Consider the following 70812-nt stretch of genomic DNA (forward strand, 5'->3'; position numbering starts at 1 on the left):
ACTGGGTCCTGAGCTGCATAGGAGTGGAAAGGCAAGGGGAGCTGAGCAAGCATTTTATAAGAGCAGAGCAGCCGTGACATCACAAGAGTAGAACACCTGTGGTGCCACAAGAGCAGAACATACATGACATCACAGGAGCAGAACATACATGACATCACAGGAGCAGAACAGCTGTGACATCACAAGAATAGGACAGCTGTGACATCACAAGAATAGGACAGCTGTGATGTCACAGGAGCAGAGCTGTCGTGACATCATAGGAGCAGAACAGCCATGACATCACAGGAGCAGAACAGCTGTGACATCACAGGAGCAGAACAGCCATGACATCATAGCAGAGCAGCCATGACATCAGAGGAGCAGAGCAACCATGACAAAACTGGTAGCTACTCCTGCGCACTGGCAACAGGCTTTCTAAGAAAGAAATCGTGAAAGGAATTCAACCCTCGATAGTCACTGTTCGTACAAACTTAATAAAAATACTGATGAAAAAACACTGAAGAAACCAGGCTTGCTGGTGCCCTGTAGTCCTGCTCAGTGTGATGAACCACAAGTTCAAAGTTGGCCAGGGCTGCAGTGTAAGTCCTAGGCCAGCCTAGCTGAGACCCTGTCTCAGGATTATACTAGAATTTTATGCTGGTAGAGGAGCACATTCTTGGCATGAGATGAGGCACCAAATTTAATCCCTAGTATTCAAAAAAATAATGAAAAGAAAAATAAACCGAAGGAGATACAGAAATGAAAACCCTTGCCATGTTCATTGTTTCGAAGAATTAATATTGTCAAAATGTTGTTCTACTGGAGACAATTTAATGACCCAGGCCATTTCCACCAAAACAACCACGCCACTGTCACAAAACTGTAGAAATCAGTCCTAAAATTACACAGAATCTCGTGAGACCCCAATAGCCACGACAATCTAAGCAATAAAAAAGCAGACCTGGGTGTAATCCTGAGCAGCTCAGGGTGCAGAGGGCAACCGGGAAGGGGGTGCTAAAATGGAAGCCAGGGTTTGCAGATCCCTAAAATGTACCGAAGCCACAGAACTGATCCAGGTCCAGTGTGGAAGGACGCTGATGCTGGGAACTGCGGGGCAATCTGAGTGGGAGAGTGAAGACAGACAGACAGACAGACAGACAGACAGACCTGTAGCTGGAATATAAATATATCCACACACATTCGGTAATCTTCATCTGAGTCCCCTTTGGCTCTGAGGCCCTGCTCGCCCCATGGGAACGTGTGACAATGTGAGTCTGTCCACTCTCTGTTTTCTCAACACACATTTTTGTGTGTGGACCAAACTGTGGTCTGGGTGGTAGAGGGTACGATGGACCTGTGTCATGCGGTGGGCAAGCTGTCACAGGCTTGGACATGGGCATCTGATGGCTCACATCCTCAGGACTTGTTCCTTTGTGTCCCGTGGGGTCTGTTGGAACTGACGTCAGTGGGGCTCCCCAGAGGCCTCTGGCCTCTCTAAGCTAAAAGTCCAATGCTCTGACCAATGCTCCCCCAACCTTAGGGTACGCTTCTTGGAATATATTCCATTCTGTGTCCTGAAGGAATCATGACTGGTGGCTCACCACAGTTTAATGTCACCAAGGAATGTCATTCAGGTGACTCCAGAAATCCCCTCAGACATATGAGAATCTAGAGTTTGGGGAGAACAGGAAACCACAGACAATGTTCAAATAGAAACTTCCTCCCATCACAGAGAAGGGGAACTGAAAGTCATTCTCTGAAGTCTGAGTTTAATGATCTCCTGAGCAGAACCAATCAGCAGCCGGGAACTAGGCAGCATCATAAGTTGCTGAGTAGCACTGTGTATTTGGAAGTACTTTAAACTTACCACACACTTGCCAAGAGGATGGCATTGCAGAAGCTAGCAAAAGATAGATGCAAAAACTGTGTTTGGATTTGGCTCTGAAAGGGGGCCAACCTATATCATAGCATTGTAGCATCAGCCTCTCAGTCTGGAATGATCCCGTGGGACGCTCCTGCCTCCAGGAGATGGGAACCTGACACTCAGGGACAGAACTGCACTGTGGGTCTCCTCCTAGTGACCTGGGAGTTAAAACCACATGCCCAAAGTGTCTGGCATGATCAGACCATCAGCAGTCAGAGGATGGCTGCCTCCTGATCTGTGGGGGTCTTTGTATGGCTAGATAGGACCTCACACCACAGTGTGGAAGTGTGGAAGACCTTCCCTAAGCAGTCTCCGTCCAACTGACATTAAACAACAGTGCAGCACCAGATGGGCAGACTTGTTTCCCTGTGGCTCTTCACTGGATCTTAGTCCTTTCTGTGTGTAACTAAATATTTTTCTGTGCATTACACAATTTTCAGAAACAAGAGCTGTGAAATCTCTTAACTTTCAGGAGCCTCTATGAAGAATCTCAGAACTTTAATTCTTATAAGACAGGAGAACTTCCACAGCCCATTGATGCAGGCTCCAGGGTGGTAAGGGTCTTCCTGTGGACATTGCTTTGCTGTTCCTGGTGGAATAACCTGGGCCCGAGCTATTCTTTAATAGTGATCTGAACACCCAAAGGAGGCTTCACCCTCAGGCCACATTCTGGCTAGAGATCCAGACCATGACAGAAATTATAGGGTTATTCCATACAGCCCCTGGCTTCTAGTGTTCGCTGCCCATTTCCCCAAAATAGCATCCCACCTCTCTCTAGTCTTTGGAGCCTTTGGACTCAGTTTATTTCCCAGTGCTCTCAGAATACAGTGGTTGCCAATGACTCTAAAATCTGGGGCTGAGCTGACCATGTTGGGGTCCAGCACACTGGGAACGGACATTCAGTCAGCTACAGAGCGACCCTTGAGTGACATTTTGTTACCAGAATCCAGTCATTCTCCATGGCCCAGTTGTTCAATTTCTTCTTAGATGATTCCTGCCCCTTAAAAGCAGTCCTCCCAGCTGTCATGCTCAGAGATACAATTGACATTTTCACATTAGTGATTTTTTTAAACTTATTCTATCTTCACTAATGTATTTCAGACAGAACTTAAATTGGCATAGAAGAGGATGTTTGATCAACATTCCCAAACACTTGAAGTTTTTTAGTTCAGTTTGTTTTAAAATCTTCGTTTTTGAATAAATTAAGAAATTTCTTCTTGAAGAGACTCATAAGTAGAGATATGTTATCAAATCGTGGATTGCACAGTGCCTATTTGCTAGAGTCCTTTGCCTAGCAACAGATGTGTCAACCTGAATGATTTTTCTGATTGGCTGAAACCGAAATGATTGGATTTTTAATCCCTCTCCCTTCTTGTTAATTCTGCCTCAGTCTGTGATCTCTTCCGACCCCACCAAACAGCAAGAAGAAAATGGCCACAAGCGGAGCCCTGGTGTTAAGATTTTTCTTCATGGCTGTCCTGATGAGCCCCCAGAAGTCATGGGCTATCAAAGGTAAGTGCTAAGCAATGCAGAACCAGGGATGGTAGATGGTGAGCATTTGCAAGACAGCATTTGGGCTGAAGAGCAAGAGTGACAAGTGTCCTGTGGGTCTGAATCTGAAGGTTATAACACAGCTATAGTTCAGGGGAAATCCTTCCTTCCAACGTGGAGTAGGGCACACTTCGCTGAGCAAGACAAGCCGAGGCATGTGTTGCCGAGGACCGCCATCACGGCAGAGGACAGACTTTGGGGTGATGGGGAAGTCATTTTTAAAAGGCACCAACAAGGGTATATATCTGGGCTTTAATTTTTTTAGAGAAAATTAATAGTTAGAAGTCCTACACAACGTTGTGAAGATTAAGTGGAAAAGCATCCCTGAGAAGCCCTTAGTGCTGTTCTTGGCTGCGCACCCAGCAGCTCGTTTTCCCCACGTCGGTCCTGTTGTATTTCAACCGCAGGCACTGCCAAATCGACCCCAGAGGATGGGCAGGCAAGTGTGTTTAACTGATTGGCCCTTGGGGTAGTGGTGGTGATGCCCACCCCTTGGTGTGACACAGCAGAGGCTGCAAGGTCAGAGGTCACCACTAGTGAGTTACACCTGCCAGAGAGTAGCGGCTTGAGCGAGCGGAGACTACACAGCAGACTCTGTCATCATCTCAGAGGAAATACTGTGTGCTGGTGCAGACACCTGCTCTGAGCAGGGCTCTGCGTCCAGGGGACCCGGTCGATGGCTTTAGGCCGGAAAGAAATAAGTCAGGTGGAGTCTCAGCTCCAGCCGTGCAGCAGCCGCTTGGGCTTCTATTGCTCAAGGACTAGGAAGGCAGATGCTCTTCCTGTGTGGGTGTGGCTGGAGGGAAGGGGCATCTAGAATATATGTTTGCGCAGAGAGGCAACTGTAAAATGAGTCCCTGGGTCAAACATTAAAATCGGTCACCTTACTCCTAAAGACAGCAGAGAAGCAGTGGTCTCCTCATCTCTCTCACTGTTGGTTATTCTCCTTGTCAATCATAACAGACCGGGTCCCGCAAAAGCTTAGTCACACTCTAAGTGGTGTTTAGATAAAGGTCAAGTTTCAAGGTCAACCCAGGGATGCCCCTTCTCGCAGAGGAAGCTTTGGAGTGACCTCACAACATTGCAAGTTCTCTGTCTCAACCTCCTGGGCACCTCAGGCTCCACTTACGACTCTAACGGTCTAGTCTGTGGGGCTTAGAGCAGTTTCTGGCCACGAACTGCCAGCAGTGTTTGTTAGAGGCCTGAGGAGGTGCTAGGAAAGTTTTTGTCTCAGATCAATCCTGGTGGAGCGGGACTCCAGCAGAGCTCAAATACTGAGTAGATAGTGATCTGCTCCCATCACAGGGTAGGGAAAGGGATCAGGTGTCGCGCTGTGCTTAGTTCCAGAGTTCCTAATCAATCCTTTCAAATATCTTCTCCCTTCAGAGAGCACAGCACCAGGAGAAAAGACGCTGGTGACTGGTGTGCGTCCTGAGTGATTTACATCCACACAGCAGGGGCCGGGAACTTTCTTTCTTATGCAATGCCGCTAGGTTTCTAAAGTCCTGAGGTCATTAGACACCCACGCAAATTGTGTTTTCTGAATCAACCTGCCTCTCCCTCAAGGCTCAGGGAACATTGCAGAAGAGAGGGCAGAAAGAACCTAAGAGCCAGAGGATGGGGCGGGCCCCGTGAGACCCTATCTTTCAGATGTGAGGAGTCTGTTGCTTACCTGAATGAACTTGCAGTGGCTGTGGTTACCTGCCCAAACCAGTTAAACAATCCAGCACGGATTGGGAGGGGCTCTGGAGGCCCCGCCCCTCGCCGAGGAGTTGTTTACAGCTGACAGCTGCTGAGGAAGAGTTAGTTTTCTTTTGGTGTGTGTGTGTGTGTGTGTGTGTGTGTGTGTGTGTGTGTGTGTGTTGGGGGTGGCCACTGGTAGGTGGCTCATGCTTCCATGGGTGACCTCATACGCAGGCACACGAGGACAACACTAACTTGACTGGTGGGTTGATGAAGAAGGCTGTGTCTTGCCTCCCTCATCCATTCTCCATCTTTGACACAGCTCCCTTCTTTCTCACCTCCCTGCTTTGCTCAGCATGGACGTCCATCACCCAGACCTTGTCTCCTAAACCCCAACCTTTCCTCTGCTATTCTACCTGTGCCAGCCCCCACCCATCCCCTCCTATGCACACATGTGGGTCCTCCGTCTCCCTCTTCCATCTCCCTCCCTAACTTCCTTTCCTTTCTTTTCAGAGGAGCACAGAATCACCCAGGCGGAGTTCTATCTTTCCCCAGACGACAAAGGAGAGTATATGTTTGACTTTGACGGTGATGAGATTTTCCACGTGGATATTGGAAAGTCGGAGACCATCTGGAGACTTAAAGAATTCGGACAGTTTGCCAGTTTCGAAGCTCAGGGTGCATTGGCCAACCTAGCTGTGGACAAAGCTAACCTGGAAATCATGATAAAGCGTTCTAACCACACTCCAGACACCAATGGTATTCCCTTCTCCTCGGCATCCCCTCCTCCTCAGAGCTTTAAGACAGATGATCTGGAAATCTCTCCCTAAGCTCGCTGAGACCTAAGCTTGCTCAGCTCAGCAAACCCAATCCTCAGGTCACAGGCTCAGAGATGTTAGACCCTCAGGGCTTTTCTGTTCTGGTCTTGGCTTATTCACCCACTGTCACTCATGAAGTCATTGCCCCGAGTCTACACAGAGGAAGTTAGGAACAGGTTGGGGGTGGGCGTGGGTGGGTATCACACCGCAATACTGACTCCGAAATGATGGAGCTGGGTATAGGATGGCAGGACTCCTCAGGGCACAGCTTCAGAGTCCTGAGGTAGAATTGTATCACATGCCAGTGTGGAAAGGAGAGGAACACGCTGAGAGATGGAAAGCTGATTTGTGTCGTGTCCCCCACAGTGTCCCCAGAGGTGACTGTGCTTACCAACAGTCCAGTGAGTCTGGGGGAGCCCAACATCCTCATCTGCTTCGTCGACAAGTTCTCCCCTCCCGTGGTCAACGTCACCTGGCTTCGGAACGGACAGCCTGTCACCACAGGCGTGTCAGAAACTGTCTTCCTACCCAGGGATGATCACCTCTTCCGCAAATTCTACTATCTGACCTTCCTGCCCTCCACGGAAGATTACTATGACTGCAGGGTGGAGCACTGGGGTTTGGAGGAGCCTCTGCTCAAGCACTGGGGTACGGCACATCTGTTGGTTCACGTTAAGACATCCTGTGGTGATGCTCAGTTCTGGACCCTTAGCACTCTCGGTGTAGGGATGGGAACAGCTCAGTGGTACAGCGCTCACTTCTCATGGGTGGGCCTCAAGTTCAATTCCCAGCACCACAAACTAAGAGTTCAGTGTTTCATAACGTTGATTTATACCCTTCTCTTCTCTCATTAACAGGACTCCTCCACTTAAAAAATACTTACATGTGTGGGTATTTGCCTGTGTGTATGTCTGTGTATCATGTTTGTGTCCAGTGCCCTTGGAGGTCAGATCCCCTCCAACTGAAGCTATGGACAGTTGTTAGCTGCTATGGAAGCTGGGACTGAAACCCAGGTCCTTTGCAAGAGCAGTCAGTTCTTAACTGCGGAGCCACCCCTCCACCCTCAGAACGCATTCTCTTTATTGCACTGGTCACCACTGCTGTTCCCTACCGCAGTAATTGACAGCTACTTTATTTTTTCCCCCAGAATTTGAAGAGCATACCCTCCTCCCAGAAACTAAAGAGAACGTGGTGTGTGCTCTCGGGCTGTTTGTGGGCCTAGTGGGCATCATTGCTGGGGTTGTCTTCATCATCAAGGGTATGCAAAGACGGAATGCTACAGAACGCCGCCAAGGAGCCCTGTGAGACGGCTGGAGGTGGGTTATGTGCAGTCGGAGGCGCACAGATGTGAGGGTATTGGAGGGAAGAAAGTGTATGGGGGGTGATGGAGCCTTTAAGAGAAGGGTCAGGAAAAGTCCTGCTTCTTAATTCCTTTTGTTGGAAGGGATCAAGCCTTAGCATTGGCTGATATCCCAAACCTCCAGGATCCATGATCCCTTCTGTGGGTGTTCCTGGACCACATTTTGAGTCTTGGAAATTTTCTTCGGCTCCCAAGACCATTGACTCACTGAGAACGCAGTGTCCTGGTGACTTGGGGAAGTTAGTCCCCAGACTCAGGCACTTCTGAACTCAGTGTTCCAAGGCAGCAGCTGTGCCGCCGGAGTCAGAAGTCTTTGGAGTTAGGCTCTTGGATCCATGGCAGGAATTGGAAATCTCTTGAGTCAATGACTGGTATTGATCCTTTAGTATGAAAGATGCTTCTAGGGGGATCTAGAAAAAGGTAAGGCATGATGACCTTTGTGCAAAATAGGGTTAGCAGTTCATGTTGGGAACCCAAATCGACACTTAAGGACTTCCGCAGCGTCAAATGATCAAGGGGGCAAGGAAGGAAGCTGACGCCCTGGTAACCATGTGTGTCCCACCACAGGCGATACCTTCAATAGAAGCTGAACGAGGAAACTTGCTGTGACATCGGCTGAGCCTCAGTTGTTCACCTCAGCGGAGACCCGCACCTTCTGCAGTCTCCGGCCTTAAGTCTCCACAATGGCGGCAGGTTCTCTGGTCTGATGTGTAGCTGGGTTCTCTGCCTCCTTCCTGTGTTTTCTATTTTCCGTCCTTTGCAATCACCACCTAATTCCCCCGACAAATATCACGACGTTCTTCCTCTGCTGTGGGACTCTCAGAGCACTGCATGGAAGTATCTTCTGCTCTCTCACTGCTTGCTGTTTCTCCAAACTGTGTTTTTTTTCCCCTACAAATAATAAACATCTTGGATGGGTTGTGAGGTGTTTTTCATGTCTGACCGAGTTCTTGGTGGAGAGGAGGGGCCCGATTAATCCGTGTGCTCCCTCCAAGTCTGAACATTGAGTACCTTCATGAGCTTTGGGATTAATCAGAAACCCCAGGTTCACTAGCGTTCTACAGATGCTATTGTTTGAAGATGAGTCCTCGCCAGACAAACCCCAGAGCAGGGCTGCTGTGCTGCAAACTCAGGATCAGTGTGGGGAGATCTGTAGGGAGCTAGAGGGGGACATGAGGGTGAACGTGACCTTCCCCAACCTCACCCCATTTTATACACATATGACATTCTCAAAGAAAGTTTAAAGAGATTCAATATGCAAATAAGGTCAGCACTAACTGGACTCACTGTGTATCTATGTGCACATGCATGCATTTATATGTGCCTGTGTGTACGTGCATGCGTGTGTATGTGCATGCGTGTGTATATATGCACGTGCATGTGTGTGTATGAAGAAAGTCATGGATTCTGGAAGTGAGAGGAAGTGTTTGAGGAATCATGGAAGGAGCTGGAGGGGAGAGGGATGGGTGGAAATGATGTAAATATATAAATATGACATACTTATGTCTAAGCACCCCATGTAATTTTTTTAAAGAAGAGATTCAGAATTAATACTTGGTTCACGTTAACAGAATCAGTAAACGTAATCCATGCTAACTGAATCAGTGAACGCTGTCCATGCTGAGTCAGTGAACACTGTCCACGCTAACTGAATCAGTGAACGCAGTCCACACTAACTGAAAAATGGGGAAAAGCACTTGATCGCCTGGATAGACTCAGAAAATGAATTGTGCAAGAACTTAGTATTTGGATTTAAAGGTTTTTCTTTTTCTTTTTTTTTGAAAGAACTGCTATCTTATGAAATCTGTAATAAAAAGGAATTTATTTGATCTGGGGAAAGCCAGCTGTCCTGCTTTTCCCATCAGACACAGGCACAGACACCCAAAGCTTCCACACTTGGTACCTAGGGCACACTGTGGCATTATGGTGTTGGGCAGTGAAAAAAATGGCAAAATAAATAAACAAAAGGTATTAGGATTTCAAAGAATACAAAATTTAATTGGTTCCTTTTTGATATAACCAGAAAATTAGGAAGAAAAAAACCAAAACAGACAAAAGTATGGTGATATTTTGTTTGTGCTGTAACAAAGTTTGCCTGACGAGCACTTGAATGCAGAGCTAGCCACACTAGTCAGCCATACAGGCCAGGCTCACACCTTTAATCCCAGGACTCAGGGGAAAGATGGATCTCTGTGAGTTCAAGGCCACCCTGGGCTACTTGAGATTGAATCTGTCTAAAAGAGAAACAGAGCTCACACAAAGGTGATCCCAGCATTTGGAATTCCGTGCCTTAAATCCCAGCACTAGGGAGGTGGAGACAGGAGTGATGTGGCAGAGACAGGAACATAAGGCGGGAGGAGACAGGAGCTCAGATGCAGACTGAGGGTTCAGTCTGAGGATTCAGTCTGAGGTTTCGTAGAGACAGGATCGCCCCTTTGGTCTGAACATTGGTGGAGGTAAGAACTCTCTAGTAGCTGGCTGCTCTGCTTCTCTGATCTTCCAGCATTAACCCTTATATCTGACTCTAGGTTTTTTATTATTAGGAACAATTAGATTTCATGTTATAGCACTAGACAAAGGACAGGGTAATTTAAGGGGACAGGACAGGGGAGAGGAGGGAACTTCTGCAGGCCCAGGCACGGGCTGAGCAGGCCATCAGGGAGCACAGTCTGCAGGGTCCAGAGCCAGGAGGAGGCAGGTCCTGGGGAAGTACTGCCAATGGAGGAACTCGAGCAGGCAGGACAAGATTTCAGACATGGAGAGAGGAGAGCGCCTTCCTTCAGCCTTGTCACCTCAGCTCAGCCCCGGAGTCCTGCAGAGCACAGGGGACAGTGGCATTTTCAGACCCAACTCTGTAGCAGCTTATCTCACCCCCTCAGGCCTCCCTGACAGCATGGTCGTGAGCAGAGAGAACTTCTCAAGTCCCAGCCGAAGCTGCTTCAGAGCCCAGGCCTTCAGTAAGTGCAGGGAACAAGGTTCAGTGCAAACCACCTGGCCAGACCCTGGCAGTGCCCAGCGGCTCTTCCTTCCCCTGTGCGTTTCTCAGCCTGTTCCCTGCCTGCCTGTCTTTCTCTTATCTGCAAGCCACTGCTCCTCGGGTTGCTCTCCAGCACCCACAGAGAGGTGCCTTTGGAAGCTGCTTAGACTTTGAGCTCACCTGGGGGACAGCTGTCTTCACAGAGGTTCTACCGACTCCCTGGTAACTAACCTTAGCGAAGCCACAACTCTCCCCTGAAATGCTATGGAGAATGTTGGCCCCACCAGCTCCTTACCTCTCAGGTTCCTCGAGTAGATGAACAGCCCCCCTGGGAGGGACAGCAGACCCAGCACCAAGACCACAGCTCCACTCAGCATCTTCTTCCGTGCTGACGTGGACTGAGCCCCTGAGGAGGAAAGCCAGGTGTGGGCTTTTAATCTCAAATTCAACACCCCTCATTGAGGTCCTGATATTCGGAGCACTAGGGGAGCTAGAACTGGCCGCTTCTGGGAAGACATTTCAGAATCACACGAAACAGTGGAAGACTAGCTGCAGCTATGGATGGGAATGCAACTATCTGGTGTTGCTTTATAAATCTACACTATCCCTTATAACGAAACTCATGACGTCATTTCTCCTAGCACAGCAGCAGCTGGTGGCTGGGTAGTGTTGCCCGGGTTCCACTTTACTCTTAATAACTGCTGTCCAGAGGAGGTGGCTCTAATTTCAGTTCCTTCCTGGAGTTGTGGTCTAAACCTTAGAGGTACACTTTTCTCTGATTCTTGCCAGAGAACCTAGCTCATGCTGTGTGCCGTATGGGGGATATCTGTCATCACTGACACATCGTAACCAGCCTATCTAAATGTTTTGTTTGTCAATGGCTTTCTATTTGGGAACATTACCACATAGCTCCTGACTTAATCAGCCCGTATGTGGGTGGAGAGATGGAACTAGGCGAGGAATAAAAGCCAGTAACTTGGAATTCTACACATCTTTCTCTGTGGAATAAGCCACTCCCCCTTTCTGGTAGGCAGGGATTCTCAGGGCCAGAGAGAGCTGACAGGCAGAGGTAAGCCACGCCCCTCCCGGGTGGGCGGGGATTCGCTGGGACAGGAGCTTCCCACTCACTCCACTCCACTCTGGCAGGGCTGGTCAGGCTGGGGTGCTCCACCTGGCAGGTGTAAACCTCTCCACTCTGAGGAACCATCTCCAGCATCACCAGTGCCTGGAAGGTCCAGTCCCCATTCCGGATCAGGCCCGTGGTCACGACCCCAGTCTTCTCCTCCTGGCCATTCCGGAACCATCTGACTTCAATGTGGCCTGGGTAGAAGCCTCTCACAGAGCAGACCAGGAGGTTATGGTGCTCCAGGGGCTGTGTCTTTGCCGGGTACACAGTCACCTGAGGCTCAGCTAGAGGAGAAGGGGAGGTGAGAATAAGTCATGAGGTGGAGTTGTCCCCCCAGGCTGGCCGCCTGTCTGTCTCCACGCCCCCAGGCTGGCCGCCTGTCTGTCTCCACGCCCCCAGGCTGGCCGCCTGTCTGTCTCCATGCCCCCAGGCTGGCCGCCTGTCTGTCTCCATGCCCCCAGGCTGGCCGCCCAAACCTTCTTGTGATGTTACCCTAATAGTAGGTCAGCTGGGTCTGAGGAAATGGTAAGGTTTATTTTATAGCCTGAAACATTAATTATCATTGAACTGAAATATCTCCAGTTTCTCAACTGAAAGCACTGGCATTGGATCATGGGCACAGTACCTCCATGCACATACACCTTGGAATAGCTCAGGAAGGGCTCTACCCTGGGAAACAGGTGCAGAGGGAGGTGATTCCCAGATGTCTTGAAGAAAGAAAAAATCTAAAAGGTCATTACATTAGGACCGACACAGTGGAAGGAGAGAACAGCTCCTGCAAGCTGTCTTGTGATCTCCACACAGGTGACACGGCATTCTCTTCTCTCTTTCTTGTCTGTCTTTCTCATGCATGCGCTCACACACACACATGCACACACATGTACACACATACACACTATGTGAAACTCACCAGAGGACTCTGTTCTGAAATCACAATTGTTGTCACTGTACAACTGGTGGTCTCTTTCTGAGCACAAGCCAGGGACTGGGGCTCCATGTTACCAGGGCTTGGTCTTGGGAAACTCCTTCACAGACCAGCCTCCAAGGGGCATTTGTTTTAAAAGAGGAGCCTGGGGAAATGCTTCCTCTCAGTCCTACAAGTAACACTTCTAGGACTGATTGACACATTGACAATTTTTTAGAAATTCTCATGAATAAAAATTTCTTCAAAGAAAGCAATGAAAAATAAAAATAAAAATAAACCCAAACTGGAGAATTCACCCATCAAATGTCAGTGAAATGTCAGCAGAGCGAGTCCACAGTCTATGGCCACACAGCCCTGAATAGGCCCAATTTCACCTCAGAAGCTAAGCAAGGATTCTGGGGGGCTGGGATGGCTCAGCAGTTAAAAGCACTTGCTGCTCTTGCAGAGAGCCCAAGTTTCTTTTTGGAGGCTCAGTCACTTGCAGCTCCAGCTCCAGGGGATCCAGTGCCCTCTTCTGGCCTCTGTGAGTACCTCATTCACATGCACACACACGTGTAATTAAAAATAAAACAACTTATATTTTCAACAAGCTAAGCAGCATGGGGCCTGGTTAAAATGTGGATGGGAAAGCCTGCAAGCCACTGAGGAAAACGCTGGAAGCCAGAGCTGTGGACGGCGGGTGAAGCTTAGTGTTTTAGCTAGGGCTTCTATTGCCGTGAAGAGAAACCATTACCATGGCAACCCTTGTAAAGGCAAACATTTAATTCGGGTGGCTTACAATTCAGAGGGTCAGTCCATTATCATCATGGTGGACATGCCAGCGTGCAGGCAGATCTGCAGCTGGAGAAGCAGCCTAGTGTCCTGTATCTGGCAGATAACAGGAAGTGGTGTGGACTGAATGACGCTTGAGCAAGAGAGACCTCAACGTCCACCCCGACAATGACGCATTTCCTCCAACAAGGCCACACCTCCTAATAGTCCCTCTGGGGGTCGCTTTCTTTCAAACCACCACCCTTAGAGAAAGAATGTACTTTCCCTGCCAGTGTGAACCATGCAATAGAAACACAGAAATGAAAGAAATGGGCATTAAAAATAAAGGAGAGGTATTCCTTTTTATAATTTTTTAATTTTAGTTCTACTTTTACATAATTAATTAAACTTGTCCTTACACAATTTCATAAGGTACATAATACATTCTGTTCGCCGCTGCCCCACTATTTCCCATCACTGATCCTCCACCACGAATCTCTCTCTTTTGCACATTTGTGTCTGTTTTGTTCTGAAATACTTGGTAACACACACACAAAAAACAACAGTCTAAAGAATTGAGTGTGTGCGAACCCGCCTCACCTGAAGAAGAAGCTGCAGCTACTTCGTTATGAGCGGTACTGCATAAAACAGCAACGCAGTGCATTAGGAACAAAATTGTGCCTAAAAGCCAGCTTCACATCATTAAAAAAAGATTTATCTTCATTTCTTTATATGTGTGTTTGTGTGTGTGTGCCACAAGTGGAGGACAGAAGAGGGTGAAGGCCCTGGAGATGGAGCTACAGGCAGTTGTGAGTGAGCTACCTAGTTTGAGTGCTGGAAACTTGAACCTGGGTCCTCTGGAAGAGCAGCAAGTGCTCTTAACCCCTGAGCCGTCTCTCCAGCCTGTCTAACCATTTCAATGATGTAAAAATACATATGCCAAGAAAGAAAACAGACAAAAGGGGGACTTTTAAAAAGACTTTATTTTTAATTATGTGTGTACATGAGTGTATGAGTATGTGTATGTGTGTGTGCAATACTCATGGGGGCAGTAGAGAGACTCAGATCCCCTGGGGCTGGAGTTACAGGTTTCTGTGCGTCACCCACCACGAGGACTGAGAACTGTGAGAACAGAACATGACCTGAACCCTCTCTCTCTCTCTCTCTCTCTCTCTCTCTCTCTCTCTCTCACACACACACACACACACACACACACACACACACACTCTCACCTGTGCACCTCCAGCCCAATGTTTACCTTTTAAGTTCAACAGGAACCAATCAACAAGTTGGTAGTTGTTTCTGCACCTGTCCACTGAGGCCCGATAATTGTCCAGGACATCCTTCTGGCTATTCAAGTCCTCGGCTATGGGCTGCCCCAGCTCCGTCACTGCCAGGAACTTCCCAATGTCACTGTCAAAGCGTGCAAACTCTTCCTGGTTATAGATGAATCTGGTCACAGTCCTCATGCGCTCCGTCCCATTGAGGTAATGACACTCGCCCTTCAGCTGCAGCAGGAAATGTGCTGTGGGGACAGGGACACACTATTACAGGCTGTGTGGGAGGAGACTCAAGCAATGTCCCAAACCGGGAGGTCAGCAAAGGGAACTATGACGCCTGCAAGGAACTCGTCTCCTGTACCCTCTAATTCCCAAGTACCCCACCATGTGTCCATCTTGAACGACTGAAGCAGTTGGAAAATATTGGGTTTCATTATTGCTGTTGCAATAAAATATCCTGACAAAGACAACATAGCCGAGAAAGGGATTGTTTGGATGATAATTTCCGTGCATAGTCTACAACTGCCTGCAAGCCAAGGCGAGAACTTACAGCATCATGTCCACAGGGAGGGTCAGAGAAAGAATAAGCACATGGAGCCTCACGTCCCTCATCTAGCTTCCTCCTCTCTGATACCCCTATCTTCAGGGCCCCCACTTAGGGAATGGTGCCACCCACAGTGGACTGAGTCTACCTACAGCAGCTAAGAATCAAGACAGTTTCTCATAGACTTGACCATGGGCCGTCCTGATATAGATAATTTCCAGGTGATTTAATTCAAGTTGTGTCAAGTTGACAGCTAAAACTAAACAGCACAAAAACCACGTGGGACAGGGACCCCCTTCTCAACCACCTGCTGCCCCTTCTCATGCCCACAGGTCTTCACCCTCACCTGAAATAGCACCCATCTAGAATCACTGTAAAACACCCCTGAGTACTGGCCTTGTGCCAGGCCTTGCTGACCCTGGGAACCCTACGAGGGAAAACTCAATCTCTTCTTTCTGCATTTGGAGCTAGAAATTGTGGAAGGAAGTGATGAAATTATCTAAGGATAAGAAAATTCAAACAGAGGCACTTCTATTAATGGAATAACAAGGCAGACACTAATGACACGGCACAGGACACTAGGAGTGGCTTTCCAGGTGTGTAACTGTTGTGGAGGAAGCATTTGTGGGACAAGTGAGCTGGTGGGATGGTAACACCAGCACAGAGGGAAACAATAGAAAGTTCTTATTTGCAGACATCCTGTGCAGTCATCTCTGTGCAGCAGGCACCACTGTTGTCCCTTTAACAAATGCGCAGTGGAGTCAATTGACTTCTCCACCTTGCACATCCATGATAGAACAAGAGAGAGTTAGGCTGGAATGGGGGAATCTGGCAGATACGTCTTGGTGTATAACAGCCCACACACTTCATGTAAAACTCCCTGGGTAGATACCAGCCAAGATGTCAGAACACAGGGCTTGATTCTAGTTCAGAGAAGAACTGGAAAGACAAAGGGAAAACTCATTTAAAGGACAAGAGTTGAGGGAGAACCCTGAACGTCAGCCAATCAGCAATAGGTAATCCAAGCAAATCAAAGAGTTGCCATGGTAACTCAGGAGAAAAAAACAAAAACAAAAAGCAAAGTGAATCAACAGCCAGCATAGTGGTGTCTCTTTAGTCTAAATGCTTGGGAGGCTGAGACAGGAGGATGGCAATTCAAGGTCCACCTGGTCTATGTGATGAATTTGGTGTCAATTATAACAATATTGCAACAGTGTTTCAAAACATAAAAAATTGTGTAGCCCAGTGTCAGAGAATTTACCTAGCACACCCAAGGTCATGAGTTCAATCTCCTGTACTAGAGAAAAGGAGCAAGCTTCAACCTCAGGTCCTCGTTTGGAGATGTGTATTAGTTGCTTTTTGCTGCTGTAACTAAATATTTGATAAGAAACAACCTCATGGATACCTTAGTGAATTTTAATTTTATATTATTTTGACTTATGACTTGAAAGGATAAAAGATAGTCTGTCATGGTGGGGAAGGCACAAGGGTGGAAGAACAAGGCGGATCATCAGACAGGAGAAGAAGGTAGGAGCAGGAGACAAGAGAACCAGATAGGAGCAGGAGCAGGAAGGAGGAGCGTGAGGCAGGAGCATGAGGCAGGAGCACCAGACAGCTGGTCACGTTGCCTGTGCAGTCAGGAAGCAGAGAGATATCAGGAGTGGTCCAACTATAGAACTGAAGGGCCCACCCCCAGTGACACACCTCCTCCAGCAATCCTCTGCCTCCTAAAGGTCTCACAACTTTCAGGAACAACAGTACCGCAGGGGACTGAGTGTTCAAACATCAGTGCTGTGAGGGACATTGCACCTGCAGATCACAGCTGGCAAAACCGCACTGTAGGGGACAGGTCAGCAGGAAAGGACCCCTACACCCTGTCATAGACACAGTCGGCAGCCTTCCCAGCAGGAGAGTGACAGTCCTTTCACACGGGACTGTTTGGGGAGCTTGGTGGCCTAATAGTAACTGCTCAGCTCTGCTGTAATGAGGCCGCCCAGCAGCTCCTGAAATAATTACACAGAAACTATATTATTTAAATCACTGCTTAGCCCATTAGCTCTAGCTTCTTATTGGCTAACTCTTATATCTTAATTTAACCCATTTCTAGTAATCTGTGTAAAGTTCCAGCATCTGTCTCTGGCGGGGCTACATGGCTTCTCCCTGACTCCGCCTTCTTTTTCCAGCATTCAGTTTAGTTTTCCCCTACCTACCTAAGTTCTGCCCTACCAACAGGCCAAGGCAGTTTCTTTATTCACCAATGGTATTCACAGCATACAGAGGGGGAATCCCACATCACAGCTCTAGAGAAGGGATTTGCCTTGGTCCACACAGTACCAGTAACCCATGCTGTTACCCAGTCACTGTTAGAGGATATCTTTCAGAAGCTGACAGCCAGCCCCTGAGGCCAGCAGAAGCCTTGGGTTGGTATGCACCTCCCCAGGCAGATGTTCCTCAGCATCTCACAGGACCAGTTGCTGCCATGGTAAGAAACTCACAGTCCATCCTACTTGCTCTCTTAGGGTCAGAAAAGGCCTCCTCTCCATCCCACAACCTCTGGCATGTGACAGCTTGTTAAAGAGCTGACTGAATTCACATGTGCCTAGCAAGAGTTGGCAAAACCCTGTTTCCTCCTACAGTTGTAGGTGTGTGACTCCCAGCAGCCCCGATCTCAGATTCATCCAGTCTTGCTTGGCCTTGGGAATGTGGCATCACTTACATTGTCCCCGAGGCCCAAGGACAGACTCATCCGTGTCCTGAAGCTAACAGTGCCATGAGCCCTATTCTCGCCACAGCTTTCCATGGGCCGCCATAGGCTGCTGTAGGTTATCTACAGACATTCTTTATCTTCCTTCCTTCCTTCCTTCCTTCCTTCCTTCCTTCCTTCCTTTCTTTCTTTCTTTCTTCTTTCTTTCCTTCCTTCCTTCTTTCTTTCTTTCTTCCTTCTTTCTTTTCTTTTCTTTTTGTTTGTTTTTGAAACAGGATTTCTCTGGGTAGCCCTGGTTACCCTGGAACTCACTCTGTAGATCAGGCTGGCCTCGAACTCACAGAAATCTGTCTGACTCTGCTTCCCAAGTGCTGGGATTAAAGACGTGTGCCACCACCACCCAGTTTACACAGACATTCATATCCATATTCTATAGTTCCAGGATGGCAGAAAAGCCCCAAGTCTCTGCACTACTATGCTTAGCCTGAGGGCCTTGAATAAAGTCTCTTCCACTTTCTGCATCTCTAGAGTGTGGACAACCATGCCACAAGCCTAAAATTGTCTAACTATGGCCCAAGCAACTCAGCAAAGGTCTCCACACCTTAGGACTCTAGACCACAGCTTCCAGTGCCCAAACCCCTGATAACAATTAGCTTGTCCCTTCAGATCTACAGAGACCATCTGAGTAGATAACTCCACCAATGTTGCTAAGAGTACCACAAACCTCAGTACCAATGACAGCTGCATGATGAAGTACACAGGGAAGTCCCCTCCTCCCCCATGTGCCCCACAGCCTTAAGCCTGTGGTTACTGATGCCACAGACCCCAGAACCATGAGACCCATTTAGTTCTCAGGACCTAGGGAAATCCCATTCATAGCTTTACCATTCTAGCCACTCAACCTTTAGACCCCTTGTCTCCCGCATCTATCCTGAGCATTCTTGGGAGAGGCTGCTGTGTCCCTTGGTGTTGCCTGTGCCTGTGCTTCAGCTCAGTGTTCTTCACATCCTACCCCACGCTGCCATCAGGGCTGGACTCTTGATTAGGCTTAGTCACACACCACGGATGCCAGCACCCACTGCAAAGTTGTAAACCTTTATGAACCCCTGAAGGTTTCTACTGCGATGATGAAACACCATGACCAAAGCAACTTGGTAAGGAAAGGGTTTATTTGGCTTATGTTTCCACACCTCTGTTCATCTGTGTGGGAAGTCAGGACAGGAAGTCAAACAGGGCAGGAACCTGGAGGCAGGAGCTGAAGCAGAGGCCATGGAGGGAGCTGCCTATTGACTTGCTCTTCATGGCTTGCTCAGCCTGCTTTCTTATAGAACCCAGGACCACCAGCCTGGAGATGGCACCACTCACAATGGGCAGGGCCTTTTCCAATCATTCACTAATATTCTACAGGCTTGCCTATTGCCCAGTCTTATGGAGGCATTTTCTCAATTGAGGTTCCTTCCTCTCTGAAGATTCCAGCTTGTGTCAAGCTGACATAAACTCAGGCAGCACAGTGCATGCAGATGATGCTGTCATTAAGCAAAGATGGGTAAACTGCACTGAGTACACTTTTGAGTTCTACTGTAACCAAGCTCCAAACATCCACTGCCCTGACTTTCTATAGCCTACTGTTTTAGTTAGTGTTCTATTGCGTGAAGAGACACCATGACCACAGCAACTCTTATAAAGGAAAACATGAAATTGGATGGCTTACAGTTCAGAGGTTCAGTCCATTATCATCATGGTGGGACACAGCAGTGTGCAGGAGGACATGGTGCTGGAGCTGAGAGTCCTACATATTGGTCAACAGGCAAGGGGAGGTGGTCTGTCTCACTGAGTATAGCTTGAGCATAGAAGACCCCAAAGGCCACCCCCATAGTGACAAACTTCCTCCAACAAAGCCATGCCTCCTGATGGTGCCACTTCCTATGAGCTTATGGGGGCCAATTACATTCAAAGTACCACACCTACTTAAATGAGAAAAACAACTTATTACAAAATCCAGTAACACTGGAAGAAGCAAATGTTACACTGGTTGTACACGCACCAGAGAAAGAGCACAAGAACCAGTAAAGGAAACGCAATACCTCTAAAATCACAATTCTCCATAGGCAGATCGCTGATGGAAGTATACGGAGTGTCTGGGAAATCAAAATAATGACACAATTACAAGGTACATTCAAATAAAAGAAGCTCAAAGAATCCCCACTAGCTCTCCCCAAAATAGTCCCTCACTGAAGCATATCATACGCAAACAAGATTGTTGGAAGTACCAGAAAACATAGACTACTGCAGCACTCTCAAAGATGGGGCTGAGCCACCAGGAGAGAGAGAATACTGTGGGACAAAGAACACACACACACACGGGTGGTGGTAGGGGAAATGGAGACAGAGACCAAATCAGAGAGAGACAGACAGACAGAGACAGAGAGAAGTAATCCTAAAACAAGAGACAACTACCAATTTACATAAAGTGAATGCCCCTTAGACTTATATCAGATTTCCTGGAAGAACCCTTATAGGCTTGAAGAGAATAGGAAAAATTATTGGAAAAAAGGCTCCCTGTTGACTAAGACTATTATATACAGAAAGATGTCCTTGAACTATGAAGGAGAATAAACTATTTCTGACATCATTAGAAACTGAGAAAGTTTAGCATTGCTGTATCAGCTTTATAAGAAATATGCAAAAGAATCTGACATTAGAAACCAAATGATGATGACTGACATTGTGAAGACATGTGAATACATACAGCAAATAGGGCATGCACATGAAAGAGAAAAAACTTTGAATGAGAGAAAAAATAAAACTAAATATTAAGAGAGCTAGGGTTGGAGAGACCGGCTGCTCTTCCAGGGGTCCTGAGTTCAATTCCCAGCAACCACATCATGGCTCACAACCATCTATACTGTGTTCCACTGCCCTCTTCTGGCCTTCAGTGTAGGCATACATGCAGGCAGAACACTGTATACATATTAAATAAACAATCTTTAAAAAAAAATTAAGAGAACTAGAAAGAAGCAAAAATATAAAGCACAAAAACATAATGAAAATTACAGAATGATGTTCCTACCTTATGATAAGAATCCTAAATAATGGGTGGGGAGAAGGCTCGGTGAGTAACACTGAGTAACAGTGAGTAACTGAGTAACACCAAATGACAGAGAGCAACAGTGAGTAACAGCACCTGCCAGCAAGCCTGATGAAACCCATATGGTAGAAAGAGAGAATTTACCCCTGAAAGTTGTCCTCTGACCTCTGTACATACAGCCAAGAAAAAAAAGGAGGGAGAAGAAGGAAGGGAAGGAAAATGTAATAAAAAATAACTTTGAATACAAATGAATTAAATTCATCAATCAACTGATATTTACTGGCTGAAAGGATAAGAAAAACAAGACTCAACTATGTACTGGTTACAAGAAACTCATCACATTACAAACAGGTTACATAGAAACTAGGAATGAAGGCTGGGAAGACACATCACACAGATGGAAACTAAGTGAGACAAAGTAACAGTACTCTACCTGGTTAAGCAGACGTTACATTTTGAAAAGTGAAAAAAAAAAAAAACAAAGAAGGCCTTTGCATATTGACACAATGATACATTTAACAAAGTGGTTTATTAGGTATAAATAGGCAGGTATCATGAACCTGATAGGGGAATACCATAGTATAGAAATCAAATATTAATAGACCTAAAGAGAGAAATAGATCTAAATTAGAAATACATTAATAAGTAGGGTTGTCAACATGCCATTCTCCTCAAGGAACAGAGAATCATCAAGGAAACTATTGCGTTTAACTATAGGGCACAGTCAACGGACCTGACGGAAGTCACAGAACACCATCCAAGGGCAGCAGGGCACACAGCTGTCCTAGCAACACGTGCACATTCCCAAGGACAGAGAACATGGAGAGCCATAAATGAGGGCTCAATAAATTTTGCATCAAAATTTATTACTTGCATCAAAATTATATCAAATGTATCATCCATCATCCCAGCCCAGAATAAAGTAAAACTACAATAAAAACCAATTAGGAAAGTGGAAGCAACACAACCAGGGGTGGGTTATACATGTCCCTAAATACGCGATATGTAACTGAAGAAACTAAGAGGGAAAATAAAGAACTTTCCAGAAAGAAACAAAAATAACTACACAAAATATCATCTGTGGGTATCAGCAAAAGGAACAGGAAGTTTGAGGACTTTTTTTTTTATTGTTTTTAGAGTTGTACACTAGAGGATGTTTGTTGTACAAAGGTGGGGGTTTCATACCGACATCGTTAATCAAATATAGCATGTACTTCAACCATGTTCAACCCTGTTTCCCTCTCCTGCGTGCCTTGCCTCTTTCTGGTAATTTCCATTCTCCAGAACAGTCCTTCACCTGCACAACCCCCTATCCTGAGTCAGGCTTACTCCACCTGCTATGGCGGTTGCCCCTTCTGCACTGTTTTCTCAAAATGGTTCCATTTTGAATTTGTTTACTTATTCCTTGTTTGGCTAAAGGAAACCTATTTTTTAGTAATAAATGCATTAACTAAAAATAAAATGATATAAAACAATAAACAGCAACAAAAGCCAATGCATCTGAAGGAGTTAGAAGAGCAAGAGTAACCCAGACCTAAAATCCAAGAAGACAAAAAAATGGTACAGATCATAAATTAATAAGGTAAAGCAAAGATATGTGGCAGAAGTGATCAGTGAATCAGAGCGCTGGTTTTAAAGGGATTATCAAGACTGAAAAATCATTAGCTATTCTAACAGAGAAACAAAAAGGAAAAAGTCCAGGTCAGTACAATTCGAGACTAAGAAGGGGGTGTTGTCAGTTAGCTGTCCAGTACAAGGGCCATGACACACTGCCTTGAAGGAGCCTTGTCAAACACTGGGCAAGCCTGGAACAGAGGGATAAACCCCTGGACAAGCTCAGCTCACAGTAACTGAACCAAGAAGACAGATGGAAACAAAAAGGGCCGATAATGAGAGTCCGTGAGACTTTTGAAGAATTCATTTCCGTAGTTACACTCTTCAGTTTTCTGAACAAAGGTGCCAAAATTTCCAGTAAAACTCTAGTGAATCAAATTCAACAGCACATCAAAAGTTCATAGGTCATGCCCAAGTAGGATTCATCTTCCAGATGCAAGGGTGGTCTGACATATGTAAATGAGCGTGGAGAGCACACCAACAGATTGAAGGTGTAAAACACATAAACAACACGCCAGGAAAGGTTCTGATACAATTCATGCTGCTTATGGTAGAAAACTAAGAAAAAAAAGGTATAGGAGTAACGTACATTAAAATGATAATGGCAGTATGTAAAAGCCCACAGTCATGTCGGAGTGGGTGGAGCTACAGTCTTTTCTTCCTGGATCTGGGAAGACTCAGGCCCTCCACACTCACGGCTCTGGCTCAGTGCCTGACTGGAAGCCTTTGGAAGGGCTGTTAAACAATAAGAATCAGAAGTATCCAAATCGGAAGGAAGTTATTCATGTTTGCAAGCATGACGACACAGGAAAGCCTAAGTAATCCACCCAAAAGCTGTTGGACCTGGTACACCCAGTGAAGGTGAGGCCCGCAGGAGACAGCAGCCCTTTCTGTAGCGGTAGTGAACTTGTCAACAGAGACCTCTATAGACCAATCCCGGGAGTGGAGAGGTGGCTAGGCGGTGAGGAGCACTGGCTGCTCTTATGACTTCGAGCTAGGGTTCAAATCCCAGCACTCACATGGTGGCTCACAGCTGTCTGTAACTCCAGTTCTTGAGGATTCAGTGCCATCTTCTGGCCTCTGTGAGCATTGCATTCTCATGCTGCACAGACATACAATTAAGCCACCCATAAATATAAAACAATTTTGTTTTTGAGACAGGGTTTCTCATCTCTGACTGTCCTGGAACTCTCTTTGTAGACCAGGCTGCTGTACCAAGCTTTTTCTTTTGGGCCACCACCAAGTTTCCAAATCATGATACAGAGACTTATTCGTTTCCATGCTCTGCCTACTTTAGGCTCATTTCCGGCTAGCTCTTCTAACTTAAATTAACTTTCTCTTATCTACCTTTCTTACTTCTGCATATCTTACTTTCAATGATTTTCTAAGTCTGACTGGCATTTGCCTGGCTTTTTGCTTTGGCTGTGTCCCTCATTTCTTCTCCTTCTTCTCCTTCCTCTTTTCTCCTCCTATCTATTCTCTGCCTGCCAGCTCTCCTTTCCTTTCTCTTCCCAGCTATTGGCTGTTCAACTCTTTATTGGACCAATCAGGTGCCTTAGGCAGGCGAGGTGAAACAAATGCAGCACATCTTTTCCTAATTAAACAAACGCAGCATAAACAAAAGTAACACGCCTTTACACAGTTAAAATAATCACAGCAAAACAAATGTAACATATGTTTACATAGTTAAAATAATATTATTCAGCATAAACAAATGTAGCACATCCTTGCTGAGTTAAAATAATATTCTGCAACAGGCTGTCCTTGAACCCACAGAGATCCACCTGTCTCTGCCTTTGGAGTGCTGAGGTTAAAGGTGTGCACCATGACTGCCCATAAAACAATCTTTTTTAAATGGAACCCAAATAGGCCTATTAAAACACTGGAAAGGGAGCTATAAAGAGAGCTCTCAGAACAAGACATAATGTTCAAATGGCCAGTAAGTGTTTGAGAAATACTCAGCTTCACTAACCATTAAGAAAGTGCGAACCAAAACTACAGAGAAGCCGGGCGGTGGTGGCGCACGCCTTTAATCCCAGCACTCGGGAGGCAGAGGCAGGCGAATCTCTGTGAGTTCGAGGCCAGCCTGGTCTACAAGAGCTAGTTCCGGGACGAGCACCAAAGCTACAGAGAAACCCTGTCTCGAAAAAACAAAAAAACAAAGAAACAAAAAAAACTACAGAGAAGCATTGCCACCGCAGGCAGGGTGGCTCAGCAAAAATTAATAATTGCTGGTGAGGATGGAGGAAATAAAAATTAGAACAGACATCATGGCGAACAGTTGCAGGTTGCCCATAAAAACCAAACACTTGTAGGTATCAGCCCGAAGATGAAATCTTTGTACCCAAAAGAAATCTGTTTGCCACAGTGATATTCCCCATAGCGAAGTGCAGCCAGCAGAGATGCCTGCACAGGGGCGAATGGGTAAAGGAAGTGTGTGTACACAATAGAATCCTACTCAGTCATGAAGGGAAAGAGGCCCCATCGCTGCGAGCAACCTGGATGCAACGGGAAGCTAAAGGAAATGGACCAGACTCAGAAAAATAATGCGACATATTCCCACCTACTTGTGACCTGAAATTCAACCTGGATGAGGACCAAAGCAGGGGTGGTCACTAGAGCCTGGGATGGCAGAGGAAGGTAGGTGACTAAGCTGGAAAGAGACCCAAAGGAAGTCTCAGAGTCATTCTTGCTTTTCTGCAGCATGGTGGGGTTATTACAGAGTTAGAACAATCTACAGTGCACATAAATATGGCTAGAAGAGTAAGGGATTCCAATGTATAAATGCCTGGTGCATGGGAAGATGGGATGCTTAGCATGATGGCCAGCCACCGCACACATACCGACATGTGAGGAGTCACCACTGCACACACTGAAGTGTCAGGAGTCAGCAGCCACTGCACACACCCCCACATGTGAGGACTCACCACCGCACACACACTGACATGTCAGGGGTCACCAGCCACTGCACACACACTGACATGTCACTGCACACACACTGACATGTCAGGGGACACCAGCCACTGCACACACACTGACATGTCAGGAGTCCCACCCCACACACACTGACGTGTCAGGAGCTGAGAGGCAGCTCAGGGTTAAAAGCACTTGCTGCTGCTACAGAGGACCCAGGTTTGGCTCCTGGACCCTACCAAGTCAGGTAGCTTCTAACGGCCTGTAACTCCAGCTTCAGGGGATTTGAGGTTCTCTTCACTCGTGTGTACACACACAATTAAAAAGGATTTCTCAGAAAATGGGGAAACAACCTTCCTCAAGACCCAGTAATACCACTTTTGGGTATATATCCAATGGATGCTCAATCGTGCCACAAGGACATGTGCTCAACTATGTTCATAGCAGCTTTGTTTGTCATAGTAAGAACCTGGAAACAACCTAAATGCCCCTCGACCAAAGAGTGAATAAGGAAAATGTGGTACATTTACACAATGGAGTACTACACAGCAGAAAAAATAATGACAGTTTGAATTTTGCAGGCAAATGGATGGAGCTAGAAAACATTATTTTGAGTGAGGTAACCCAGACCCAGAAAGACAATTATCACATGTACTCACTCATAAGTGGTTTTTAAACATAAAGCAAAGAAAGCCAGCCTACAAACCACAATCCCAGAGAACCTAGACAACAGTGTGAACACTAAGAGAGACTTATATAGATCTAATCTACATGCAAAGCAGAAAGTAGAAAAAGACAGATCTCCTGAGTAAATTGGAAGCATGGGGACCTTGGGAGAGGGATTTAGGGGTAGGGAGAGGCAGGGATGGGAGCAGAGAAAAATGTAGAGTTCAACAAAAATCAATAAAAAGAAAGAAAAAAGATATGATAAAAACGTTAACTTAAAAACAAACAAAAAAGTAATGAAAATAGATTTTAAATATTTGTGCGTGATATCAACACAATGTAACTCAGAAAGAAACATTTTTTAATAAATTATAAATAAAATATTTAATAAATTCTGCTTGTTTTTAATTACGTCATATCGCATGCACACACGCGCACGTATGTGTGTGTGTGTGTGTGTGTCATGGCACATGTGTGAACATCAGGACTTCAGAGTTCTCCGCTTTCACCATGTGGACCAGGGGCCAAACTCGGGTTGTCAGGCTTGATGGCAGGCCTTTTCCTCACTCAGCCACCTCACTAGCCCTCAGATAAACTTTTGCTTCCTTCTGCCTGCTTGTCTGTATTTGTAACACTTGCATGTGATGCCCACAGAAGCCAGGATAGAGTGTTTAGTCTCCTGGATCTGGAGTTACAGACATTTGGAAGCCAGATCAGCGGTAGAGACAAAACTCTCACTGCCCAGAAAAGACGCTGACATGGAGGAGTGAATTCCAGAGCAGACAAAGCCAATCTTACTCTTCTCAAATCCCGAGGCCTTCCTGAAGGAGACACAGTTAAACATGTGCATGCAGGCGCTGTTCCGTGTGCCATCCTGTGGTTAGCAGCATAAGCCCGCTCTCATTCTGTCGGGTGACAGCCTTCTGCAGCCATTTGCCCAGCATAAGGGTGCGGGACGCAGCAAATAAGAAATGGGGTGCCCAGCCCAATGCTGCTTGCTGTCTGAGTTCAGCTTCTCAGACTGAACTTTTGACCCTGAGTTTTATTTTGGAAACTCTGACTGAAGAGGAAGGGGCACACTTGATGCTTCTTCACTTCTCCCATCCCCACCCCCCACCCCCCAATCCACAGCTCGAGGAAGTGCGGTTTACCAACTAGCCCAGAGGTCACAGCTGTTAACTGTGGTGGCCTCAATGTGCAGCTAAGTCTGCAGGTGCCCTGAGAACAAGGGCTGTCGGCTGTGGGGGTTTCCATCCAGATTTCACGTGAAGTATGACCCAGGTTTTGTTGCAAGGGCTGGGCTACCACAAAGAGACCTCACCCAGATGCCACCTGGGGACCACAGGGCTAAGGCCACTACAGTCTCCATAAGGCAAAGCCAGGTATATCCACGTGAGAGGTTGATCTCTGGACTAAACAGGGAAGCTGCTAGATGGGCTGGGGCCAGATAAGCCATAAAGGGAGGCTCCCTGATACCTTGAGGTACCACTCCCTCATATATTGCAGGAAAGAAAGACGTGAATTTGGAGTTCTGATGCTCTGGTGTGTGCGCCTCCTCTAAAGTTGGTGTGGTGGAAACACCATTCCCTTACAACAGAGACAAGAAATATAGAACATTTAATAAGTGACCGTTTCCATGGGGACTTATCTTAATCAAAGGGGCAATGACTTCATCGTGGGAGTTGGATCATTGCTGTCAATGTGGACTTGTAAATGTAGCTCTCTCTCTCTCTCTCTCTCTCTCTCTCTCTCTCTCTCTCTCTCTCTCTCTCTCCCTCTCTCCCTCCCATTTTTGTGTCCTACTTCCCTGCATAGGATCATGAAGAAAATATTCATGCACTCGCTGTGAGTCCTTGAATACTGTGTCATAGACTCTAGCACTACAAGAAATCACCATATGTACACATGTGCATACGCACACACACAAACACACGCACATGCATGCATACATAATACATATTTACTTCTTAGGTTTTGCACCATGGAATGGGAAAGGTCAGAGAGGAACTGTAAACACCAACAACTCGACATGGATGATGGAGAACAGACAGCCAGATGAAGGAACCTACAAGATTTGGGGAAACCCTGGCAGACCAGTGGTCTTTATTTGCTGCTTGGCTTCTAACCCAGGAGAAGTTCGTAGGCTTCATGCTATCTGTACCCCTGCTTGGGGTGTACAGGTTGAGTTGTATGAAATTGTTGATTCTGAGCGCTGTAGATATATGGAAATAGAATTTCATGTCTAAAACCAGTTGAACCCCCTCCTTTATACTCAGGCAGAAAGGCGGTTGTTGCTAGAGAAAGGGTGTGGGCCAGCGTGAGCTACAGCAAATGCCATCCCGAGTGAGCTGTCAGAGGAACGGCAAAGTCTTCAGGGCACCAGGGAGCACACCATGGATGCTCCTTGTCTAGGAGGCTGATACAAGCATTGAGTACCAGAGTTGGCTCCAGATCCCTTCAATAGGGAGAGCACACTGACTACTTCCCACGACAGCACCTCCCCCACAGCGCTGCAGGGCTCATAAACACTGGGGCTCAGAGAGAAGAGAAGATGCCCTCAATCCCTCCTGGCTTATTAGCCAGAAGTCCTAATGCCACGGATCCCAGGGAGGGCACAACACAGTCTTCTAGGATGGGGCTGCCCAATTGCCTTAATTACACAGCTTCTTTCTTTTTTTAAAAAAAAAAAAATCATCTTAATATTTTAGAGAGGTTCTGGGCAGGTCATTATTTCAACACTCTGATTTCTTCATCTTTTCCAAACCCTAGAAATGTGAGATCAGGCTGGAGGAAGAAGGGGGACAGGATCCATTTTTGAGTCCATTCACAGGTCTCAAAGGAGCATCCAAGATTCTTTTATATGGAAATAGTTTGAGATTTCTATGACTGAAAGAGGCAGTCAAAGAAAAACGACAAGAAAGAAGACCTAGTGCAGACCAAGGAAGCTGGTTCTTTGCCTTCCCCACCCGCAGCTGCTCAGCCCCTGAGGTGCGCACTTACGTCGGGGGTCCCTGACCAAAGCCGCGGGAGGGCTCAGCACCATCAGCGCCACAGTCACAGCTGCCACATAGAGGCCTCTGGGGAGCCACACACCCATCATGGTGAGGAGAGGAGAGGATGGTGGCCACAGAAGCAGGCCAGCCTAGCTGACTGAGGACTGTGAGCGGCTCCACCCACTGGTGCTGAGCCCGGTACCTTCAGTGCTGAGGAACCAATCAGCAGCAGAGCGGGGCAGTATCATCAGTTGGTGGACAGAGGTTCAGTGCGAAGGTGTTGCTGAAATTTTCAGTTTCTTTTGTTAAGCAGAGGGTTTCAGCTCAGGCTTGTTAAGTTTTGATCAGTGTGTGTCTGCAGCATTTGACTGGACACCGTGCTGAGCCACCTCTTCTTCTCAGGTTAGCCTTGACACCATCACTCCACCTCAGGACAATTTAACCTGCAGGAGGCTAGTCCCTACTGCGGTTCCCATCGTGACTTCCCCATTTGCTGAGGGAAATCTCTCTACTCTTCATTCCCCTCCTACTTTATCCTGAGAAAGGACAGAAGAAAACTAGCTCAGGGAGGCGTACACAGTGTTTAAGAAGACAGTCACTAAACATAAGGTATGAATTACCGTATAGTAACCAATCATACTGTTTGTGAAATAGAAACCTCTTGCTGCATAGTAATCACAGGTTATATTAACACAAACACAATGGCTTAAGACTGTACTTTGAGTGACAGCTCAGTATAGGAACCCCAACATTCATTTACTCTGTTCTGATAGTCACCCCTTCATCTGTCTTGATATTTCTCAGGGCAGGATTTCCCACCCTGCAGTGAAAATCACTGGACGTTATTGCTAAAGATTAGGGGCACCTGACTTGATGCTCAGAGCTGTACCAAGGGCTGGCTTTTAGAACTTTAAAGTTTTTCTTCATACAATATATTTTGATTATGTTTCCCCTTCCCTCAATTACTTCCAGCTCCTTCCCACCTTCCTCCTCACCTGCCTTTCCTGATTGGTTTGCATCAGTATAGACTGTAGGGGCTCCAGATATTGGTGATCCCCACTCAATGTGAGGATGGACCCAATTGGTTCTTTTTATAAGCTGAAGTCCCTTGCTTTTGGGATATTTGTTGTTAAAAACTTCCCAAAAAATTACTGCAATCTCTTTGCCAGTGTTCATTTTCTACCCATAATTAGTCAGTGAATATCTCCCAGCAATTTTTGAAAATCATTAAGGGTTAACAACTGATCTCTCCTGATTTTTACCATTTGTGATTGAATTTTTTGCAAACCTATTTCATACCATAGGTGATTACTAGAATCTCCTCTTGGTATTTTCTCAGGAACATTTTGTAATCCCCATTAAGGCAGTATTTACTTTACTTCTTCAAACATTTTTTTCTAAGGTATCTGTGTTTGAATCAGCTAGTAAGGTATTGTCCGTATAATGGTAAATTATTGATCAAAGAAACTGTTCACGAATTAGTTCCAATGGCTGTTTTACAAAATATTGACACAGGGAGACTATATAACATACTTTGTGGGATAATTTTCCATTGATATCTTTTAATGGGCTGGGAATTATTATAAGCAGGCACCATGAAGGCAAGTTTTTCTCTATCCTGTGCTTGTAAAGGTATATGGAATAAAGTCTTTTAAATCAATCACTATAATAAACTATCCTTTAAATAATAAAGAAGTCAAGGGAGTTCCAGGCTGTAGAGAGTCCATTAGATGAATTACTTTATTTATGGCTCTCAAATTAACTAACATTCTCCATTTTCCAGATTTCTTTTAATGACAAATATAGGAGAATTCCAAAGACTGCTAGATTCTTCAGTATATTGAGCATTTAACTGCTGCTGGACCAGCTGTCCTGGTGCCTGTAATTTTCCTGCTGTTTAAGGCCATTGCTCCACCCATACAAGTTTTTCAGTTAACCATTTTAAAGGTAGGGCTGTCGGTCCCCTCATAAGGCTACCAGCGATTGTGCCCTAGTTATGTACAACCTGAACAGTCTGTGACAGCTCTTGAGAATGTATCTTGATATTTATCTCAGATTGCTTCTGAGGAATGCCGATCTGTGTTTTCTATTGCTGTAATGAATCAGATCCCCATAAATTCATTGCTATGTTAGCCACATATGGTTTTAATTTTCCTATCTGTCCTTCTGGTCCTATTTATCTGACCCATCTGGAATTTTGTTATTTCTGAGATAAAGTTCTAATCCCAAGATTTTGATCACTTATCTCTGGAAGTGGTCAGTCTGCATGCTAAGATTTTGGTGAAATTATGGTTACTTCTGCCTGTGTCAACCAAACCTTTCTATTATAATACAGTTTATCCTTATTTTTAGCTTTGGCCTTTGGTTAGTTGAATTTTGCCAAAATATTTGTTTTATGGTGTCTTCTGAAAATTTTGTCTTACCTACTGAAGCTGTTCTGTCATCCAGAGCAGTATGGCTTTTCATAGCAGACATTAGTTCTCCTAATTGCTCTGAGTTTCCCCCATGCTGACAGGGACTGATTGAACCAAATTTGACATGGGGGCCTGTGAGAGGTCCCCCTATGGCATTTTCCAATGAAAAGGGTTCCCTTGGCTGTCCCTTGTGGATCTGCATTCATTAGTCCAACATTGGCTTTGGCTACACCTTCTGCACATTCCAGAAAGTTGGGGCCTTCTGTTTTGATCATCTCTTGAAAAGAAACATTGTTTCTATGATGTTTTCTATGATGCATCTACAATCTTGTTTTAGATGAACTTGTTTACTGCAATTAAAACATCGAACATTTTCATTTTTCTTAAAGTTTTTGGAAATCACCTGTCCCATCCAAGTATCACCAAGAGATTCAGTGTTGACTGTATGTCAGATCCATTCATCCATGGATACAGATCTCACCTCTAAAGGACTGATTACCTTTTGCAAGCATTTTCAAAAGCCAAAAATTCAAATAATATTTTTCTAACTTTGAGGTCTGCTATCATTCTATTCACAGCTGAAGTCAATCTTTGCAAAAAAAAAAAACAAACAAACAAAAAAAAAAACAGTGAAGACTTCTTTTGGGCCTTGTAGAACTGTTGTAATGAGGCCTCTTGTTCATTTTCCAGCTGCCCAGACTCCTGAAATAATCAAACAGAAACTATATTATTTAAATCACTGCTTGCCCATTAGCTCTAACTTCTTATTTACTAACTCTTACATCTTAATTTGACCCATCTCCATTAATCTGTGCATCACCATGAGGTCGTGGCCTACCAGCAAGGTCTCAGCACGTCTGTTTCCAGCAGCTCCATGGCTTCTCCCTGACTCCCCCTCCTTTCTCCTGGCATTCAGTTTAGTTTTCCCTGTCTAACTAATAATAAATAATTTTCATATTGTCCACCTTCTATCTCTCTTTTTAAAAATTATTTATTTATAGTTATTCAATTAGTTAATTAGGCTAATTCACCATTTAACAATTCCCAACATCTTTCCAGCTCTGACACCAATGCTTGAAAGATGAGGTTGTGCAAAGGTAATCAGATGTAGTGACGCTGTCTGGTCAGCAGGTGGAGCCGGCTGCCACCAAAGCAGCTCAGGCTCAGAAAGCTAGGAGCGAAAGCACAAGGCACTAGCTTCTGCCGAGGCCCTTGTGCATGTTGATCAGAATTGGCCGGGGAGGGTAGCAGCGGACGCACAGATGTAGTGTGGGGAGCCAGGGATTGGTGCCTGGGAGGGCATCCGTGGAAAATCAGGTTAAGAGGGAACTGGAAAAGGGGTGGGGTCTATGTTCTCTGCTCGCCACTGCACTGAAGTGGTGGCCAGCTCAGTCTGTAAGGTGGAATTATGTCACCTGTGTGTAGTTAGTAATGCCTCATGTGGGCACCAGATAAAGTAATTTCTGTTTAGTATAAAATAAAACTGATGGACAAGTATTAAAGATAAAAAAAACTGAGATAATCACAAAGGACCAAGAAACACAAGGCTGCTCCGCTCTTTACTTTTGTGCTGAAAAAGACCTCACAACCTTCTTCCTGGGACCCATTCTTTACGGAGCCTGCAGGGAACACTATAATCCATGCTGGCCGGCTGAATGTGAACCCCACCTCTTGAACCAATTGCTAACTCCAGTAAACATTGGGTCACAACACAGATAAAATTTCTGTAACAACATAATGTTGTGTTTTCAGTTTGGTTTTAATTTTATTCATCAGTGACTTACTGTACGGACAGGACTGAGCTGGGAATAGATTCTTCTATTCATTTCAACCTCTTCTTATTTGTACATCGACCTCAGGACTCAGGGTTCTGATTCTGACCTAAGTTGTTCCGCACATTAATCAACAGAGAATGGATATCAAATGTGTTTATTGAAATATACACATACAGCAGCAGTCATAGCTCTGTCAGTGACCTGACCTCAGGGTCCCAACACCACAGAAAGAGCCAGGCCTGGGGTCATGTGACCTGGAATCCCATTGCCTGGGAGGCAGAGACAGGAGGATCAACCCGTGTCCTCCAGGTTCAGTCAGAGACACTGCATCAAGAAGAAAATGGAGAACACCTCAGGAAGACACAGCTGCGAGTCTCCAGCTCCACATGCACGTTCACACATGACCACAAACAGAGAACACACTGTCTTAGTTGGGGTTTACTGTTGCTGTGAGGAGACACCATGACCTCAACAACTCTTATGAAGGAAAACTTTTAATTGAGGGTGTCGCTTATGCTTTCTGAGGTTCAGTCCACTACGATCACGAAGGGGAGCATGGTGGGGTACAGGCAGACGTGGTGCTGGAGCTGAGAGTGCTACATCTTGCAGGCAAGAGGAAGTCGACTGTCACATTGAGTGATGCTTGAGGAAAAGGCCTCAAAGCCCGCCCCCACCGTGACACACTTCCAATAGAAGGTGTGGCCCAAGTTACAGGTGTGTCCTCCAGCCTCAAGGTCTGGATTAAAAACCTGTGCCACCTAACCTCCTCCACAAGATTACACTTCCTCCAACAAGGCCACACCTCCTAATAGTGCCACTCCCTATCAGCTTATGAGAGACGAATTAATTCAAACTAACACACACACACAGAGGGGGGCGGGTATCCTGTGTGGTAGGCCTATCTCAGCAAGCAGTCCTGAATCTGTCATGAATGGTGGACCCATCTGGGCCATTGCTTCAGGGTGTCTTGTTTCATCAAACCATATTACATTGTAAGGAATACAGTTTTCTATCCTCTGTGGATACAAAAGTAGAAACTCTTTTTCAAAGCAACATATCCTTAGACCCAAATTTTGAAATCAAGATACCTTTAAAAATACATGTTGGTTTAGCTTAGAGTTCCATATAATGAAATGTTTCTCTCTACTTAGCTCATTCGCAGTTTAAAAATTTAAAGAAAACACAATAATATTCATAATTCAGATTCTGTGTATATTTCATCTTTACATGGCTTATTTTTTTACTCCTTTAATCTGTGACTGTACTCTTTTATATTACTTTACTGTTTCTTTAAGGATTTTGTTTTATTTTTAAAAACCATTTACTTCTTTTTATAACTATTTATACTCTTTTTCTTCTCTCTCTGAAGCCAATGTACATTTATCCAATACTGTATTTAGAGCTTTTTTTTCTTTAGCTCAATCTGTCTTTATTGCATATCTGTAATCATTTTCTGACCAGGGGTGCTTTATTATTTTTTAAAAAAATGTTAAGCAAACATGACTAGGACTAAGACTGCTTTGCCTTTTTCTCTGCCCAGTCCAACATGGCAGAGGTACGTTTACTGCCGGCTCTACGAGCCATGCTCTCCACCGCAGCTCCAGGGATGCAGCAGGTCCACTTTGCCAACAATCAACCTGCAGCACTCTGGTCACAAACCTCAGTAAAATTCTCTGTAGCTGGACCTCTTGAAAGAGCCAGAGTTTGTGCTGCCAGCACAAACCAGGAAGCTGCCATTTCTTAAAGAAGCTGCACCATTTTTTGTTGCTAATGCTGAGTTAGGAAGCCATTTCTTAATGGAGCCGTGCCTTTGTTTACTGCCAGCAAACAGAACCCATCCGAAAAAAACTTGCAGTTACTAATAAGCTGCACTTAACACTGTTCTTTTGTGTCTAGAATTCCTTCCCAATCTCTCTCAGGTTTTATGTGGATGTAGTTGGCCCATGTTGGCATTTTAGTCACATTGCCCTCAAAAATTTCCCCTACGGGAATTTTAATGCATAGGGAAGATATTATCTTAGAATGGATCTTTTAACCACTTAAGCTGAGTAAAAAAAAATTAAAAACTTATGTAGAAAAGGTCTCTAAATTAATTATAAAAGAAAAATTGAGACTTCATCAATTAGCAGGAAGTGACCCAGCAAAGATTTTAGTAACTTTTACTAGTGATGAGATTAAAAAATATGGGAAGACAATGAACCCCGGCAAAAAAGCTTGTGCTAATTTTTTAGGAGATATTAATAACAACTATCCCAAAAGTCATAAAATTAACCTTATGAAAAGAGCTACTTGGATTCTTCCCCACGTCATACATGACACACCAATAACTGGAACCTGTACATTCTATAGTGATGCAAATAAATCAGCAAAGACAGGTTACAAATCAGAACATTTAAGTAAAATGGAATAAAGCCCTTATCATTCTGTCCAAAAGTCAGAATTATATGCTATTCTCATGATGCTAAGGGATTTTTAAAGAACCTCTCAATAGTTACTGATTCACAATATGCAGAAAGAACTGAGTATGACATTCTCCATGGTGACCCCAACCCCAGGTTACCACAAAAGCTAATGCCTAAAGCAAAAAAATGCCTTGGTTCTTATAGAAGAGAAACTCAATTCCCAAAGGCTCTTTCATGTAGATTATAGTAAACCATGGAGTCTTGTTACTTCCTCCTGAGTACACACCCACTCCCCACTTGCGGCAGAAAGTGCCACTTGTAACTCGCAAGAAATTTTAGCTGTCTATACCTCTCTGGTTGCTTCCTTATTGGGCAAAAGATGTAGCAAAAAAAATTAAATTAAATTAAGATTGAGACAAAATTAGAGCTAAGAAATTATAGACAGGACAGTCAGGACAAAAGAATTAAAATAAAATACAAGGAAGAAAGAAAAATAAAGAGACATAGTGAGGAAAGATTGCCTGTGAGTAAATTGGTTTCCCTCAGACACCCTTAGATACTTTCCTTCATAGGCTGTGGTGCCTTAGCTGGGTCTTTAAGGGGTCCAAAGAGCTGGTACTCTGAAGGACTCTGTCTGCTTGGCACCCAAGTAGTCAGGGAACTAGCTAAGCAGCTATGCATGCCTATCAAGGAAACAGTAGCTCTTGTCAGAACTGGCCCCGCTCGAAAAGACCGTGTCCCAGAGATACACGAATGGGGGATCTCTCTAGAATTCAGCTACAGTGAACCCTTACTGGAGAATGTTGCAGATTCCCAGGATCCAGGTTCTCCTTGGAGTGGTGAGTAGAACACCCTAAACCGGCCTGGGGGGGGGGCACCTTAGGAGGTCCCTTTTGGAAGTGATTCCGAATTGACAATTCTTTAAAGAATCCTTCCAAGTAAAATGCCTCCGTTGTGAAGGAAAGCAGTGCTTGTTAAGATGGATGAATTTCCCCACAGTTCTCTTTAAGTGCTCTCCCTGCAATCCTAAGGCGTTCCTTGTTACTTCTAACCAACCTTTTAAAAAGAGCGCCTGCAAATGCAAGCGAGGGTTAATACATTTACCTTGTTCTCCCCCAGTCTCATAGGATGTCAATTACTGTAGCTCATGGAAGTTCAACGGTTAAAATTTTTGCTTTAAAACTGGTTTGCAGCCTAGAGCTCCTCTAGCCTCTCCTTATTTAACTAACAAAGCAAGTACATCTTGAGGCTGCATTGTTAGACTTATTTCAGCTGCTTTTAAAAACTCAAAGGATGATTTCTCGATATTTCATAGAGTATTCCTACAGCTTTTCTTCATATTGCCACACTAAAAATCTGCCATTCTCGCCGGGCGGTGGTGGCGCACGCCTTTAATCCCAGCACTTGGGAGGCAGAGGCAGGCGGATCTCTGTGAGTTTGAGACCAGCCTGGTCTACAAGAGCTAGTTCCAGGACAGGCTCCAAAACCACAGAGAAACCCTGTCTCAAAAAACCAAAAAAAAAAAAAAAAAAAATCTGCCATTCTCTCCTTACAGATGACGCTACTCTGCTCCTGGTTTGTTTACAAGAAAACGTAGCCATTTACAGGAGCTTCCGGTCAGCTCAGCAAAAACAGATTGTGGAGAGAGGATGCTCTCTTGGTGATTTGTAAAAAATGCTACAGGATTTTTTCAGTTCGATGGGAGACGTTCAAAAAAACTGAATAAATCTTGCTTTATAATGCTGATTAATTCCCTGTGTCTCTGCCTCTAACTGCCCACACTCCCTACCTTCACTTCAGCCTGATCTTCACGTCAGCCCTCCACTTTAGAGCAGACAGTCAAATCAAAGCAGACCTGCTCCCAGTCAGGGTAGAAGGGAAAGGATAGAAGAGGCGGGGGAAAGAGGGAGGTGAGCAGATAAAATATATAACTAAATAAAAACAATTTTAAAAAAAACTTCTAAGTGGTTTGTTAGTAGGTAAATTTGTGGGACTGACTCTGTAATTTCACTGTTAGAACAGGAGGGAATGTTGTCTCTAAGGCCGCATGGTGTGGGGGAACAGAATAGTCCTTCTGATGCCCCTGCAGGAGAAGTCACGCTGCTGAGGGGTTTGGGGAATAAATCCCATTTTGAAGGGAGAATCATGGCCTCACAAGGTCTTTATAGATATGGCAATGAATTTTCCAAAAGACAAGTGTTCCCGTAGCTCTGCAAAATGGGTTGTTCCATGTGGAAGTGTAGGTATACACTGCCTGTGGGTCTGCCTGTTGGTCTGTGAGCTCTGCATTCACTGTATACTCCCATGGGCTCCAACAGTAAGCTCTGCCTGCATGGCATGTTTGTCTCTCGCCTGCCATGAGGCCTCTGGTTCTCACCAACCGAGGTCTCTGACATGCAGAATCATAACAGAGGCCAGAGGAAATCCTCAGGTGGTCAGAGACTGGCTCATCAGTTTGAACCTCAGAGCAGAACCTTCCAGATTCTCAACCAATGCAAGCGCCTTTCTCTTACCTCCAGCTGCTCCATAGAGCAAAGGACGGAGTTCCTGGGACTCAGAGCATCGCCCTGACCGTGTCCTCACCCACACTGTGACAGGGACACAGCAACATCTCCCTCCTCCACCACAGCTCTCAGAATTCCATTCTTGTGTGCTTAAACAGCATGTCTGATCTATTAGATGTTTGATGTGGGAAGGTCATATTTCTATCTGTTGCTTTCATTGGTCAATTAAAGAAAACTGCTTGGCCCTGATAGGGCAGGATTTAGATAGGTGGAGTAGACAGAACAGAATGCTGGGAAGAAGGGAAATTAGTTAATGGTCATGCCTCTCCTCTCTGAGCCAGACGCCATGAAGCTCCGACCCAGGATGGACATCCATAAGCGCACCTCATGGTGCTACACAGATTATTAGAAATGGGCTAGTCAGGATGTGAGAATTAGCCATTAAGAGGCTGGAACTAATGGGCCAAGCAGTTTTCAAAAGAATACAATTTGTGTGTTGTTATTTCGGGGCATAAGCTAGCTGTGTGGGGAGCCAGGCGGGACGAAAAGCAGGCCTGCCCGCAGCTCCTTCTACAGATGTTGTCTTTTCAACTTCAATCCAATTTAGAAAAATACTCTAATTAACAAGTAATATTTAACACTGGATTTTTATTTCTTATACCCAATCTGATATGCTTATCCTGCACAAACAATGCCTAACAGAGGAAGGTCATTCCTTCCTCTTTGCTGTTTCTTCTTGAAAATCTCTGAAGCAGGTGATTTTCATTCTTTGTTTATTTGAGGAAAATGTAAGAAAGCTCATGACAGCAGCCTGGCTCAGAAGCTCCAGACAAAGGGCAGGGGGCAAAAGGGAGGGGACTTCTGTCCCCGGGCTACCAGGCCCAGGAAGGGTCTAAGCAGGCTGTCAGGGTTAACAGGTCTGCAGGGTCCAGAGCCAGGAGGAGTCAGGTCCTAGGGCAGCACTGTGAATGGAGGAACTCGAGCCAGCCAGATAGGTCATGATTTCATGGCAAGAGAGCTCCATCCTTCAGCCTTGTCACCTCAGCTCAGGAGTCCTGCAGAACACGGGAACAGTGGCATTTCCAGACCTAACTCTGCAGTGGCTTCTCTCACCACTTCAGGCCTCTCCTGACAGCATGGCAGTGAGCAGAGAGAACTTCTCAAACCCCAAGTAAACAGAGCTTCAGAGCACAGGCCTGCAGTAAGTGCAGGAAACAAGGCTCAGTGTTCTGGAATCTTTATCTTCCCCAGTGTGTCTGCATGGTGTCCCTCACACCCCAGCCCACACTATAGGGAAAGCAGATCTGCCTCTGAGGGAAGACTGAAGGATGTTACCTGTTGACTGGAGTCCAGACTGTCCTAGAGAAGAGAATAAAATAGACACTTAAGTGCATGGGAGCAGATCTGTCCCCAGACACCTGTCCCCATAGGCTGAGCTGCATCCCGAGATTCCTCTGGCATCACAGGGCAGGGCCGAGGGGAGTGTGGACAGAGAGAGGGGGCTCAGGAAGCCTCAGGCACACCAGCCCAGTGGCTCTTCCTTCACTCTTCCTCTGTTCCCAGTTCTCAAGTCAGAACCACCTTAACTTTCCCATCTCTATTTTTCATCAACCCTTAGGGTTCACTCTAGTAACTTCAGACTGTTGGGTTCAGGGTCCATTGACACCTGAGACCACAGCACCAATGACATTCTAAGAACAAAGTCACGTCTCTTCTCTGAAATGCTATGGAGTCTTGGCCACCACCAGATTCCTTACCTTTCTGGTTCCTGAAGTAGATGAACAGCCCCAGCCCGAGGAAGAGCAGGCCCAGCACGAAGAACCCGACTCCACTCAGCATCTTGTTTCGTGCAGATGAGGACTGAGCCTCTGAGAAGGAAGCCGGGTTTGGAGGTTTTCAGCCCAAATCCTGTTTCCCTCTTGGGGCCCCTAGAGTCAGAGCTTTGAGACCGAGGAAGAAGCCTGTTCTATAGGAGCTGGAATTGAACACTTCTGGTGATGTTTGGAAGCAATCAAACAGCAAGAGGTTCACAGTATGAAGAGACTTAATATGGCCACCCTGAAGGGAGCTGACAGAAGCCTCTGAGCTCTGAGGATGCACAGTCCTGAGGCTGACAGAGCTAAGCAAAGGCAGAGATGAGACTGTACGTCCCTGAGGTCAGCCATGACCCTTGGGGCTGCTCCTTGTCCATCATCTCCATGAGCAGCAGCAGAAACACAACCCAGCCAGAGGCAGAGGCTGCAGCCAGGGCCAAGCAGGTCCCTGGGCCTGTGATGTCACTGAAGGCTCAGGAGAGTGGGGGGGGGGGGGCATAACTGCTTCCCAGGGGCAAAGTGCTTGTAGAAGATCACACACCTACCCTGTGAGCCACGCTGAAGGAGAGGACAGTGCAGAACCAGTGGAAATAGTGTGTGGGAAAAGAGAGCTGACAGACAGGGTAAGCCACTCCCCTTCCTGGTGGGCAGGGATTTAGAGGGTCAGAGAGAGCTGACAAACGGGTAAACCGAGCTCCCTCCTGTGTGGGTGAGGATTAACAAGGTCAGGAAAACTGACAGGCAGGGGTAAGCCACGACCCTCCCCGGTGGGCAGGGATTCTCAGGGCCAGAGAGAGCTGACAGGCGGAGGTAAGCCACGCCCCTCCCTGGTGGGCGGGGATTCGCAGGGTCAGGAGCTTCCTTCCCACTCACTCCACTCCACTGTGACAGGGCTGGCCAGGCTGGGATGCTCCACCTGGCAGGTGTAAACCTCTCCACTCTGAGGAACCGTCTCCAGCATCACCAGGGTTTGGAAGGTCCAGTCTCCGTTCCGGATCAGGCTTGTGGTCACCACCCCAGCCTTCTCCTCCTGGTCATTCTGGAACCATCTGACTTCAATCTGGCCGGGGTAGAAGCCTCTCACAGAGCAGACCAGGAGGTTGTGGTGCTCCCGGGGCTGTGTCTTTGTTGGGTACACAGTCACCTGGGGCTCAGCTAGAGGAGAAAGGGAGGTGAGAATAGGTCATGAGGGCAGAGCTGTCCTCCCTGGTTCGGGACCTGTCTGCCTCCATCCACCCAGGCTGAAGTCCAGACAGGCCTCCAAAACCTTCCCATGACATTGGCCCTGATCACAGGGCATTAGATCTGAGGAACCCTAAGGTTTTATTTTATACCTTAAACAACTTTTCATTATTGAGTTAAAATATTTTCAATTTCTACAATACATTGTATTAATAACAGGGAAGAAAAGTATTCCTCCTCTGTTGTGTGGTTCCTGTAGACTGAAGGCCATAGCTGACAGGCCAGGAAAAGAATTTCTGCAGTGCCATCCTGGTCTGGAAAGCAGTCCTCAGAACAGCAGAATATTAACACTTTTATACTCCAGTTTATACTCCAGTTTCTCCAAAGATCAGGCCCCAGAGCTGACTGCAGGCCCCTGCTGGTGATGTCAGAGCTGGCGGGCAGGAGCAAGCCCAGCCCTTCTCCCTTGCATCTCCAAGGCACTGCTTATGGTCCCGTCTGGACCACCCACTGCAGGAGTCATGGAAGCTAAGCCAGGCTGTATCACACACTGTGGAACTGCCCACCTGTGCTGGCTAGCTCACATCAACTCAACAAGCGGTTTCTGAGAGGAGGGAACCTCAGTTGAGAAAATGTCTCCACAAGATAGGGCTGTGGGGCATTTTCTTAACTAGTGATCAATGGGGTGTGGGAACGCAGCCCACTGTGGGTGGTGCCACCTCTGGGCTGCTGGTCCTGAGTTCTGTAAGAAAGCAGGCTGAGGAGCAAGCCATGAGGAGCAAGCCAGTAAGCAGCTCCTCTCCCTGGCCTCTGCATCAGCTCCTGCCTCCAGGCTCCTGTCCTGACCCTCTTCCATGAAGAACAGTGATGATGTACAAGCCACGCACACTCGTCTCTGCCGGGTGTTCTGGCCGTGGAGTTTCATCACAGCCGTAGTCACCCAGACTAGGAAACTGCTTCTCCCTGGAAATCTTTAAAAGTTAGATGTTCTCTTTAGGGGCGTGGAGGCTTCTCCTTGAGACTCCCATCACACATGGCCACCGTTTTTCCTGACACCCGCGGTCACAGGCGCTCCCCTAATGACGCTCTTCTGAGGGTAATTCTGCCTTGGCTCCCTCTTGAGCCGGCGGACAGTTCACAACCCTCCCACCGTCGACTCGGTGTAGCTCAGTGGCCGGTGCTGCTACACTGGACCTCCAAATTCCCGCAGATCCTAACAATTGCCACTGCACCAACAAGTGATCCCAAAGAGTCTCTTATGTCTGAACTTTCTCTGCTCTCACTTCCAAAAGTCTAACCCTAAGACTGTTCTACTTTCTACTCCTGAAAATCTTTTATCGTCATGATTAACTTCTGCTCAAAAACAAAACAAAACAAAAATCTCTAAAACCTATTGTGTAAACTCTAGGATTTATGAGTTTTGGGGTGTGGTTAAAATTCTGCAAACTATGTAACAAAAAGCTTAAAACTTGTAACAAAGGGTTGATGCTTTTAAAAATCTGTACATGTGCAATCATAATTCACTATGTTTAGCTGGGATTCAACTCTTGCTTAGGAAGGTGGATGTTTTTAAATAGCAGCCCTGAGACTCGCCTCCGTCTTGGCTGATGATCTCATCAGGATGGAAACATTGTGGTTGGCGGCAAACTGTTCCAAGGCTAAAAAAGAGACCATGCCATGGACTCCACCACCATCTTGATTAAAATGACCACGTGGTATAAACCAACTAAGGCGACATTCATAAAGCTTCTTAGTCTACTGAACGAATCCTCTGCTTTTCATCGTATCTCCCCTTTACACCTTTCATTACAGGTGGTTGTGAGCCACCATGTGACTGTTGGGAGTTGAACTCATGATCTCTGGAAGAGCAGTCAGTGCTCTTAACTGCTGAGCCTTCTCTCCACCCCAATGATCAGATTTTTTTTTTTTTTTTGTTTTTTTTTTGTTTTTCGAGACAGGGTTTCTCTGTGGTTTTGGAGCCTGTCCTGGAACTAGCTCTTGTAGACCAGTTTGGTCTCGAACTCACAGAGATACGCCTGCCTCTGCCTCCCAAGTGCTGGGATTAAAGGCGTGCACCACCACCGCCCGGCTATCAGATTCTTTAATGAGCTCAGAACTGTGTCAGTCATGCTAAGTACAAATGTAATCTATTTACAGGGACAAGCTTTATCAGCCTCCTGTATATGTTTTCAAGGTTAATCCTAAAGCAAGTAGCTAAAAACATCAGTTTGTTTAAAATCAGGTATACTTGATATATGGTGTTCAAACTCCTCAGAGATCTGCTAAATATGGCATGCTAAATGTTTAATTTTTAGCTTCCCGTGAGAACCTTCATCCAGCAACCGATGGAAGCAGATGCAGAGATTCACAACCAAGCACTGGGCTGAGCTCCCAAAGTCCAGGTGAAGAGTGGGAGGAGTGAAAATGTGAGCAAAGAGGTCAAGACCGTGATGGGGATACCCACTGGAACAGTCTCCCTGAGTTATGGGAGCTCGCGACTCTGGACTGACAGCTGGGGAACCTGCACAGGACCAAACTAGGCCTCTGAATGTGGGTGACAGTTGTATGGCTGGGGCAGTCTGTGGGGCCACTGGCAGCGGGGCCAGGATTTATCCTGTGCTTGAACTGGCTTTTTGGAACCCATTCTCTCTGGAGAAACACCTTGCTCATAGTGGGGAGGGCCTTGGTCCTGCCTCAAAGCGAGGTGATAGACTTGGTTGACTCCCCATGGGAAGCCTTACCCTCTGGAGTGGGGGGGAGAGGGAGAGAGTGGGAGGAGGGGAGGGAGTGGAAATTGGGACTGGTATGTAAAATGAGAGAATATTTTTTAATTAATTCACTAATTAATTAATACACACACACACACACAGCTTCCCATGACAGACAGAAACGACAGTTCCTAGAGGCAACCCTAAGTTCTCCAAAGAACTCCACGGCATAGGCAACTCCTCCTGGGTTGTGGTAACACTAACCACTGAGCAAAGAGAGCTGACGGTGTTGACAACTGTAGCTTTATCAGTTTAGCAACAGCGAGCACCCAGCCCCTCCCCGCGAGGCTGCTGCTGCCCGATTGGTTCTTTTTGTGTGTAAAATCAGGCCTCACTTTTCCAGAGCCATTAGGTCTCCCAACAGGAAAGGCAGACACAGACCGGTTGACCTTGCTGACTGACTTCACACTGAAAGATAAACCACAGAATGGGCTTCAATGTTTTACTATTCCTTTATTTTAAAGACTTTGCTTTGCGATGACTGATCTCAGGGACCAACCATCTGTGTCTCATGGTGTGGAAATAAAAGATTTGAAGTAAAGTGAGTTGTGAGGATCTAAGAAAGTAACTTAAAGCGTGCCACTGCGCGTGGTGACGGTCTAAGGAAGGGATCTGAGGTGAAAACAAGAGATTTCACACATTTCCTTCCATCTATGCTATTGCTATTAAGACTTCACAAGTTCAGAGGTCTTGGCAATGGTGGTACACATCTTTAATCTGTGGAAACAGAGGCAGGTGAATCTCTCTGAGTTTGGGGCCAGCCTGGTCTACAGAGTGAGTTCCAGGACAGCCAGGCTAAGCAGAGAAACCCTGTCTCAAAAAACCAAAAAAAAAAAAAAAGTTCAGAATTTTAACATTAATCAATGGAATTCTGATAAGCTATTAATCTAGAGTTACTAAAGTTTTGCTAATATCATAATCAGAAGCTCTAGATTTTAAATTTCCTTGGTTATTTTCTAAGTATAGACTTAAAAGTGTTTCTCATCATACTGAAAACATCTCTGTCATATCTATCTGTATGTCTGTCTATATGTAGACATAAACATGTACTTATACATGTACACACACACACGCACACACATACACACACATGCACGCACACACACGGACACGTCCAGTCCTCCGGACAGAGGAGAGCATGCTCACACTTTTAACCCACAGCCACAGCTTCTGCCGTGGCTCGCAGATGTGAGTCTACTCCAGCTGACTACAGAAACCTGTTAGCTGCATTTTCAGTGCAAATTTAAAACAGTGGCAATGCTAATATGTCTATAACTTTTATCACTTTTTGTAAACTTAAGAATTTAATGCAAACTTCAGGGAGTCACAACTTGGATTCACCTGTGACAGGTCAGACTGGGTCCAGGTAAGCACCCCTGTCAATCAACAGCCACACACTCCCTCTGGGTGCTCCTCACATGTGTGTGACCCCCCTGCTTCTCTCTGTATTCCCCTCCTCTCTCCCCCCACTCCCCTCTTCTCTGTGTGTCCTCTCCTCCTCTCTCCCCTTCTATCTCTGTCCTTTCCCTCCCTCCCCGATTCCTCACCTCTCTGCTGCACTGTTAGTATCTCCACAATGGCGTAGTTGAATCTGCAGAATGTGTGCACCTTGGCCCGCTTCTGCTCCAGGAAACCCTTCTGGCTGTTCCAGTACTCTGCTTGGATCTGTCCCAGCTTAGTCACTGCTTGGTACTTGCCCACTTCGCTGTCAAATCGCAAGTGTTCCTCCTGGTTATAGATGTGTCGCTGAAAGTACCGCACCCGCTCCAGCCCATTGGAGTAATGGCATTCGCTTTTAACTTGTTGCAAGAAACGAGCTGTGGAGACAGAAGTGTCACCTGCCCAAGTGACTCTCTCTCAGGGACCCGACACCTCAAGGCCATTTGTCCCTCTTCAGATACCCAAACCAAGTGGGCATGAATGCCTTGAACCACCTCTGCCTACACTGCTCTCTCTTCTCTCTCAATCTCTCTCTCTTTCTCTCTCTCTCTCTCTCTCTCTCTCTCTCTCTCTCTCTCTAGCACAAATAATAAAAACCCAGAGACAGATATTGGGGTTCAACCTAAATACCAGAAAAGCCAGGCAGCCAAGCCACCACTACAGAGGTCTTACCTCTACCAAGGCTGGGCAACCATAGACTAAGCAAACTAAACCTCTCTCTCCTCCCATATTATATCCCCTCTAGTGCTGGGATTCAAGGCATGTGACTTCCTAGTACTGAGCTTAAAGGTGTGAGCCACCACCACCTGAATTTGTTTCTGTATTGGTCTTGTGTAGCCCAAGGTAGCCTTGAACTCACAGATCCATCTGCCTCTGTCTCCCAAACTCTGGGGTTAAAGGTGTGTGTTACCTTTATCTGACCTCTAGTGCCTTTAACTTCGCCTCTGGTCTTCAGGCAAGGTTTATTTATTAAAATACGAATAATATCCCACTACAATCTTAACAAAATCCATAAAAGAGAAGGACCCAGGTTCTGGGAAAACCTACCTCCACTGCCAGAGAAAGCACAAACACCCCACCCTTTCACTAGCTCGTGCCTCCCCTCATTTCTTTAGTCCTTGTCTATGACCTCCAGACCCCAAAAGGGTGGAGAAATTGATCGGCCATTCCATCTCCCGTTCTCCCAGTCTTGGCCAAGAATATATCCGCTGCCGAGGCTTTCGAGATGGTTCAAGGGTAAAGAACTTGCCTTTCGATTTCCAGGGCTCACACCTTTAACCCTGTGGGGGAGACAGAGGAATCCAGGAGTCTCACGGGCCACTAGCCTAGCCTGGCTCCAGACCCGTCAAAGAGCATGTCCCAAAATAGAACCAAAACCCTGGAGGAATGGCAGGGATGTCTCCCACATACAAACAATCTCTGCTGCTCAGAAAGGGTGCAAGTGTTGCTACTGACCCACAGTCCAGAAACGAACAGTCCAGATGGGTTAAAACAAGACAGCACAACCCTGCCATGGCCAGCCATGGGACCGGTAGCGACCGCCGCGGTCAGGTCAACTCCTCCAAGATCAGCACCCAGAGGGGGCCCTGGAGCAGGGGACACCTTCTGATCCCGTGTCCTAATGGAGACCACACACAGTGACTGCTCAGGGCTGAGCCTCAGCCTGACAGCTGCCTCCCACCTTCACTCTCAAGCCTCTTCACCCTTTCTAGAATATTCTGCCAAAGGCTCCTTAGGGCTGGCTGTGACCCAGGCCTGTGCTGCCTCTGGGGGTCTAAAGAGGAGAAAGCAACGACCTCTTCTCGCTCTTCAGCTTAAAATTCTGAAGTGAGAAACCAAAGGGAAACGGTCAAGATGCGATCCCAGAACGAGACAAGTCAGGAGAGAAGGGTGCGGCTCAGTACCTGGAAACGGCAGGGAGACCGGAGTGAAGGCGGAACCAGAGACCACGCGCTCTGGGGAACCGAACGACGGTTAGTATCAAGGATGGTTATGTAGGTCTCAGACGGGAAGGGTGGTGGCTACAAGTGTTTGCGGACGGGTGCACACGTGAGGTGAGGTGAAACCATGCATAAAAACTTGAGAGAGTTCATGAACTTAGTCAAGAAAGCAGAGGACAATGAATCTCAGAATGTGAGGGCGCAGGCGAGAAAGGAGCTGGAGGGATCGTGGGGAGCCAAGCACTTAAAAGCCGGGGTTGACGCAGCCCTCTGGGCTTTTCCTAAGTAAAAGCTGGAGAAGTTTCCAGAAATTTAAACCGTGTTCCCAACACTGACCCACAGTCTCTGATCTGAATGACAGATCCAGAGAATTCACAAGCCAGATCTTTTTAAAATGTAATGTCAAATTTACTTGTCAAATCTGATCAGAGGGGGAAGCTGATGAGATTCAATCCTCTTTCGCGGTTCCAGGCCACAAAACGTGAAAGCAAAACCAAACCGGGCTCCAACCCACCCCAGGCTCTCAGAAGGACGGCTCACAGCTCACGGGGCCCACGGCTCAGGGGGCCCACGGCTCAGGGGGCCCACGGCTCAGGGGGCCCACGGCTCACGGGGCCCACGGCTCAGGGGGCTCACGGCTCACGGAGCCCACAGCTCTAAGGCTGCCTTAGCTCCCGAGGAGAAAGCGAACTAACCCACCACCCAGCTGAGCTTCTACACAGGAAGCTCAAAACAGAAACATACATACAACATAGAATATAAACACACGTATGAAGTTCTATTTTTAAAGAGAAACCTCTTTGTCTGATACAGCTCAACACAATAAGGACAAGCCCTGTGCAGGGGTTGATTTAACATCATGATTATCAGTCCTCTCCAGGCCCTGAGGACTGTGACACAGGCTGGAGATGCTCCAGAAGAAACTGGAAAGCAATGGCTGATACACGGGGCCTCTCACACAGATCTGAGAGCACAGGCATCCAGGCTTCTGTTTGGGGTAACCATTTGGATTTCATGTGAGGACTGTGGGTGGTCACAGAAAATATCAGTAGATTCAAGGGGCTTGACCTGGACAGTGAGAAGTTAACCCCTTCCTCCCCCGCTCCCAGCAGCTCAGCCCCTGAGGTGTGCACTTATGTCGGGGGTCCCTGAGCAAAGCCACGGGAGGGCTCAGCTCCATCAGTGTCAGGGACCACAGCTGCCACCAGGGGCCTCTGGGGAGCCACAGACACACCATGCTGGAGGAGAGGTGATCTCACACCCTGAAAACTGTCTCCTCTCTCCATCCACACCCCAGGTCAGAAGACCCAGGGGATTCACTGCTTTGGTGCTGTGCTGAGTAAGGTCGATGCTGAGGAGCCAATCAGCATCAGATGTGAACAGCATCATCAGTTACTAGTTAGAAATTCACTATGAGGGCCCTCTATGAAACCAGCAATTTCTTTTTTAATTTGGTATTTTTAATGCTTGATCCAGTCGCAGCTGAAATGCTTCCATGCAGCCGCAGTGCTGAGCCAGCTCTGCGATGGTATCACTCATTTGTCAGTCTGAGCACTGGACGAGCGGTCACCTCCTACACAGGGCTGCTGGGACCACTGTGTGTTTGACGCTTGTGGGAGCCAAGGAGATGAAGGAAGACGGCTGCGAGTCAGTCACCTTTAACCTGGTGCTCACTACACGCAGCTTGATGATGTCCATGTCAGATGATGTCACCACTATCTCTCACATTTCCTAGAGCTGGAGAAGGCTGTGGTGCTGTGGTCATCTCCAGGAGCAGTTTCCAGTCTCCCCTGGTAACCGATGATGTCGCAGAACTCAGGCTCCTGATTGGACTGCGCTTCTTCAGTTAGGGAAATCTCTGAGAAGCTAATGGAAACTGAAGGTGAGTCATGGTGTAGTCCTGACATGAGGGGCTTCTCCAGCTCAGCTCCTGAACTGTTGCTGATTTCAGTGGGGCCTCCAGAAGCGCAGGTGAGGTCCCCATGGTTATTCACAGTCCAGTACTCAAGGGAGACACTCAAAGCAGAGGTTGGGTGTATGTGGAGTTTTTTGTTGGGGTCACCAGTTCCCCAATAAGCAAAGCAGAGACTTATAATAAACTCTAAATGCTCAGCCAATAGCTTAGGCTTGTTACTAACTAGCTCTTACAACTTAAATTAAGCCATACTTCTTATCTGTGGACTAACAAGTGGTGTGGTACCTTTTTTCAGCATGGCAAATCCATCTTGCTTCTCTCTGCGTCTCCTGGTGACTCTGCCCTTCTTCATCCCCATGCTCTTCTTTTTCCCTGTCCACAAGTCCTGCCCAACCTCTTCCTGCCTAGCTATTGGCCATTAGCTCTTTATTAAGCCAATGAGAGCAACACATCTTCACCGTGCACAAAAAGACAATTCCATAACAGCTGAGTGTCCTGGGGGATGAGGGTGGGGTCCTGCCAGGTTTCAGTTGAAGTCCTGAGAGCAAGAGTCTGGGGAGTGTGGGGTGTGCGGCAGAGCTGGATCCAGACTGAAGCAGTTCTGACTTGGTACAGAGCCCTGGAATATGTGTTCATCTCCGTGGGTGTCAGCTGGAGGTGATGTTCTTCTTCCTGATGTCATTGACTCAACTTACCTGGTTTTATATTCTTTAGCCCAACACACCGAGGTCTGATCCAGAATTGCTGTGGATGCTCAGGGAGGGAGCTGGGATTCTCACAGCTGTGAAAATTAATATCATACAGGAAAGAGTATAGTAGGCTTTCTTTTGGGTCACCAACCAGCTCCCATGTCACGACGTGGAAACTTACTATTAGTTATGAATGCGCAGCCTTAATTTAGCTCTTATTTTAATCTGTTTCTCTTTATCTACATTTTGCCTTGGGTTTTTTATAACCTTTCTTTCTTTCTGTATGTATGTCCTACTTTCCTGCTTCTCGTGTCTGTCTGTCTGTCAGCTGCCTGACTTCTGGGCCCAAGCATGTCCCTCTCTTTCTCCCTTGTTCTTTTCTCTCTTCTCTTCTCTAGCCTAGATTTCTCCTCCTATTTATTCCCTCTGCCCCCAACCCCACCTGTCCCTCTCCTGCCTAGCCATTGGCCATTCAGCTTTTTGTTAGACCAATCAAGAGTTAGGCAAGGTAAAAACAAGTTCAACATATTTTTACATAATTAAACAAATGTAACACATCTTTGCCCAGTTAAAATAATATCTCACAACAGAAGAGTTTAAGTTTTTTTTTCCCCATCTAGATCTCCATGGCAAAGCACCGACCTAACACCAAGCGACTAGACTAGCAAATCACCCAGCAACCCCACGCGTGCTGGGCAAGCGCCTACCACTCAGCTACAGCTGCAGCCCACCTTCAACTTCGAGACAGAACTCAATCTCACAGATAACCTTGAACTTGCCATCCTCCCTCCTTACCCTCTAGACTAGCTAAGATCACGGAGTTGTGATCTAAGGGTCCAGGTAGGAAGATGTATTTTCTTCAGATTCATTTCGGCGTTCTAGGAGTCACCACCCTGCAGCTGTGTGTGGTGTGGACAGTGTGGAAAGCATCAGCCTGGGGCCCAGGAGATGGCGCGGCCAGGAAAGTGCTTACCACACAAGCTTGACGGCTCAGCTCCATCCCAGCACCTATGTAAAAAGCTAGACGCATGGCACATGACTATAATCCCAGCACAGGGGGGCCTGAGGCAGGTGGATCCTGTTGGCCAGGCAGCCCCTCCTCTCAGCAAGCCCAGGTCGCAGTAAGAAAGCCTGTCTCAGACAAGGTGCATGGCTTCTGAGGAACGACATCCTAATTGACCTCTGGCTGTGATGTGTACATGCATGTACACATGCATACCTTCACACACACACACACACACCAACATAATAGAAATCAACCTGCTCAATCAATCTCTTTTTAATCCATCCTGTAAAGCCTGTGGCTAGAATGCTGCTTATTTTACTAAAAATAAATAATCGTCTTTCATTATGCATTTCATTAATAACCCTTCCCAGCTGATGAATAAGTTTCTAACTAGCAGCATAAACCAAGGAGCATTTGTTCACGGTAACATTTTATATAAGTAAAACCAACTTAAATGTCTAACCATCAGTCTTCAGAGTGTGTAGGGTGGGTGAGCTGTACCGGTTGCTATGGCAAACTTACACCAGTACACCCAGTACACCCCAACATCGAGGAGCTGCTCTCTAGAGCGTCCTCAAACACCAGAAGTAACTGAGTCACCACACTCTGACAACCGAGAAAGGAAACCGTTGTCAAACCCAAAGGCCATTTTGGGCCCATTAGCGGCAGAGTGGCTACAAGAAGTCAGCTACAGGCACACACCCCTACCCCCCACCTCCCCCACCCCGCACACTGTCGGATGGAAGGTGAGTGCCCCCTGGTGGGCAACCCATCTATTTTCCTTTTAGTAAAAGCTGAAGCAAGGCAGAGGCCAATGAGGAAGCACACACTTCCTGGGGAAACGCAGTGGAGGGAAGGGCAGGTTAGCTAAAGTTGGGCTAACTGCTGCCTTCTCAAAGAAATGGGGGGGTCAGAGCTGACACCCGGACTCTCGCCCCATCTCTTCAGAGGGAGGAAAGCATCACTTGTCACCATCGGGTTTCAATGCAGAAAACGGAGATGCTCACCCAGAAGGAAGGAGTCAGTGGGACATTCACCGTGGAGAGCAGAGAGCTGGATGTGTGGGACATCCTTAAATATGTCAGCCTACAGCAAGTACCAACATTGTCCCGTAGACTTTAACCATTGCCTGACCCAGGAAGACAGGAGCACGTGCTAGGCGAGTAAATCAAATGCCCATAAAGAACTTCCATGTCCAGCAATTATTTGAAATACACATAATTTTGTCATTTATTAAGATGAATGCAGGGTGGGGAGATGGCTAAGAGCACTTGCTGCTCTTGCAGAGGACCCCACTTTGGCTTCAAGCACTCCATTGGGTAGCTCACAGCATCTGTCACACCAGCTCCAAGCAGATCCCTTTCTCTGGCCTCCGTGGGTACCTCTCTCACACACGCACACCCACAGCACACACCCACACACACACAATTTAAGACAAAATAACATGCCTCTCAAATAAATGACTAAAAGTGAAAGCCGCCGTGCATGCTCGTGAGACCCAAGGATGCTGGCTTGGCCCTGACCTGCTGCAGACCTGCGCTACGAAACCCTAAGTCTTCAGCTTGAAGTCTGGCGATCACACGGCTCTTTCTGCACTGCAGTCACAGCAGAGACAGCTGCAGGTCCGAGCTGAGGCACATCAGGCAGCATTGGCGGGGCTGCACATATGAGGGCACGTGTGGGGCAAAGCCCAACACATCTGCATGCTGCATGTGACTCTAGCAGGTGCCATGTGCTGCTGTTTACTGGTGGTCACTGTACATTGTGATTGTGTCTTCCTGTACTGGGCATGGAACCCAGGGCTTGTCCCTGCTTCCGTGTTTACTGCAGCACAATCCTCCATGACTAACTGCAGTCGGCCAGAATGCCTGTCAGTGGATGAGCGGATAAAGAAAAGGGCTGAAAGTTTCATCTACTGAGAAACTAAAATTACGTGGATATAGACTAATTCTGGTGCATTTTCAGTTTGTATGCACCCGTTTCAGTTGTGTGCATACATGGCTATTCATATGTAGTCACATATGCATGTGTCTAAACTCTAAAGGAAGAACATGGGAGGATTACGACCCTGAACTGTTTTACATAGAAACCCTGACCAAAGAGGAAGCAACACGCTCGATGCTTCTTTGCTTTCCCCCGGCACAGGGCCCCCTGCCCTCCCAATCCACAGCTCAAGGAGGTCCACGTGTGGCCTAACCGCCAGTCCAGGGTGCACAGCTGTTAACTGTGGAAGCATCCGTGTGCAGCTAATTCCGCAGATGCCCTGAGAGCAGGGGCTGTCAGCCATGGCGGTTCCCAACCAGACTCCATGGGCTGCACCACCCAGCCTGCAGACCCGAAGAAGTTTGTTGCAGGGGTGGAGAACACTATAGAGACCTCAGCTAGACATCACCTGGGAACCACAGATGACGAGGAACAAGGCCTCAAGCTCCATATGTATCCTGGGAACGCTCCAAACTTGCGATTCCTCTGACTGAAGTCTTGCATATACCACCACACCCAGCTTAGAGGCAAGAGATTTTAAACAATGGTACAGAAATAACCAGTATGTGACCGAGTGCCTTTAAGACATGGTGGTTTAGTAGGAAACGTGTGTGTGTGTGTGGCATTACTGCTTCTGAGGTCCCAAAGATGACTGCCGTGACCACACCGCAGGCTTTTCACTTCTTCCAGGCTCAGGTCTTCACTGCTCTTTCCACTGAATGTCATGTGTGTTCCCCGTTACACTGAAGTGTCTTCTTTCCATATTGAATTTATTAGGAACTTCAGTCGTGGAAGAATGTTCAAATTTGAAAACATTTTGTCCACTAATACTAAGTCTGTGGTTTTATTTTTCTTGAACTTTCTACCACCTTTTCTGGTGTGTCTTGCATCCCTGGAACAGCCCTCGCCAGTCACGGTATGTGAGTGGTCCATGTGTGCATCCCTGGGACAGCCCTCACCAGTCACGGTATGTGAGTCTCTCACATGTGCACCCCTGGGACAGCCCTCGCCAGTCACGGTATGTGAGTCTCCCCTGTGTCTTGTTGATTAGGTTTGCTGGTGTTGAGTTGAGGACTTTTGCACCCCTGTGTCTCGTGTGTCATTGGCTCACCGTGTCCTTGTTTGATTACGGTCTCAGGATAACGGTGCTCAGCTAGAGAGAGCTTGGAAGCATTTTCTCTGCAGCTATGCAGAATCTTAAGCAGGAAGGCCTTTAGCTGGTCATTAAATGTTTGGTAGGCCTCACTGTGAGGCAAGTCTATCCTGAGCTTTCCGTCGATGCACAAACTCATGAACGGTTCGAGGTTTGTTCAGGCCAAGACAACTTCAGCGAGGGCAGCTCCAAGGAGGCAAGAGGGAGGTACTGAGGTAGCAGGCTATGGCCCTTAGACCTGTGAGGCCTTTCCTGCCCAAAGCAATAGTGAACCACTGCTTCTCTGCAGCTGGCTTCCTCAGCGGGAGCCCGTGGAGTGCCCGGCCGCTGATGGAGTCGGTGTGGTGTTCCCAGTGTGGGACTCCGGGGACCCCACCACCTCGCTGATCGCTGACCTGGGATATCCTCAGCTTGTTCTCTACCCCCAGTAGCAACAGAGACCCCCACTTTGCAAATCTCCCTGTCGGCCCAGCACAGGGTCCCTTCTGTAAGCTCTTGATCTCACTGATGAAAGACTTTAAAAACAGACAAGGAAAACTTGCATTGAAACTTGGACACCAAGCTGAGGTAGCAATCTATCTTGTAAAACCTTATACAAACAAATCCTATTTCTTTTATGCTGTGTTATTACCACAGTCAAGGTTATATAGTTGAGGGGATAGAGAGTCAGAAATTTTTAAATTACTATTGAAATTCTAGTGATTTAAATTTATAGATAGGAAACTTTCTAAATTACTTTCTTACCAACTTAGACCATAAAAATTGAGTAATGATTGTAACCATAAGGGTTGAAGCAAAACAAAGTCCCAAAGGTGGGGCCTCTGCCGCAAGAGGGCAGCGTTCCTCTTCTAGAGCTGGCTGCTTGCCCTAGGAAACACCGCTTCAGACAGGAGGCCTTCAGCACTGCAGGAAAACATGGCTTTGAGCATATCACATGGGCCATTTGTTGCTGGGTAATTTCTGCCATCTTGAAAGAGTGCTGGGGGGAGGGGTAATGGGTTACTGGGGAGATATGAAGTTTACTTGGGGTGGTGACGGTTACTGGGGGCTGCTTGGGTGCTTTCAGCTGCCTACTGAACAGCCTTGAGACTAGCCGACTTCAGCAAGAGACTTAGTACTTTGTCACTAGCATAGGAGTGTGAAACCCAGTTGGTGGCCCTGTCACCTGGCTCAGCGTCTTCCCTTGTTCATCTTCATTTGAAGGCTCTTACTTTTAAGATTTTTTTTTCACCTTCTTAATGAATAAACATTTCTAAAGTTACCCTGCTGAAGGTACTCAACATGAAACAGACTCAGAGTCGTGAGCCAAAGTGTCCGGACTATCAAAAATTATTGTAAAAACCAATAGCACGGCCTCATGTGTGAGCACCGAAGTCCTTGTATCTGGTCTCTCAGAAGTCCTTACCTCTTTAACTCTAGGGACTTCTCTTGCCTCTTGGAAGTTCTGAGACTTCATTATGACAGCAGTTCCGGAACCTTCACAGACCATATCCTGCTTAGGTCTGATGAACCCAAGCCACACAGTTCCTGGGAGGCCCTCTGCACTCTTGTCTACAAGGGTCTCCCTAGCACTCAGGCCTCACAGCTCAGGGGCTGTGAGTTTGAGGACTTATTTATCTTGATCTCTCTCTGACAAACAAATACAGATGCTGTGGAACCCACTGAGGATACTAACCGGAAGATGGCAGGCTTGGGTAAGAGCCAGCTTCCTCTCTGGCATTTCCTCGATACCTACCCTCTCAAATCTTGTCCTGGGGGCATTAATGGAACTGGCTTGCTTTCTGGTGTCTTTCAGCCCCAATACCCGTTCTTTCGTTCTGACTGATTCCTGAGGGAAAGTTGTCCATGGTCATCGCATCTCTAGAGTAATCATGTCTGGGTTTTTAAAGTTTAAACTCTCAGACAGAGTAACCACTACCCACAGTGCTAGAACATACCACAGCCCCCTGCCATCCCTCCTACTGTTCACTGCCTCGGCAACAAAAATTAGGTACTTTATCCCTTCCCCACACACGGGATGACCACTTCCAAATGTCCACACTAAGAACATTTCAAACTCCAGGCAAGGGACAGCTGCTTCCTGGGACTTCCTCTGAGCCACCATCCGAGCTAATCTCCTTCTCACCAGAATTTGACACTCTTGTGGTGGAGACCAGCTGCTGACTTCAGGAAGTATATTCAGAGTAAATCTCTAGATGCTAAGGGTTCGGCAGCAGATTTTCTCACAAACATCTAAAAGACTCAGCAGACCAGCCTGACCCACCAGCGGGGTTGAGGTTACATCGTGAAGTAGATTTCCACTAGTTCTCTTGGAAGTAGCCTTGATTGTGGGATGATTTATTTCCTTTTGGTGTAGGAGGTCCTTCTATCTTTGTGTTGATTTCATTGGTTGAATAAAGAAGCTGCCCTGGCCTTTTGATAGGGCAGCCCTTAGGTGGGCAGAGTAGACAGAACAGAATTCTGGGAGGAAGAAGGCAGGCAGGGAGAGACGCCATGATTCTCCAAACCAAGATGGACGTAGGTTAAAATCTTGCTGGTAAGCACAGTCACGTGGTGATTCACAGATTTAATAGAAATGGGTTAATTAAGATGTGAGAGTTAGCCAAGAAGAGGCTGGAGCTAATGGGCCAGGCAGTATTTCAATGAATACAGTTTCTGTGTAATTATTTTGGGGCTAAGCTAGCCGGATGGTGGGACACAGCTCGTTCCCCTTCTACTACACCTTGGGCATTCAGAGCTTGATAATCTTCAGGCTTCCATGGTCACACAGACTTCTGGTTGCTATGGACGTATTCCCACATTCATTGTCTTTTCTGCTCTATCTTAAATATCAAATACAAACCAACCATATAGATACACAGACAGTCCTAGCGGGCATCATCCTCCAGTCCGGGTGACAAAGTTCACCAGTGTGTATCTCATCAGTTGGCTCAGTGAGCAACGACTCCAAGGCACTGACAGGAAACGTCCACCCTCTCATCTGGCACACATCAATAACACTGCCTTCATAGGGCGCCTTTCCAGGGCCTCCAAAACCAAAAGGTTGCTCATCCGTGCAAAAAAAATTTGAGTATGACATTTTTATATGTGTATCCGTAAAAGTTACAAATGTACAAATATACTAATATCTATGTCTTAAACAAAATGGAAAATGTATACATAAAAGGTTAAATTATAAACACACACCAAAAAAGATGTTCTATTTTTTCCCTCACCCCTCAGAGGACTGCTTTGCCAGACCAATGATCTCCCCCAACCTCCTCCTGTTCCACTGAGGGGGTTCCACTGACGACCTCTGTGGAGGAGGGGATCCCTCTGATTGCCCACTTTAAAGCAAGGGCTATAGCAGCCAGGACTGTTACAAAACCAAGAGAACAAATATAAGAGTTAAAAACTGGGCTGGGGCCAGAATGACAGAAGCATGAGGGAAAAGGGAGGAGGGGACAGAATAGGATGAGGGCAGCAGTGGCCTCAGGCGATGACGTGGCCCACAGCCGATAGGTCTCTTTTTGTTTCAGAAGTAATTTTGGTTGCCGTCTTGACTCTGCTGGGCCTCCTTTTCCTGGCCATTCTGATAGTAAGATGGACACGGTGTAGAAAAAATGGTGAGTAACCATGACGACTCCCCGCAAAAGTCCCAGAGGGAGGGAAGCTGGGAGGCAGCCCCCTAGTGACAGACTTTCCTGGTGTGCTCAGAGTGTGCCCCACACAGGCGTCGGAGGTCTGACCCTGCCAGTGACTCTGCTCACAGAGTAAAATTCCAGAGTTTACACCATCAGCACAGTCAACAGAAACAGAAGAGTTAGCGAGAGGAATAAGAATACTTTAAAACCAAGTCTATCTCAGTTCCAAAGGAAAGCACGCAAGTCTGAAAATGTGGGAAAACAAGATGCCACATCTGACAGTGTGCAGAAAAAACCACGTGACAGCGTGGGAGACAGTAATACAAACACTCGGTGGTACCTGTTAGAATATTTTTAAAAAAATGCTGCAAGATCCCTGGCAGCAGTAGGCAGCAGAAATGCTGTAGGTCCCCAAATGGTGGTAGCAGGCCATGTGGCGGCAGGGAGCAGGCCCTGAGAGCAGCCAGTACCAAGGAGAGATGGCTGCCAGTCCCTGAGCGGTGGCTGGTCCCAGGCAGGGAGACACATGGCGGGTGGGCAGGAGATAGGGACAGACACATCCTACAGAATAGAAGTGGATATTTATTACTTAGAGGAGTGGGGAGAAGAAAAAGAGGACAGGGCCCCAGAACTAAGGTCCCTCTCCACAGAATCCTCCTCCATACCTGTCCTGCTTCCTTCTGTCACCTGCATGCCCCAGACTTCCTCTCCTTAGTACCTGTGAACCCTCAGAGAGAAAGCAAGCTAGCATGACAGGGCTGGATGGGGACACTGGAAAGGAGGACTTGGCATCCCATTAGGACCGCTGGGAGGGTCAAGGCTTAGAGCACAGAAGTTTGGGTCGGGAAGAACGCCTCTGCCAATAGCTAATGGAAACATTTGCCTACCCCTTCCACAGTGACACAAATCTCCAGAGTCAACTCAGAACAATGTGAGTATCTGACACCGCAAGCGATGAAGTGCTTTGCACATGGATTCCCCGTGTGTGTCTGGCTCACCTGTGTGCTTGCAGAACTTGACAGAGTATATGACCCCATGAGCTACACCTCTGTATTTCTAAGGGAATCCTGGCAGAGATCTCCTAGAATGGATCAGTAGTGCATGCGCATGCATGGTTGGGAGGCTCCTCTCAGGGGCAGCAGAAACCCTAAGCCTTGGGATCAACAGACCCCTCAGCCATTAAACTGATTGCTCAGTGGGAGGTCTAAGTCTTGCTGTGAAGAGGCCTCCATAACTGGACAGAAGGCTCTAACAGCCAGGAACGGTGAGAGTGGATTGGGCTAAGGTTGCTTTGATGAGGAGGGAAAGGTAGCAACATCTTTGAGAGGGAGCTGGGTGCTGCAGTGGCATCCTGGAAGTCTGTGTTTGTGTTAACTCTTAGATGTCTAAGTAAAGCTGCGCTGAGATCACAGTCAGTAAGCTCGCTCTCCTTTCTCCCTAGGTGCTGGGCTTCTGGACAATGAAGATGGTAGGAACAAATATTAGGAACTGCAGATAGTTCATGAAGAATGTGTTACTTCTCACTTTCAGCGTCATGTGTACAAGCAGCAGACTGCCCTTGTGGCTTCCAGCTGCCTTGCTTTGTGCTCATGCAGATGCAAAACAGCTGGGCGTTTTCTCCAAAAGGGCAACTGTCTCTCCTTAAGATCATTGAAATAGTTCACTTTCTCCTCTGGTTTACGCCTGTCCCAAGGATCTATAAGAACCCTTATAAAAACAGTCCCACAGATGTTTAAAATAGGATAAAAGGGGCTGGAGAGAGGCTCAGTGGTTAAGAGCAAGGACGTTCATGTAGGCAAAACACCAAGACCACACACATAAAATACATTTTACGTGGACAAAACACATAGTTTATAGATTGTCATGAAGGCTAAATAGCATATTGAAGAGATACTTTGAAAGCTATACAATAAAATGAGACACACAAAATTTATGAACCCTGTTTTTAAAAATGAAGTTAATAATCTGAACAGCTGATAGCCATCCATGCCTCACTACTAAAGGAGAAGCTGGGCTCTGAGCTGAGGCTCATGACTCCAATGCTCAGATTCTAAACTAAGTACACCCACTTGACTTAGAGAAAGGGTTATTGAGTGCTAGATTTCAATATTTAGCATTTTTTATAGTTAGATTATCCACCAAATTTAGCTATATAGGCTGGAGTGAATTACAAAGGTAATTTGAAATAAAGCATCTCCAGAAACACGATGGCTAAGAGAAGACTCCAAGGCACTGAGGTTTTCTTTCTGCAGGGACTCACACGAGCCTCTGGTTTCAGTATGCCTCGATGTCCTTCTCTCTGTCATCCTGGCATTAGAACTGTTCTCCCAATGGCTGCCTATGGGTGTGCACTCAACTCAACTCTCTGGAGTCACATCCAGATCTCATTAGGAGCTGCGCCCTGCCCCTCATTCTTGTTTGAAGCCAACTGGACCCACCAACCAATCGAAACCTAGAGGACCATGAAGCTTTGGGTTGTAGAAGCAATCTCTCTGTGTGTGTGTGTTCTCTCTCTCTCTCTCTCTCTCTCTCTCTCTCTCTCTCTCTCTCTCTCTGTCTCTCTCTCTCTCTCTCACACACACACACTCTCTCTCTCTCTCTCTCTCTCTCTCTCTCTCTCTCTCTCTCTCTCTCTCTCTCTCTCACACACACACACACACAAACGTATATCCCCAAGAGTTGAGGAATGTTGGATCACACAGTTTGCTGCGAATACCCTCCACCTACCTTCACCATCACCTCCTCTCCGTCCTTCTGGTCCATGACACGCAAGAGAGGAGAGTGGGGAACTTCTGAACCCTCTTTATTTTCTGAAATTAAAGACAAAAGAGTGGGACAGTCTGGGAAAGGGCTGAACCCCTTAGTCGTGATGTGGGCTGGTGGTAAATTTATCTCTTGGTGAGACATTGGTAACAGTCTGTTTTCTCTTTCTCACAAGGTATCGCCTCTGCCAGACGTAACAAAGGTAATCAGAATTTTACTTGACACGTAGCGCAGACATGCGTATAATCAATTCAGAGTCTCACGATGGTGCTTAGCTTCCTCTAAGATCCTGAAGTTCATTTCCAACAGAAAGTGGCAAGTATATTAGACACTGGTTTGTTAATGAATACATAAGTCTGTTTAGAAGGCATTAAGAATCTTACATTTTTCTTCAGTCCTCTAGACATTGCATGTGATAATTGAGGTAAGTCTATTTATGGTAAAATTAGAGGGAACGGCCATCTTCCTACTAGCGTGAGGATTGGTGAGGCCTGTGCGTTGCTCTTTATGTGATAACACACCTGAGGGAAACACCTTCAAAAGAGAGGGCTTGAGCTGGCTGCTGAGCGGGTGCTTCAGCCCACGGAGCCTCGATCCAGACGCTTTGAAGCTGAGGCGAGGAGAGAGCACACGGCAGGAGCACGTGTGGACAGAAGCTGCTGCGGGAAAGCAGAGAGCATTCACTTCCACAGCAGCCCCTCCTGTCAATCCACAGTTTATATATCGATCAATCAGTCATGCGGTGAGATCCGGTCCCCTCCCAAAGACCCTCTTCTGAATGCTGCCCTGGAGACCAGGCCTTCAACCTGAGACCTTCTAGAACACAGTCGGGATCCAAACCGCAGGTTCATGTGCATCCCACAGTACAAACTGCATCTAGTTCCTCTCTAAGGAACTCCGAAGTCTCGGTGCTTCCAGAACTGGTCAAACACCCAAGTCCCATGTTTCCCCTCAGATGTGAAGCAAACTCTCAGCTCTGAGCATCTTCAAAAATCAGACCAACAGCTCACATAGCTCCTAGACACAGCAGCATGGGGCAAGTATTCTCACTCTGAAAGAAAGAAGCAAAGCAATAGAAGGAAACTCAAACTAAGGCAGTTCCCAGGCCAGCACAGCACTGAGTCCCCGAGCTCGCGTCAGCGCAGACAGAGGCAGTCCCAGCCCAGCACTGCCCAGAGTCCCCGAGCTCGCATCAGCAAGGAATGTGGTACCACGTGAGCTCCTGGGTCTGCGAATCCCCATTCTAGCTCCGCTGTCTGCAGCCAGTCTAGGCTCTCTCCAGGACTGACCCCACTCACCACCTGTGGCTTCCCTCAGCAGGCGTCCCACGGTCTTGACACCTGCAACTGCTTAGGGTCTCCAATTGCGTCTTTAGCTCAAACGCCTCCTCTCGTGGGCTGCATGCTGGCTTCCAGTTACAACCAGCATCAGAGCTGCTCAGCACCTCAGAAGTCTAGGAAGAAGCCTCCATTGCTATGTAGCTCTTATATTCTGCATGCTTGGAAAAACAGCATCACACAGATGCTGTGAGGACAGCTAGAAGGCCCCCGCCTCCCTTGGATGGCCTCTGAGAGCCAGGGTAGTTGAGGAAAAAAAAAAATTCCAAACTTTGATACTTTTGATCCTGCCTGCCACAGCGAAGTCAGCAGACTTCATAGTGTCCTGAAGCAGGCAGCTTCCTCTCCAGGACCTAATCTCGCCACAGCTTTCAAGCACTTCCTTTGCTTGCCAAGGAGCATTTGTCAAATCTTGCCACAACTTTCCCGCTCACAATTCTCACCTAATGCAGCCTGAAACAGCCATACCACTGCCTGAAGAATGTGGAACCTTGAAACTCCCAATCAACTGCCTCACGTCCGGGCCATGTGTGGACATAGCTCCATCCTATAAGCAACGGAGAGGAGAATCCCCAGGAGAGTCCTGATTCCCCTCTGAGATGTCAGTCCTGCCAGCATCTGGGTGAGGCTCAGGCCCCGCTGGCTGCCCACAGAGCTCCGTTTTCAGCATCTAAGCTTTCCCTGTCCTTGTACTTGCCCAAACTCCCCACACACACAGTTCCAAGAGCTACATCAATTCACTTGCATGTGGGCCGGACTTTTGATGACAGCATTTTGCAAATAGCCGATTCTTTTATCCATCTGACGGGAGCTGTTTCCAGATGCAAGCAGCCCTCCTGGCACCAGTTTCCCGTCAGAATTCCACCGTGGGATAAAATATTTGAGGTAGACATAGATATTTATGTCAGTAGACACTCAGCTCCTCCTCTCAGAGCTCTTCATTGGGTTGGTGGCTACTTTGGACCAGTCTGTGGTGGGGCAACGCTATTACCTCATGCATGCCAAGAAACAACCCCTCTTAATGCCACCACCCCCAAAGACACCATCTCCAAACACTGATGTACTGAGGACCAACTCTGAGCACACAAGGTGGTGGGAGACACTTAAGACCCAAACTTAACACTCACCACCAACAAAAGTCAAGAAATCAAAGGTTTAGGGAAGTCTGGCAAACGTTGAGAGATGTTTGGATTCATGCTGTGAACTGACTTTGCAGGCAGCCTACCTGACCCCCTCCTGCCTACCCTCCAACCCCTTCAGAGTGACCTGAGACACTGACAGGGGCAGCATGACCAAGAGCCTCCTTCTCTGTGCCAAGCAGTGTAGATCAACACCCAAGAGAACCTTGTGGGACTCCAGGAGCCAGGAAGAGAATCTTAGAATAAAGACATTAAAATTATTGACAGCTTCACTCTTATCATTCACCTTCCCCACCGGGACAAACTCAATGCTCAGGAAAGGCCCCTAAGGCCATCATTTCTCCCAGAAGGGAAAGTCTCAGCACACGGAATGAGTGCTCTCATCCTCCAGCCCTAAGGAACGCTGCCCATCAGACTCAGTTCCTTCTGTCTACAAAGGCGATCACCACCCTGAGTGATTAGGAGGTTGGGAGCAGGGAGGATAAGCTGCCAGGTGATGTGCCACAGACTCCATCAAGAACATTTCCCAAGAGCCACTTCAGATACCTTGCCTGGGACTCCCGACACGGCCCCTCTCAATGGCTCACTTCCTAAGTGTCTCCCAAGGAGAGCATCTGGAAACAGCTCCCGTCAGATGGATAAAAGAATCGGCTATTTGCAAAATGCTGTCATCAAAAGTCCGGCCCACATGCAAGTGAATTGATCTAGCAATCCATAATCAATCCCATCTCTCAAGCTCAAGTAACTGAGGAGGAAGGAATACTTAGAGACTAGCATTCCCAAATCGGCCCTGCATTGATCCCAAAGCCAAGCAGAAGCCCCGGGAGAAAATACCAGCTGTGTCACCAAAGAACCAGGTGCAAGAACAATAGACAGAATACCAACAGACCAAATTAAGTATTTCAAAAGAGAATGAGTGGGGAATTGTTTCCTGCATGCAAATCAATAAAACAAAATTTTAAAATGAAGGAATGAAGTCATATGGCCATATCCAGATTTGTAGAAGATGCATTTGCAAAATCCACCATTCTTCCACGATAAGTTAGGTGCATACTGAAGTCACCTCCACAGATGAAGCCCCCAAGTGACATCTCTAAAGCTAACATCATCTTCCTGGGTGGAAACTGAATCACTTTCCTTTGCAGTTCGACTGGAAATCCTACCCAGAGCAATTTGACAAAAGGCATAGAAATCAGGAAGGGAGAAGCAGAAATCACCTGTTTGCAGATGTGGCCTTGTAGGACACCCAATGTTCCAACAAAGTCATCAAGACCAAAGTTTTGCTGCAGTGCGAGGCATCAAAAACAATATACAGAAACCAGAAGCATTTTCTACACTGTTGGTGGACTAGCTGAAAAACCAAGGAAGAGGAAGACCTGCTTGCCAAAGGCAATACTGTGTTAAGGAAACCAGGGAACACACTAGAAAATGGAAAGACATACTGTGCTCTGATTTGGAAGACTTGTCATGTTAAAACTTCTGTGCTGGCTGTTATGTCAACTTGAGACAAGCTAGGGTGACTGGGTGAGGGGCCCGCTGGGGAAAGGCCTCTGAGATTGGCTGGTAGACAGCCTGGGGTGCATCTTATTGGTTGATGATTAACGTAGCCAGGCCATCCCTGGGTAGGTGGTTTTGGGGTGCAAGAATTCAGGCTGAGCAAGTCATGAGGAGCAAACAACTGAGCAGTGTTCCTGCATGGCTTCTGCTCCAGTTCCCGACTCCAGGCTTCTGCTCTGTTTAAGTTCTTGTCCTGACTTTTCTCAGTGGACTGGGGAGGGGGTAATAACAAAATAATTAAATAGAAAAGACCATGAATTTGAGAAGGAATAGGAAAGGCAATTTGTGTATATGTAACAAAATATTAAAGATAAGAGACCATGAATTTGAGGAGTGGGAGAGACGTGGAAGAACTTGGAGGGAGAAGCGGGGAAGACATGATGAAAACACAGTGTTCATGTATGGAATTCTCAACAAACAAGTCTACAAATAAAAATAAATTCATCCAAACAGAGATTAGAAAGGCAGTTACTAAAGACCAAGGAACAGGCAATGCTGATGGAAGGCACACACTTGCCATTCTGAGGGAACTAAACCCTGAGGAAATAATCACAGAATAACTGACGCATGCTCGTAGTTTACCCCGTGAGTGGCTTGCAAGTGTTCTCATCATGACGAGAAAGACACAGTCTATCAGCTATGATCGCTTATTTGCTTGAACGTGGTGATCATCTTGCAATGTTTATAACCAACCATCATGAAGCTACGCAATCTTATGCCAATGATACCCCAACACAGACGGAAAAGTGCTAGAGGGCACCCCAGTGTCTGGATCACACAAACACCACGGCTCGATACACCTTGCTTAGTGTTAATGCGGGGGCAGGGGGGCAACAGATCCCTGAAAATTAATTTCACAGTGGTAAGATTTGGACAGTGAGGTTCCCAGAGTTCAAAGAAGTATGGTCACTGTCTGGTGTTGTCACTGTGTCTCCTAATTCTTGGGGACCCACCTCCTGGGTGACAGTTACTCCTCAAAGCACATCCAACCAACGCCAGAAGCTACCTCGGTGTGGGAAACTTAAGGCGGCAAAGCAAAGCCATTCACGGCAGGACGTGGAGAGAATTGCATGGACTCGGCACCCACCGTGTGCTGGCTCCCCCAGTGGGCATCGGTCATCTCTCTACGAGCAACGCAGACATGCACATGTGTGAGCTGCCCAGAGCTGTCCCTGCCATCACTGACCCACCCCAGCTTATAGTGGAGGACACTGGGGATCCTCCAGGCTCACAGAGCCCCACAGCGGGAGTTCAGCAGGGCTCTCTGTGCCGTGGACAACTGGAATCTCTGCAACACAGCAGCTCTGAAGATGCGCACTGCCAGGGAGCCTTGGTGATCAGCTCTTAAATACTTAAATCAAAGTATTTACTAATATGACTACTCCTAACTGGCGGAAGAGGAACATTCATGAGAAACGGTAACGGCTTGCCCAAGGCTGTGGGATGGTAGATGACTCAAAGCAGATAGGCACATGGGATTTCTGGCAATAACTTTATTTTCACATGACTTGGCCCTGCCTTGACTGCTTGTTTCTGGCTGTGGATGCTTGCGCCTTAGGGAAAAGTTGAATCTGGAGACATCTTACTGACATGTGGATAAGTCAAAATTTAAAACTCATGAAGACTAATGGCTTTGCAATCCCCCTAAAAGTGGGCCTATAAATCACAACTATCCTAGCTTTTGGGGATGCCTAAGCTCTGGCAAGTTCCCTTTTACCACTTCTGAATATTAACCGGTCAACTGAGACTATGGAAGTCATGATGTTTGTTTATATGCACAAAATTGAGTGTTTATAGCTCAGTTTAAGTGAGTCATAGTTATGATAAGGCTGCTATGATAACTTAGACATTCTGAGATTTAATTGAATGCATGTTTACTATTACAGGAAAATGTATATACAGTGTCTAAGAGTTTTATTTTATAACAAATTTCAAACATATCATGCATACAGGCCTGATTCAGATCCCTGCACTTACATAAAGCCAAATACAGAGACAGCATTGTTGGGGACAGACATAGCCGGATCCCTAGTGTTTACAGGCCAGCCATCCTAAGCCAGACTGATGAGCTTCAGGTCAATGGCTGACACCCTCTCAAAGCCTAAGGTGAAGGGACAGGGTAGGCAACGCAACTTAGTGACAGGGCTGCTGGTCCCACATAGGCCCTGGATTTAATTCCCAGCACTGCCCAATAAATTAATGGAATAAGGTGGGAATGGTGGGAAAGATATCCAGTGCCTCCTCTGGCCTCCACATGTGCTCACACTTGTGCATGGGCACTCACCTGCACACGTGCACACATGTGCAAACACCTCTATGCACCACACACATGAAGAAGTAATAGTATAGAAGAGAGAAACTTCCATGTGCTTTGACTTAGTCCACATATAAGGGCATCTGTCCTGGGCGTGTGTGTGTGTGTGTATGTGTGTCTGTGTGTCTGTGTGTGTGTCTGTGTGTGAGAGAGAGTGTGTTTGACAACTTGACACAAGCTAGTCACCTGGGAAGAACCGCAGCTGAGAAAGCTCCTCCATCAGATTGTCTGTAAGCAAGTCTGTGAAGCCTTCTCTTGACTGATGACTGATGAAGGGTCCAGCCCCCTCTCCCTGCCTGCCCACCCCCCAGCTGGCCGTCCTGGGTTGCTGAGCAGTTAGCCTTCCTCCAGGTGTTAGCTGTGCCTGTCTCTGGATCCTTTAGGAATTCTATTGCTATGACATCACTAAAAGACAAGTGTTAGCTCTCCAGAAGCACAACCAATGATTACATCCACGTGTGTGCGCAGCTAGTGCGGTGCCCTTTAAACTTAAATTCTTAGCCAGCCCTCTCCTGCTCCCCTTCAACTCCTGTTATAATTAATATACCCCCGTTTAATGTTTCCATCCCTTGCATCTCTTCTACAAATTAATTGCTGTGGGTAGCCTCCATCTTGTTCATTTAACTCATAAGTCAAGCCATGAAGAGATTGTTGCCTCTGGTTCATTGCCTGCCTGCTCCCTGGTGATGATGTTTGGGTAGCTGTCTGCAGTGATATTAACACCGCCATGTTAAAACTGACTTTTCTTTTTGTGTGTGTGTGCTTGCAGGGGTGCCCAAAGGATGTTTAAGTAAGTATTGTCTGGCTTCTTGAAATTCAGTTCCACTATAGCACCTTCCCTAGGCTGTGTCTATAGAGGACAAACGCCCAGCACACAGGAGTCATTCACTCCCTGAGCGAGCACTGAGTCACAGATCACCTAGAAGAAAAAGGGAAAACCTTGAGCCAGAGAACGGGGCGGAGGAGGAAGGGAGAGAGCAGGAAAAGAGAGAGGAAGGCGGAGGATGGCAGGAGATAGCGGACTTCAGAGGTTTACACGGCCCTGTGCTGGGAATTCAGCCCAGTGGTGGAGAGCTTGCTTAGCATCTGTAAGGCCCAGGCTTAGGGTTTCTGTTGCTGCAATGAACACCATGACCACAGCAATTTGGCGAGGAAAGGGTCTGTTTGGCTTACACTTCCACATCAGCTAAGGAAGTTAAGACAAGAACTCACACAAGACAGGGACCTGGAAGCAAGAGCTGATAGAGAGGCCATGGTGACTTGCTCCCCATGACTTGCTCAGCCTGCTTCCTTATAGAACTCAGGATCACCCCAGTCCAGGGATGGCACCGTCCACAATGGCTGGGTCCTCCCCCATTAATCACTAATGAAAAGAATGTTCTACATGCTTGCCTTCAGCCTGATCTTACAGAGGCATTTTATCAGCCGAGGCTCCCTCCCAGCTCAGCCACCTTAGCTCATGCCAAGCTGACATAAAATTATCCCATAAAGAGCAGTTCCATCGCCAGAGTAAAGTCTTACGGCAACGGCATTGGCAGCAGCTGACAGGCAAATTCCGATGGCTGACCTCCTGAGTTTCTGTTCATGTGTTTTAGCACCATCTGCTACTTCTCTGGGAAGACCACCCATCAACCCCGTGGGGGTACAGTCAACCAGCTCCATGGGTGAGTGTTCCCTGGCTGGCTTTCAGTTCTGCCATGCTGTGCTTTGCAAGCCTTATTGTTTATATACTTGTTTTTAATCCTTTTAAAGTGTTTTTAAAATAAGATACAGAAATAATTAACACTGTATATAACACCCTCCTTGTGTATAAACACTGACTGTGTAAATACCCTCACTGTGTATACACCATGGTACAGTGTGCAAACTCATCTTCAGTGTACGTACGCACTCTCAACGTAAGCCCATCAATGTGTGTACACACCTTCATTGTGTGAACCCAGCCTCCTTGTGTGTAAACACCTTCATGTTTCTCTAGCAGTAAATAACGCTGCAATTCCTTTGTGCGTGTTACAGACTCCTCGTTTTCCCTACCCTCTCTCTAAGACTTATAAGTGAATTATGCATGGTCTTTAATGTCTACTTGTGATAGTTATACAATCTATCACTGAACACCATGTAGCATTATTTATTGTTTTATAATTTTTACTGAGATGCCATCTTTTTAAGGCACCATTGCAATTGGCGTTTTCCTCAAACCTGAAACTGTAATTACAAAAATGTAATGTATGCACCTCGGTTGTGGACTGAAACCACAGCTTGTGAATAGTCAGTATTTTTCTATCATCTTCCCTCCTCATGCATCCTCAGGAGCTCCTCGCATTCTCTCGTGCTGTCTCCTGGCCGGTTCCACCCCTCCCCCAGCACACATCCCCTGTAACACAACATGTCAGTCTTGTCAAGTCGATGCTTTCTTGGCTATCCTCGCGTGGGTACCACAAGCTACTGTCTTAAACTGTGTCTTGTTGTTATAAAGGTTATGTTTCTAGGTACAAGGCCTTCCTCCAAATGATTTCTAAATTTACTTCTGGAGGGTTATTTTGAAAATAAGTGGGGGATCAAATTTCTTGTTGACAAGCCGCTGTCGTGCTGGGTCTCGGCCCCAAGGCCTCCTGTCTCTGCCGTGTTTGGCTTGGCTGTCCCACTGGGTTTGCTTCGCTCATCTTAAATGTGTGTTGTTCATTCTCTCTGACTGTGTGTTACTCATTCTCTCTGACTGTGTGTTATTCATTCTCTCTGACTGTGTGTTATTCATTCTCTCTGACTGTGTGTTACTCATTATCTCTGACTGTGTGTTGTTCATTCTTTCTGTGTGTTATTCATTCTCTCTGACTGTGTGTTATTCATTCTCTCTGACTGTGTGTTATTCATTCTCTCTGACTGTGTGTTGTTCATTCTCTCTAACTGTTTTATTTTTTAATGGAGACAGTAGTGTTTAATTGGCCGTCTCCCAACAGGCCTTCTTCCCACGCCAACAGCTGTTTGTAAGCTGAGGACGATGGCTCCTCTAATCCTAGCCCCACAGACCTCTAACCTCCATCTCACACAATCGCTTCCCCACCTTTCCTGCAGCTGGAAGTGCCCTGACTTCACACTCGGTCTCGCGATCTCTCTAGATAGAGGGTGGAAATCTGTTTGCCTCGGTATTTTATTTTTCTTGCTCATCCTTGATTTAGTTATTGTTGATAAAATTTTCTATTTTGATGATTGCTACTAAGCAAAAATAGAATATTTTCTATAGAATAGACTTCTCTTTCTTCTTGCATTCTGAGTATTAGCCGTACTGTTCCTGCGTGTGTTACTAACTTCATTCGTCCTACTAAGGATTCAAGATTTTCCAATCTGTTGACTCGAATCTTTCTTTAACTATAAAAAGTCTCCTCCCTTAATTGCCTTGACTATGCCTGTGCCTCCCACCTCCATCTACACCCACAGTTCTCTCTCTAGAGCTAGCACACGTGAGAATAAATGTCAAGGCTTCTCTTCATGGCGCAGCTCTCAGTACCCCCCTCTTCTCATCTGTGTTCAATTAAACCCGTGTCTGAAGGTGTGTGGTTTGTGATGGGGGGAGTGTGCATAGCCCAGGCTAGCCTTCGATTCAGCTTCTTGGAGCGCTGGCGGCTAGAGAGTAGCACCACAGCCACTTGTGAGCAAGTCCCGCCCGGACGCTAAGTGCCCTTCTCTCAGACACGGCCTGAGCAGCCGAGTTCATCTTGTCCAGTTTCTCCACCTCTTCAGTTAAGGGCTCCAGCTCCTGCTGTCTGTCGTTGAGTGAGCAGAGGTAGATCTTTGGGTGTCTTTAGTAGGTGCTCCTCTCCATCCTGGGTGTTGTCTTACTTCTCAGCTCTGACAGTCAGAGCACCGTACCCGGCTGCAAGGGCAGGATAGGTTGTGTTTATTTCCGTGACTGTGAAAAATTATCATAACTTTCTGGCTTAACCCAACACCCTTACCTTACAGATCAGTAGGCAGAAGGGCGCCAAACACACTGAATCGGAGTGCCAGCAGATCTGCACTCCTCCTGGGGTGTTCCCTTTTTTTTCAGCGAGCGGCTTGCTCAGGTTCCATCCTTCCTCAGTGGTCACAGACTCTAACATTTCCATACTGCCTGCTCTTCTGCATTCACACGCTCCTCTGTCTCGTCGATTGCCCTCTTTCTGTCGGGGACACACGGGCAGTGCTAAGACACTACTACTAGA

At 46.8% G+C, this 70812-nt stretch overlaps 3 protein-coding genes across 3 annotated transcripts; 1 reads left to right on the forward strand and 2 right to left on the reverse strand.

Moving 5' to 3' along the window:
* The first annotated feature begins 3298 nt into the window (after window positions 1-3298).
* Window positions 3299-8234, forward strand: LOC130862064 (H-2 class II histocompatibility antigen, E-U alpha chain). The gene is made up of 5 exons (XM_057751451.1): window positions 3299-3415; window positions 5651-5896; window positions 6322-6603; window positions 7103-7271; window positions 7883-8234. Exons 1-4 carry the CDS (start codon window positions 3334-3336, stop codon window positions 7258-7260), a joined length of 768 nt encoding a protein of 255 aa, XP_057607434.1. The 5' UTR covers window positions 3299-3333; the 3' UTR covers window positions 7261-7271; window positions 7883-8234.
* Window positions 8235-8450: 216 nt separating this feature from the next.
* LOC130890425 (H-2 class II histocompatibility antigen, E-D beta chain-like) lies at window positions 8451-29002 on the reverse strand. The gene is made up of 5 exons (XM_057794345.1): window positions 28903-29002; window positions 14352-14618; window positions 11421-11702; window positions 10524-10698; window positions 8451-8475 (listed from the first exon to the last, which is right to left on the reverse strand). The coding sequence occupies exons 1-5, from the start codon at window positions 29000-29002 to the stop codon at window positions 8451-8453; spliced, it is 849 nt and encodes a 282-aa protein (XP_057650328.1).
* A 10258-nt stretch (window positions 29003-39260) lies between these two features.
* On the reverse strand, window positions 39261-48371 carry LOC130890426 (H-2 class II histocompatibility antigen, E-S beta chain-like). The gene is made up of 5 exons (XM_057794346.1): window positions 48272-48371; window positions 45302-45571; window positions 40678-40959; window positions 39748-39858; window positions 39261-39349 (listed from the first exon to the last, which is right to left on the reverse strand). Exons 1-5 carry the CDS (start codon window positions 48369-48371, stop codon window positions 39261-39263), a joined length of 852 nt encoding a protein of 283 aa, XP_057650329.1.
* Window positions 48372-70812: the final 22441 nt, after the last annotated feature.

The sequence above is a fragment of the Chionomys nivalis genome, chromosome 19 (assembly GCF_950005125.1).
Source record: "Chionomys nivalis chromosome 19, mChiNiv1.1, whole genome shotgun sequence".
Lineage (NCBI taxonomy): Eukaryota > Metazoa > Chordata > Mammalia > Rodentia > Cricetidae > Chionomys > Chionomys nivalis.

What these genes read in the sequence shown, in the direction of transcription:
- LOC130862064 (XM_057751451.1), top strand. Translation starts at nt 3,334, where the DNA reads ATGGCCACAAGCGGAGCCCTGGTGTTAAGATTTTTCTTCATGGCTGTC. An exon ending in CCACACTCCAGACACCAATG is followed by an intron (nt 5,897 to 6,321) that starts GTATTCCCTTCT and finishes TGTCCCCCACAG; the next exon opens with TGTCCCCAGAGGTGACTGTG. An exon ending in GCCTCTGCTCAAGCACTGGG is followed by an intron (nt 6,604 to 7,102) that starts GTACGGCACATC and finishes TTTTTCCCCCAG; the next exon opens with AATTTGAAGAGCATACCCTC.
- LOC130890425 (XM_057794345.1), bottom strand. Translation starts at nt 29,002, where the DNA reads ATGATGGGTGTGTGGCTCCCCAGAGGCCTCTATGTGGCAGCTGTGACT. An exon ending in GTTCCTGTTGAACTTAAAAG is followed by an intron (nt 11,703 to 14,351) that starts GTAAACATTGGG and finishes CTTCTCCTCTAG; the next exon opens with CTGAGCCTCAGGTGACTGTG. An exon ending in CCCTGCCAGAGTGGAGTGGA is followed by an intron (nt 10,699 to 11,420) that starts GTGAGTGGGAAG and finishes TTTCCTCCTCAG; the next exon opens with GGGCTCAGTCCACGTCAGCA.
- LOC130890426 (XM_057794346.1), bottom strand. Translation starts at nt 48,371, where the DNA reads ATGGTGTGTCTGTGGCTCCCCAGAGGCCCCTGGTGGCAGCTGTGGTCC. An exon ending in CCCTGTCACAGTGGAGTGGA is followed by an intron (nt 39,859 to 40,677) that starts GTGAGTGGGAAG and finishes CTTCCTTCTCAG; the next exon opens with AGGCTCAGTCCTCATCTGCA. An exon ending in CTACTTCAGGAACCAGAAAG is followed by an intron (nt 39,350 to 39,747) that starts GTAAGGAATCTG and finishes TCTCTTCTCTAG; the next exon opens with GACAGTCTGGACTCCAGTCA.